The sequence below is a fragment of the Nicotiana tomentosiformis genome, chromosome 6, assembly GCF_000390325.3.
Source record: "Nicotiana tomentosiformis chromosome 6, ASM39032v3, whole genome shotgun sequence".
Lineage (NCBI taxonomy): Eukaryota > Viridiplantae > Streptophyta > Magnoliopsida > Solanales > Solanaceae > Nicotiana > Nicotiana tomentosiformis.
In genome coordinates this window covers 121,156,724-121,228,812 of record NC_090817.1, presented here as the reverse complement: position 1 = coordinate 121,228,812, position 72,089 = coordinate 121,156,724, and the positions used below count along the sequence as shown (strand labels likewise).

General features: G+C 39.9%; 2 protein-coding genes and 1 non-coding gene across 3 annotated transcripts; 1 reads left to right on the top strand and 2 right to left on the bottom strand.

Moving 5' to 3' along the window:
• Positions 1–47,209: 47,209 nt before the first annotated feature.
• On the top strand, positions 47,210–49,649 carry LOC138894673 (uncharacterized). Its single transcript, XM_070179391.1, has 6 exons — positions 47,210–47,342; positions 47,448–47,505; positions 47,634–47,853; positions 48,103–48,309; positions 48,456–48,620; positions 48,711–49,649. Exons 1-6 carry the CDS (start codon positions 47,210–47,212, stop codon positions 49,647–49,649), a joined length of 1,722 nt encoding a protein of 573 aa, XP_070035492.1.
• Positions 47,773–47,879, bottom strand: LOC117275427 (small nucleolar RNA R71). Its single transcript, XR_004505587.1, has one exon. It is a non-coding gene; the product is annotated as a small nucleolar RNA R71 (small nucleolar RNA).
• Positions 49,650–70,609: 20,960 nt separating the features above from the next.
• On the bottom strand, positions 70,610–71,431 carry LOC138894672 (uncharacterized). The gene has a single exon (XM_070179390.1). The coding sequence runs from the start codon at positions 71,429–71,431 to the stop codon at positions 70,610–70,612; it is 822 nt and encodes a 273-aa protein (XP_070035491.1).
• Between the last annotated feature and the right edge of the window lie 658 nt (positions 71,432–72,089).

Below are 72,089 nucleotides of genomic sequence, written 5' to 3'. Positions count from 1 at the left end.
GCTCCAGTGCTCACACCAGCTCCCCAGCAGGATCAGAATCAAGCAAGGATGGAAGAGGAAAAAGAAAAGGAATAAATGCCAACAGAAAGAGTAGTGGAGCATGGAGTGCTGAGATACTCACAAACAATAGTGTTCAAGGCAAGAAGAGAAAAATGATTCATCTTAATGGCACAGACCAGGAGATCATCACAACATTGTACATGGAACAATGAAGACACATTATTAGACCAAATTGATGGCACAGACCAGGAGATTCACGCCATGGTAAAGGTAAATAATTCGAACAATTCTTGGCTTCTCTCGGTAATTTATGCTAGCAATCTATTAGAGGAAAGACTTATTTTGTGGAAAAATCTTAAAATAGTAGAAAATAATTTCAAAGACCCTTGGTTAGTAGTAGGAGATTTTAACGAGGTAACACGAGGTTCAAAAAAATTTGGGGGGCTTCCTATTAATAATAACAGACTTACCCGCTTTAATAATTGCCTAAATTATTGTAATTTCATGGATTTAGGGTACAAAGGACCTAAGTATACCTGGACTAATAAAAGGAAGCACTGCAAAATACTAATCATGGAGAGATTGGATAGATGTTTAGCAAACACGAATTGGATTAAACTATTCCAAGAAGTGAGTGTCAAACACCTTATTAGGAGACATTCCGACCACTGCCCAATTAAGTTAGACCTTCACAAATCGATCAGCACCAGTAATAATAGCTTTAGAATCGAGTCTATGTGGATGTCACACCCTAGTTTCAGAATTTTAGTCAAAGAAAAATGGGATAACCATTTAGACATCCTTAACACAATCAAGCACTTTACAACTAGGGTTAAGGATTAGAATAATAATACTTTTGGGAATATATTTAGAAAAATAATACCATTATTGCTAGACTACAAGGTATTAAGAACTCACCAAAATAAACCACTAACAATTTTCTTATTAGCCTAGAAAATGACCTTATTAAGGAATATAATAATTTAATGAGATTAGAGGAATAATTTTGGAAGCTCAAATCCAGAATTCAATGGATCCAAGAAGGGGATGCGAACACCAAATTCTTTCAGATAACTATGTTACAAAGAAGGAGAAAAAATAGAATCCTCAGTCTAAAGGATGAGGGTGGGAACTGGATTCATGACCAAAAGGATATAAAGGCTATCAGCAATAATTTCTACCTCAACTTATTATACTCTATAGAGCATGTTTTATCCTATAGGAAGAATATCTATTTGTCCTATAATTCCACCATCAACGATATTGACCACCAATTATTAACTGACATCCCCTCTAAGAAAGAAATTAAGAATGCTCTCTTCTCATTCACACCCTTTAAAGCCCCGGGTCCTGATGGTTTACATCCCTTTTTTTAATCAAAGATACTGGGAGGAGACTAGTAAGCACCTGGTCAATTTTTGTAGGGATTGTTTTATCTCTAAATATATGCTTGAAGACATAAACAACACCTACGTCTGCTTAATTCTAAAATACCAAAATGCGAAGACTATAAGACAATACAGACCCATTAGTCTTTGTAACACTGAGTACAAAGTTATCACAAAATAATAGTCAATAGGATAAAACCCTACCTTGCTAGCATTATTCACCCTACCCAAACTAGCTTCATCAAAGGGTGAAGGGCAGCTGATAATGCCATTATAGTACAAAAAGCCTTCCTTCACCTTTAAAATCATAAAGGGAAAGAGTCAAAAATGATGATCAAAATAGATTTAGAGAAAGCCTTTGATAAAATTGAATGGTCATTTATTAGGTTTTTCTTAATATCCCTGAATTTCCCGAAGGATCTCATCGACCTCATCATGGCCTGCATTTCCACCACAAACACCTCTATCCTTGTCAATGGGACCAGGACAGAATTCTTCAAACCAACAAGAAGAATTAGACAAGGAGACCCTTTATCCCCTTACCTCTTTCTCATCTGCATGGAAATGCTATTCAAACTCATTAACCATGAAATTGACTGTTGCGGATAGGACCCCATTAGAATCAGTGCTAAGGGACCCCCTATATCACATCTTTTCTTTGCAGATGACCTTATCTTATTAATGGAGGTCAATCAAAAAAGCTGCAATTCTCTCATTAATACGCTCGGCAAATTTTGCAAAATATCAGGGCAATCTATAAATTTCAACAAATCCAAAATCTTATTTTCCAATAATACCACACCGGCCTGAGAAACCTATATAGCAATAAGCTATCAATGAAGGTTGCCAACAATCTCGGCAAATACTTAGGATTCCCAATAGTTAGCACTAGACATTCCAAAAAAGATTTCCAATTCATAATAGATCGAATGAATAACAGGCTTAAAGGATGGAAAACTAAGTTTCTTAGTAATGCTGGCAGAGCAACCCTTATAAAATCGACCCTAGCTGCCATCCCAAATCATGTCATGCAAATATATAACCTCCTCAAGGCTACCCTGAATAATATTGACACAATCCAAAAGAATTTCTTATGGGGAACTACTGAGAAAAAAAGAAAATTTTACTTAGTTAGGTGGGACGTTGTCACGAGACCAAAGAACCAGGGGGTCTTGGACTCCATAAAGAAGCTTGGAAAAATAGCTCCTTCCAAGCAGTCTTGGCTTGGAGATATAGAAAAAGTAAGGATTCTCTATGGACTAATATATTACAGAATAAGTATGATAGGAAAAAACCGTCGAAAAGTAATAATGTCAATAAAATCTTAGGCTCTCACACTTGAAAAAATATCAAGAAAGGAAATACCATATGTAATCAAGCCACCAAATGGTTGGTAGGAGATGAAAAATCTATAAACATATGGCATGATAATTGGGTTAATCAATCAGGCCCACTCAGAGATATGTATAGGGACCCCTCACACAAAAGGAAATGGACCAAACCTTGAACTCTATACTGGAAAATGAATCCTATAACCTTACTAACATGTCCATTGTCCTTCCTGAAAAACTAACCAACATGATTCATAGTACATAGAAAATATTCAAGAATAAATAATTCAGGAAAATAATATTCCAATTTTTAATACGTTGCTTTAATATCAAAATTAAAATATCAAATACTTTATATTAATAATATTTAATTTAAAGAAAATCAACCTTCAAATAATGCACAGTATGAAAGAAACCAAGTTTCAATTAAACAGGTAAAACAATTAGCAGGAAAAAGGCAAATAAATTTAAAATATATATCACAAATCAATGATGAAGAATATAACAAGATAAAATAATTTAATAAATGCGCAGCAATGATCTACATAATTTAAAAATATAATCTTTCATATTTAGCCCGTGTACACACTCGTCACCCCGTGTACATGACTTTTAATATATTTTAATAATCACATTAATATCAATTCTAGGGGAAATTTTCCCCACACAAGATTAGACAAGTCACTTACCTCGATTTGCTCCAATTTAACCGAGTATTATGCTTTTTCCTCGATTTTCCGACTCCGATCGACTCGTATCTAGTCATAATTCTACCTTAAAAGGATTCATTTGGATGGAGCTCTAGGAATCATAATAGTTTCTCATCCAGAGCTGTATATGAGCTCATCTCCGGCCAAGGGGTCTATGAAGGGGCCAACTTTGACTGGATCTGGAAAGTTAACACACTAAATAAGTTTAAAACATTTCTTATGGACAATCGCTCTCAACAGACTCCCTACAACTCACATGCTCGCTAGAAGAAATATCTGCCCTAATGGAAACTGTTCCATTTGTTACATCGAAGAAAAGGACATCGAGCACATTTTCTTTGGCTGTGTCTACTCTAAGGCAACATGAGCACAAACATGCACTAATCATAACTATCCCCAAGGCCAGAGTTCAAATGACACCATGTTTAACTGGCTTAGAAATAAATTAAAATCTAAAAAGCTCTACAATATATACGTCAATTGGTCAGAATTACTTCTCATTCTACTATGGTATTTATGGTCCACTAGAAATGATATAGTTTTTCAGAATAAAAAATCTTCTCCTAATATAAATATCACAGTAAGTAGGGCAATTGAATTCGTGCTCGCAACTAACAAGTTATCTAAAAATCCTAGAAACATACCATTCTTATTAAGTGGGAACCCCATCATACCGGCTTAAATAAACTTAACATCGATAGGGCTTGTGCTGGTAATCTAGGAAATGAGGTATATGGGGAGTATTTAGGGACAGTAATAAAAAATGGATCATGGGATTTAGCATGAGCATAAAACACGCGGCAAATATTTACATTGAAATACTAGATTTGCTTTATGGGGTTAAATTAGCTATTGAAAGTGGCTTATTTCCAGTAGTAATTGAAACAGACTGTCAAGAACTTATAAATTTACTAGCTAACAATGATTGTCTCTATCAAAACTTGATTGATGATTACAGCTCTCTATTGAGGAGCGCGAGAGATCCACTACTAAAGCATGTGTTTAGAGAAGCTAATGGAGTAGCGGACCAATTAGCAAAAAATACATGCAAAATAGACGTTTTTGGAAGATTATCTACTTATCTTTTGCCCCCCGCTTTTGTTTGTACTACTTTTGAAAGAGATGGAATAGGTACCTTGTTACCTAGGAGTATCTCCCTTTGTAATAACTCTTGAAGTTTACTATTATGAATAAAAGTCTTTTATTACCAAAAAAAAAATAGAACACCAAAATAAAGATGTATTTGTTGAATACATGAATGAAAACATTTTTTATTAATAATATAAATACGTGAATGCAAAATTTAACTATTAATATAAACACGTGAATGCAAAATTCAACTATTATAAAAAATATTGCTCAAAGAAGAACATGAAAATCCTAATTTTTATAGTTGTTGCTCGAACAAGGCAAATTTTTGATGATGATACGTAGAATTGTAGCTTCTTTTATAGAAGTTTTTGGGTATATAATTTGAAACAAGAAAAGATTTATACAAAATAAAATTATGTATAGTTTAATGGTTTATCAGAAAATAAAGACTCCTAAACCAAAAAGAAAATCAAATTGCTCATTTTTACCTAATATGTTTTCGAAGAATCAAAAGTTTATTTAACTAAAAGAATTCCTAAATTGAATAAAAGTTTCCTAAATCAGAAACTTCTTTAATTTTAGTTGAATACGAAAACTTTCCTAGTTTTAGTTGAAAGTGCTTTAAATTTAAGATCTAAAGAAATTGAAAATAAAAGTTCTAAATATTACGGGAATAATTAAATAATTATTCCTAAATAGTAGAAAATAACTTAAATGACTATTCCTAAATATTGAAAAATAATCAAATGACTATTTTGTCCAATGTGAACTGTATTTTAAATGCGTAAAAAAAGGCTAACGATATTTCGATAAGGGCCTTTGTGCTTTTAATATACTATAAATATAGATTATTTAGTGACAACAAATATTTTAAAGCTTGTCAAATTTGTTTAATTTAACAAATAAGTAGAGTTTTAGTACTTGTGGTATATAGATTGAGCTGATGTTTGTATGTAAAATTTATGAAAGTTTTTAAAGTTTGATAAATTGTTAAACTTGTAAAAGTAACTAAATCTGTAGTTACAATTTTGGCATTTTGTTAGAAGATTTAACTTAACTAGCATCCCATATTACTTATAAACTTTCAATAACCCTATTTTGTTTTTGTAATTCATTTTAATCGCTAATCGCAATTTCTTTACTATATTTAGCCAGTTAATTACTTAGGCAAAATTGTAGGGATTTTGATTTAAGGGATTAAGGGATTATAGGGAGATTCTGTTGTAACAATTCGGCCGGTCGCTTTGAGAGTATTAGCCCCGATCCCTTATTTATTGCTCCCTCTATTTTATTCTGTGGTTACGTGACTTGTTGGGATGTTTGATTTTGGTTTCGGGTGAGTTTCGGAGTAAAATGGGACACATAATCCCTAAATTGGAAGTTTAAGTCGTACGAGTTGACCGTAGTTTGTGTTGTGTGAAGACGACTCAGGAATGGAGTTTTGAAGATTCCAATAGCTCCATATGGTGATTTTAGTCTTAGGAGCGTGTCCGAGCATTGATTTAGAGGTCAGCAGGTCGTTTCGGTGTGTTTTGGCGAAAGTTAGATATTGGTGGAATTTTGAAAAATTTGATCGGGAGTCGACTTTTTTATATCGGGGTCGGATCCCGATTTCGGAAGTTAGAATAGGTCCGTAATGTCGATTATAACTTGTGTACAAAAATGTGGTGTCAATCAGAGTTGTTTATTATGAATCGGCGTCAGTTTCAGAATTTGAAAGTCCATAAGTTTATTAGGATTGAATTGGGGTGCGATTCGTATTTTTGATGTTGTTTGATGTGATTTGTGGCCTTGCGTCAGTCCGTTATGTGTTTTGGAACTTGTTGGTATATTCGGACGGGGTCCCAGGGGCCCCGGATGTGATTCGGATCGATATCAGAACAAAATTTGGACTTATGCAAATGCTGAAGCTCCCAGTTCTGGTGTCATCGCACCTGCGGAGGGAATGGCCGCAGGTGCAGACTCGCATGTGCAAGCAGTGGAACGCAGAAGCAGAGAGGGCAGTCTAGGCATGGCCCGCAGGTGTAGTAATTGTTCCGCAAAAGTGGCGACGCTTCTGCGATGGAAAAGAGCATAGGTGCGGTCTGAAGCACAGATGTGACATAGTTGCCGCAGGTGCGACCTGCCCTCGCAAATGCGAAGTGTGCTGGGCTTAGTCATAACCGCGCCTGCGATGGAAATTCCGCAGGTGCACAGCCGCAGATGTGGCAATAAGGTCGCAGGCGCGACATAACTGGGCAGAAAAGGGGAAAGATTGAGGGTTTTATTTCATTTTTATTTTGTTACTTTGAGAGCTCGGATTGAGGCGAGATTTTGAGAATTTTCAGAGGAAGCATTTGGGTAAGGATTCTTGACTCGTTTTTAATTAATTCCTATGAATCTACTGTTAATTACCCCTTTTAATTATTGTTTTGGTGTTTCAAATTGGGAAAAAAGCGTAGAAGTTCTTAGACTAAGTATTTAGGTTTGGAAAGGCTAAATGAGGTCGGATTTGGATCATTCTTGTATGGTTGGACTTGATATCGAATGGGTGTTCGGATTTTATAATTTTGGTCGGATTCCGAGATGTGGGCTCGGGTTGACCTTTTGGGACTATTTTCAAATTCTTTGCTAAAATCATTGTTTCATTATTTAAACTAGTTTCCTATACTTATATTTATAGTATGAAATTATTTTTGCTAGATTCGGGCCGTTCGGAGTTGGAAAATCGAGGGAAAGGCCTTCTAGTTGATTGATTGAGCAAGGTTTGAGGTAAGTAACTTGTCTAACATTGTGTGGGAAAAATGTCCCTTAGGATTTGGTATTTTGGTGATAATTTATGATATGTGAAGGCCATGTACGTGAGGTGACAAATGCGTGCATGGGCTAAATATTGAAATTTCAGGTTTTGCTACGTAGTTTCCTTTTCATGCCTTAATTGAGATACTTTAGCACGTTATAGTCATTATGTTTAGCCTAATGTCACATGTCTACTTGTCTTAACTCCTATTTGCAACTTGTATCACATGTTTAGTTGAATTACTTGTTTTTCTTGATTTCAGTAATCATTACTTAACTATGGAACTCCTTACTTGAAATATCTTGCTGTTGAGTTTGGTGTTGAATTGCAAGGCTGTGGTTCTTTTAAGGCAAGGTGTAAGTTGTGAAATATCATTTACTTAGTTGTTATGTCTTGGCTTTTGTATTATTGTTGAGGTGATTGTTTGGTTGTTTGCACGAGGTTTCTGTCGTGATGTTGTTATTATTGCACGAGGTTTCTGTCGTGCCGTTGTGATTATTGATACGCATGCGGTGGTATAAGTTATGAGTGTTGAAATGCATGCGGTGAGATAAGATGGGCTTGATACGTGTGAGTAGTAGGGGAACTACTAGAAGCCCTGCGGTGTGATAAGTTGGGCTAAAACGCGAGGTCCTATTTTGAGAAAATGATTTTCAAAACTAAATGTAAAGGCCCCGCTGTGATATAAGGAACGTGAGTTATTTTATGATTTGGGACTACGAGGCGGTAACTCGGGAGTGTCCCTATTGATCTTCCTAATTTGCTATATTGTGGGTTGCTGTTTCCTTAACATGTAAAATTCTTGTTTTCCTTTCGTGTTGAATTAGCTTTCCTTGATTCCGTGTTGTTACTTTCCATAAATTCTTTACTATTTCACTTCACTGTAATTTCATTATGTCATTATATTATCTGTCTTGTTTCTTATTATCTCCAGTAGGGCTTTGACCTGACCTCGTCACAACTCTACCGAGGTTAGGCTTGACACTTACTAGGTACAGTTATGGTGTACTCATACTACACATCTGCACATGTTGTTGTGTAGATCCAGGTATAATCCTATCAGCCTCGATATTAGGGCATTGTGTTGCTGCTTTGGAGACTTCAAGGTACACCTGCTAGTGTCCGCAAGCCTCGGAGTCCCCTTCTATCCTGTTTTTTTCTTGTTCCTTTATATTTTTGTAGACAGTGATGTATAGGAGCGTTCTGTACTGTATCTAGAGCTTGTGACTTATACTTCACCGGTTTTTGGGAGATGTACATGTTGGGTTGCATATTTCCTTTACATATATAGTTGTGGATGTTTTGAGATTTAAATTATTATTATTATTATTATTTCGGTGATTCCGCATGTTTTGTAGGCTTACCTAGTCTTAGAGACTAGGTGTCATCACAACATCCTACGGAGGGAAATTAGGGTCGTGGCAAGTTGGTATCATAACTCTAGTTTCATAGGTGTTATGAGTCACAAGCAAGTTTAGTAGAGTCTCGCGGATCGGTATGGAGACATCTGTACTTATCTTCGGGAGGCTATGGAACTGTTAGGAAAAAGCTTCACTTCTTTGATTTGTAATCGTGTGAAATCTTTGACTTCGGATTCTAAATTTATGTTTTTCTATTCTCTCACAGATGGTGAGGACACGTACGGCTGGATCAGGTGACCAGACACACGCACCCCCTGCTAGAGCCGCGAGAGGCCAGGGCCGGGGTAGAGGCCGAGGACGTCCACGTGGTGAATCCAGAGCACCCGCACAAGCTGCTACAGAGGAGCCACCAGCAGCTCCAGTTGGAGGGCAGGCACGTGAGATGCCTGTTACTAAACCAGCTATCCAGGAGACTCTCGCCAAGTTTCTTAACATGTTCAGGACTTTAGCTCAGGCAGGGTTGATCCCACTTGCTTCTACTACATATCAGGTCGGGGGAAGAGCACAGACTCCCGCCACCCATACCCCAGAGTAGCATGTCCAAGTTAACTAGGTCCTAGAGGTCATACCAGTGCCGCCGGCCGGCCCAGTTCAGCTCGAGGTTAGGGCAGCAGTTTCTGAGGAGGAGAAGCTCAGGCTCGAGAGGTACAATATGTACCCCCTCCTACTTTCAGTGGCTTGGTGTTAGAGGATGCCCAAGGTTTTCTTGAGGAGTGCCACCGTATCCTTCGTACTATGGGTATTGCAGAGTCTAGTGGGGTTGTTTTCACTACGTTCTATCTTAGGAGAGCGACTTATTAGTCGTGGTGAGCATATGAGTTGGGTAGTCCGGCCGAGGCAGCTTCACTCACTTGGACTCAGATATCATATATGTTCTTGAGGGAGTATGTTCCCTAGAGTTTCAGAGATGCATGGCGTGTAGAGTTTGAGTAGTTGCGCCAGGGTTCTATGACCGTGTCGTAGTATGCGGTAGGTCCAGTGATTTGGCTAGGCATACACCAGCCTTGGTTACTACTGTTAGAGTGCGGGTCCGTCGATTTATTGATGGGCTCAACCCCGGTATCAGATTTAGCATGGCTCAAGAGTTGGAGATGGACATTGCATACCAGCAGGTAGCGAGGATTACTAGGAGATTAGAGGGTATGCTGACGAGAGAGAGAGAGAGGAGAGGGAGGCCAAGAGGTCTCGAGATTCTGGCACATATAGTGGTACTCGTGCCCCAGTTGCAACTCGTCATGCTAGGGGCTATATGAGTCGCCCTGTTCATTCAGCACTTGCAGCTTCTAGTGATATTCCGACCACTCTTAGGGCTTAGGCTCCCTATTATGCACCGATATTTTCTAGTGCACCTCCTACACGGGGTGCTTTCAGCGGTCAGTCCAGCCGATCAGGCCCAAGCCAGTCACAGCAGCCAAGTCCCCTCATAGCTTGTTTTGAGTCTGGTGACACTCGTCATATGGTGAGGGATTTCCCCAGACTTAGGAGGGGTGAACCTCTATAGACTACTCAGGCTCCGCGTATTCCACCGGGCCCTCAGGTTTCTTAGTCCACGGTCACCGCACTAGTTGCCACCCCACCTGTGCAACCAGCTAGAGGTGGAGGTTGAGCAGGTAGAGGTCTCCCTAGAAGGGGAGGCCAGGCCAGATATTATGCTCTTCCTATTAGGATGGAGGTAGTTGCATCCGACTCTGTCATCACACGTATTGTCCCGGTCTGTCATAGAGATGCATCAGTCTTATTTGATCCAGGCTCCACTTATTTATGTGTGTCATCTTATTTTTCTCTGTATTTGGGCGTATCCCTTGATTCTTTGAGTTCTCCTATTTAGGTGTCTACACCTATGGGAGATTCTATTATTGTTGACTGTGTGTATCGGTTGTGTTTAGTTGTTCTCGGTGGTTTTGAGACCAGAGCAGATTTATTGTTACTCAATATGGTAAATTTTAATATTATTTTGAGCATGGATTGATTGTCACCCTATCATGCTATCCTTGATTGACACGCTAAGACGGTGACGTTGGTTATGTCAGGTCTACCGCGGTTAAAGTGGAAAGGTACTTTAGATTATGTTCCTAGCAAGATTATTTCATTTCTAAAGGCTCAGTGGATGGTTGAGAAGGGGTGTGATGCGTATCTGGCATATGTGAGAGATGTCAGTGTTTATACTCCTACCGTCAAGTCAGTTTCGATAGTGAGGGATTATCCATATGTATTCATTACGGATCTTCCAGGCATGTCGCCTAACCGAGATATCGATTTTTGTATTGATTTGTTACCGGAAACTCAGCCCATTTATATTCCACCCTATCTATGGTGCCAACAGAGTTGAAAGAGTTAAAGGAACAATTGCAAGAGTTGATTGATAAGGGCTTTATTCGGCCCAGTGTGTCGCCTTGGGATGCTCCAGTCTTATTTCTAAAGAAGAAGGATGGTTCTATGTGAATGTGTATTGATTATCGCAAGTTGAACAAGGTTACAGTGAAGAATAGGTATCCATTGCCACATATTGATGACCTATTTGATCAACTACATGGTTCCAGGGTGTTCTCCAAGATTGACTTGCATTCAGGAAATCATCAGTTAAAGATTCGGGAGCCAGATATCCCGAAGACTGCCTTCAGGACTCGGTATGGACATTACGAGTTCCTTGTGATGTCTTTTGGGCTGACCAATGCCCCAGCATCATTCATGCACTTGATGAACAGTGTATTTTAGCCCTATCTTGACTCGTTCGTCATTTTGTTTATTGACGACATTCTGGTGTACTCCCGTAGCCGGGAGGGTCATGAGCAGCACCTGAGGATTGTGCTTCAGACCTTGAGAGAAAAGAAATTATATGCAAAATTTTCGAAGTGTGAATTCTCGCTAGATTTAGTGGCATATTTGGGTCATGTAGTTTCGAGTGGGGGATCAAGGTAGATCCGAAGGAGATTGAAGCAGTGCAGAGTTGGCCCATGCCGTCCTCAGCTACGGAGATTCGGAGTTTTCTTGGTTTGGCGGGGTATAATTGTCGATTTGTAGAGGGTTTCTCGTCTATTGCAGCAACTATGACCAGGTTGACCCAGAAGGGTGCTCCGTTCAGGTGGAACGAGGAGTGTGAGAAGAGCTTTCAAAAGCTTAAGACTACTTTGACTACAGCTTTAATGTTGCTATTTCCTACAAGTTCGGGGTCTTATACTGTGTATTGTGATGTGTCATGTATTGGTCTCAGCGCGATGTTGATGCAGGACGGTAGGGTGATTGCCTACGCGTCTAGACAGCTGAAGGTGCATGAAAAGAACTATCATGTCCATGACCTCGAGTTAGCAGATATTGTTCATGCCTTGAAGATCTTGCGACACTATTTGTACGGTGTCCTTTGTGAGGTCTACACTGATCACCAGAGTCTACAACATCTGTTCAAATAGAAGGATCTTAACTTGCGGCAGCGGAGGTGGTTAGAGTTGCTTAAGTACTATGATATCACCATTTTATATCATCCCGGGAAGTCCAACATGGTGGTCGATGCCTTGAGTCGCATAGAGGCCATTACCCTTGGATGTTCAGGCCTTGGCCAACCAGCTTGTTAGATTGAATATTTCTGAGCCGAGTCAAGCTGAGTTTTGGCTTGTGTGGTTTCTCGGTCTTCTCTTTATGATCATATCAGAGAGTGTCAGTATGACGACCCTCATCTGCTTGTCCTCAAGGACATGGTTTAGCACGGCGATGCCAAAGAGGTCACTATTGGAGATGACGATGTATTACTGATGCAGGGCAGGCTATATGTGCCCAATATAGATGGCTTCCGTGAGTTGATTCTCAAGAAGGCTCAATAGTTCGCGATACTCCATTCATCCAGGTGTCGCGAAGATGTATCAGGACCTGAGGCGACATTATTGGTGGAGGAGAATGAAATAGGACATAGTGGAGTATGTATCTCGGTGCCTAAATTCCCAACAGGTGAAGTATGAGCATCAGCGGTCAGGTGGATTTCTTCAGAAGCTAGAGATTCCGGAGTGTAAATGGGAGCGAGTTACTATGAATTTTGTTGTTGGTCTCCCACGAACTAAGAGAAAGTTTGATGCGGTTTGGGTTATTGTGGATAGATTGACCAAGTCAACTCATTTCATTCTAGTGGTGACTACTTATCTTCAGAGCAGTTGGCTCATGTTTACATTCGCAAGATTGTTAGGCTTCATGGCGTGCCGATATCTATCGTCTTTGACCTGGGTATGCAGTTTTCATCAAAGTTCTGGAGAGTTATGCAGCATGAGTTAGGTACTCGGGTGGAGTTGAGTACAGTATTTCACCCTCAGACGGACGGACAGTCCGAGCGCACTATTCAGATATTGGAGGATATGCTTCGTGTGTGTGTGTGATGGATTTTGGGGGTTCTTGGGACCAGTTCTTGCCGCTTGCGGAGTTTGCCTACAACAACAGTTATTAATCAAGCATTCAAATGGCCCCGTATGAGGCTTTGTATGGTAGGCGGTGCCGGTCTCCGGTTGGTAGGTTTGAGCCGGGTGAGGCTAGGCTATTGGGTACAGACTTTTTTCAGGATGCCCTGGAAAAGGTTAAATTGATTCAGGATCGACTTCGTACAGCCCAATCCAGGCAGAAGAGTTATGCGGATCGTAAGGTTCGTGGCATTGCATTCATGGTTGGGGAGCGGGTCTTGCTCTAGGTTTCGCCCGTGAAGGGTGTTATGAGGTTCGGAAAGAAGGGCAAGCTGAGCCATAGGTATATCGGACCTTTTGAGATTCTTGAGAGGGTTGGAGAGGTGGCCTACAGACTTGCACTATCACCTAGTCTAGCTACAGTTTATCTGGTGTTTCATGTTTCTATGCTCCGAAACTATCACGGCGATCCGTCTCATGTGTTAAACTTCAGCTCAGTCCAGCTAGACAAGGATCTATCTTTTGTTGAGGAGCCGGTGGCTATTTTGGACAGGTAGGTCCAAAAGGTGAGGTCGAAGAACATTGCTTCAGTTAAGGTCCAGTGGAGGGGTCAACCAGTCGAGAAGGTGACTTGGGAGACCGATCATGATATGTGCTGTTGTTATCCTCATCCTTTCACTGCTTTAGGTATGTCTCTATACTCGTTCGAGGATGAACGTTTGTTTTAAGAAAGGGAGGATGTAACGACGCGGCCGATCGTTTTGAGAGTATTAGCACTGATCCCCTATTTATTGCTACCTTTATTTCATTCTGTGGTTACTTGACTTGTCGGGATGTTTGATTTTGGTTTCGGGTGAGTTTCGGAATGAAATGGGACAGATAGTCCATAAATTGGAAGTTTAAGTCGTAGCAGTTAACCGTAGTTTGACTTGTGTGAAAACGACTCCGGAATAGAGTTTTGACGGTTCCAAAAGCTCTGTATGGTGATTTTTGTCTTAGGAGTGTGTCCGGACGTTGATTTAGAGGTCTGTAGGTCATTTCTCCATGTTTTGTTGGAAGTTAGAAATTGGTGGAATTTTGGGAATTTTGACCGGGAGTGGACTTTTTGATATCGGGGTCGGATCCCGATTATAGAAGTTGGAATAGGTTCGTAATGTCAATTATGACTTGTGTGAAAATATTTTAGTGTCAATCAGAGTTGTTTTAGTATGAATCGACATCGGTTTCAGAATTTGGAAGTTCATTAGGCTTGATTGGGGTGCGATTCGTGTTTTTGATATTGTTTGATGTGATTTGTGGCCTTGAGTCGGTCCGTTATGTGTTTTGGAACTTGTTGGTATATTCGAACGGGATCTCGGGGGCCTCGGATGTGATTCGGATCGATATCGGAACAAAATTTGGACTTGTGCAAATGCTGAAGCTCCCAGTTCTGATGTCATCCCATCTGCGGAGGCATAGGCCGCAGGTGAGGACTCGCATGTGCGAGTAATGGAACAGAGAAGTGGAGAGGGCAGTCCAGGCATGGCCCGCAGGTGCGGCACTTGTTCTGCAAAAGAGGCTTCGTTTCTGCGATAGAGAATAACGCAGGTGCGGCGAGAAGCGCAGGTGCGATTTAGTTGCCGCAGGTGCCACCTGCCCTCGCAGATGCAAAGTATGCCGGGCTTAATCATAACCGCACCTGCGATGGAAATTCCACAGATGCGGCAGTAAGGTCGCAGTCGTGACATAACAAGGCAGAAAAGGGGAGAAATCGAGAGTTTGATTTCATTTTTATTTTGTGACTTTGAGAGCTCGGATTGAGATAAGATTTTGAGGAATTTTCAGAGGAAGTATTTGGGTAAGGATTCTTGACTCGTTTTTTATTAATTCCTATGAATCTACTGTTAATTACACCTTTTAATTAATGTTTTGGAGTTTAAAATTGGGAAAATAGTGTAGACGTTTTTGATCGAGTTTTTGGGTTCTAAAAGGCTAAGTGAGGTCGGATTTGGATAATTCTTATATGGTTGGACTCGATATCGAATGAGTGTTCGTATTTTATAATTTTGGTCGGATTCTGAGACGTGAGCCCGGGTTGACCTTTTGGGGCGATTTTCCAATTCTTTGCTAAAATCATTGTTTCATTATTTAAGCTAGTTTCCTATAGTTATATTTATAGTACGAAATTGTTTTGGCTAGATTCGAGTAGTTTGGAGTTGGAAAATCGAAGGAAAGGCCTTCAAGTTGATTGATTGAGTGTAGTTTGAGGTAAGTGACTTGTCTAACCTTATGTGGGGGAAATTCCCCTTAGAATTTGGTATATAATTTGTGATATGTGAAGGTCGTGTACGCGAGGTGACGAGTGCGTACACGGGCTAAATGTTGAAATTTTGGACTTTGCTACGTAGTTTCATTTTCATGCCTTAATTGAGTTACTTTAGCACGTTATAGTCATCATGTTTAGCCTAATTTCATATGTCTACTTGTCTTAACTCCTATTTGCAACTTGTATCACATGTTTAGTTGAATTACTTAATTTTCTTGATTTTCGTATTCTTTACTTAACTGTGGAACTCCTTACTTGAAATATCTTGCTGTTGAGTTTGGTGTTGAATTACAAGGTCGTGGGTCTTTTGAGGCAAGGTGTAAGTTGTGAAATATCATTTACTTTGTTGTTGTGCCTTGGCTTGCGTGTTATTGTTGAGGTGATTGTTTGGTTATTTGCACGAGGTTTCTGTCGTGTTGTTGTTATTGTTGCACGAGGTTTCTGTCGTGTGGTTGTTATTGTTGCATGAGATTTCTGTCGTGCCGTTGTGATTATTGATACGCAAGCGGTGGTATAAGGTCTGGGTGTTGAAACGCATGCGGTAAGATAAGGTGGGCTTGATACGCGTGGCTAGTAGGGGACCTACTAGAAGCCTTGCGGTGTGATAAGTTGGGCTAAAACACGAGGTCCTATTTCGAGAAAATAATTTTTAAAACTAAATGTAAAGGCCCCCGCTGTGATATAAGGAATGTGAGTTATTTTATGATTTGGGACTACGAGGCGGTACCTCGGAAGTGCCCCTATTGATCTTCCTATTTTGATGTATTGTTGGTTGTTGTTTTCTTAACATGTAAAATTCTTATTTTCCTTTCATGTTTAATTAGCTTTCCTTGATTCCGTGTTGTTACTTTCCGTAAGTTCTTTACTGTTTCACTTCCCTGTTATTTCATTATGTCATTATATTATCTATCTTGTTTCTTATTATATCCAGTAGGCCCTTGACCTGACCTCGTCACTACTCTACCGAGGTTAGACTTGACACTTACTGGGTACCGTTGTGGTGTACTCATACTACGCTTCTGCACATGTTGTTGTGCAGATCCAGGTACATCCTATCAGCCTCGATATTAGGGCGTTGTGTTGCTGCTTTGGAGACTTCAAGGTACACCTACCTGCGTCTGCAGGCCTCGGAGTCCCCTTCTATCCTATTCTTTTCATGTTCCTTCATATTTTTGTAGACAGTGATGTATAGGAGCGTTCCGTACTGTATCTAGAGCTTGTGACTTATACTTCACCGAGTTTTGGGTGATGTACATGTTGGGTTGCAGATTTCCTTTATATATTTAGTTGTTGATGTTTTGAGATATAAATTATCATTATTTCGGTTATTCCGCATGTTTTGTTAGGCTTAGTTAGTCTTACAGACTAAGTGCCGTCACGACATCCTACGAAGAGAAATTGGGGTCGTGATATCTGTAAACTGATTATACGTACCCATCTAAAAATAGGTCTCGTATCAGCCCCTCTCTCTCTTTGCGTTCTCTCTTTCATTCTCTATCTCTGACTTTAGTTAAAAACTAACTAGTTCTCTCTCTACCTTCTTGCAATCTCTTGTTTGCTTTTGGTCATAATGGTGAAAAAGTCCTTTGCTCGCAAGAAGATAATGCAGTTCGTGAGTCGGAGGCTACAAGAACATTAATCAACTGAAGAAAATAGAAGATCATGATGAACTAGTGTTGGGTAGTGCTTGAGAAATAGTTATAATTTTCTTGTTCTTTTGGGAATGTTTTCTTGTATGGATCAATAACTAAGTGGACCAGTTAGATATTTTCTAAATAACATATTGATGCTATTTTAAGATTATCCTAAGTACGGTGTTATACCTGCATTTTTAATGCTTAATGATAGAATTATTCCAAAATCAGAATATATATCTTGTCTAAATGATTGAAGCTATGTAGGTGTATTTATGTCATGACCCCCAAATTCCCTCTGTAGGATGTCATGACGGCACCTAGTCTCTAAGACTAGGAAAGCCTAACAACATGCAGAATAATTGAAATAAAAACTTAAAATCTCAAAACTTCAACAACTGCATAAATAAAATCAGTAACTCAAAATGTACAACTCCCAAAACCTGGTGAAATATAAGTAACAAGTTTTATTAATATTTCTGAACAATCCTATACATCAATGTCTAAGATAGTGTAATGACATAAGGAAAAACATGATAGAAGGGGACTCTGAGGCCTGCGGATGCGGGCATGTGTACCTTGAAGTCTCCAAAGCAACCTCAGCTCAGTAATGTCGGGACTGATATGAAGTACTTGGATCTGCACAAAAGGATGTGCAGAAGCATAGTATGAGTACACGATAACGGTACCCAGTAAGTACCAAGTCTAACCCCGGTAGAGCAATGACGAGATCAGGTTAAGTCCCTACTGGATATAATATAAAACAAGATGAAAGATATAAAAATATAATTATAATGACAATAGAAATCAAACAATAATAAATTTGCAGAAAGTTAACAATATAGAATCAAGGCAGTTAATATAACACGGAAAGAAAAATATGGATTTACATGTTAAGAAAACAAACAACCAAGGCAAATACAGCAAATAGAGAAAGATCAACAAGGGCCACTACCGAGGTACCGCCTCGTAGTCTCAAACCATAGAAGTAAATCACAGTCTTTCCTTATATCACCGCAGGAGCCTTTATATTTAGTTTTGAAAATCATTTTTTCCCGAACTAGCACCCTATATTTTAGCCCACCTTATCACACTGCATGGCTTCTAGTGGTTCCCCTACTAGCCACACGTATCAAGCCCACCTTATCTCACCGCATGCATTTCAGCACCCACACCTTATACTACCGCATGTATATCAATATCACAATCTATCACAGTAATAGAATTTTACAACAAGGAGCCCACGGCTCAACCACAATGTACACAAAGTCTCAACAATAAGAACCGGAGAGTAACTCAATGAAATGATATTTCACAACTTACACTTTGCCTCAATAGGAACCACGACCTTTGAACCTCAATACCAAATTCAACGGTAAGATATCCCAAGAATAGCAATTTCATGTAACGATCCGGCCGGTCATTTTGAGAATTTAATTCCCGATCAGCGGCATAAGACCCTGAGCAGCTTTATATTATGTGTATTAACTTACGTACGTGGTTGAATTCAGTTACCGGATGATTTGGAGTGATTTGGGAAACTTAGTCCCCAAAACAGAAGCTTAAGTCTTAGGATTTTGACCATAGTCGTAACTGTGTGAAGACGACTCCGAAATGGAGTTCTGTCGGTACCGTTAGCTATGATGGGTGATCTTGGACTTAGGGGCATGTTCGAATTGTATTTTGGAGGTTTGTAGCTCATTTAGGCTTGAAATGGCAAAAGTCGAATTTTTGGAGATTTTGACTTGAAATGGACTTTTCGATATCGGGGTCGGAATGTGATTCCGAGAGATGGAACAGCTCCGTTATGTCATTTGGGACTTGCCTGCAAAATTTGACATCATTCCGGGTTGGTTTAAAAGGTTTCGGCGCGAGTTTTAGAAGTTGAAAGTTTTGAAAGTTCATAAGTTCGATTCATGGTGCGATTTGTATTTTCGGCATTATTTGATGTAACTTGAGACCTCGAGCGAGTCCGTGTAAGGTTATGGAACTTGTTTGTGTGTTTAGATGGGGTCCCGAGGGCCTCGGGTGTGTTTCAGATGGGCTACGGGCCATTTCCTTCTATTTTTGAACTGCTGTTTTCTGTCATCTGGTTTCCTTAATCGCGTTCGCATCCCTTCCTTCGCGTTCGCGAAGAGTAATTTTAGAGGAAGGAATATTTCTTCTTCGCGTTCATGAGCTTCTATCCGCGATCGCATAAGTCTGCCCTTCTCTTCTTCGTGTTCGCAGCTCCACCATCGCGTTCGCGTAGTAGAAACTAGGAGCTGGGAGCTGGTGATCATTTTCCTCTTCGCGGTCGCGTGTTTCCCTACGCGTTCGCGTAGGTTTACGTCTCTTCTTCTCCGCGTTCGCGAAGCACTTCCTGGCATACTTAATTTTTTCTTCTTCGCGAATGCATCCCTTTCTCCGCATTCGCGATGCATAAACACCTGGGCAGAATATAAGTTCTATATTCCGAGGGTTAGCCATTTTAACATTTTTGGAGTTCTAGAGCTCGATTTGAGCGATTCTTTGTGGGTTTTTCAAGCAAATCGATTGGGTAAGTGTTCCTCATCTAGAATTTTATATATTCCATAATTTTATCTTTTTTTTATTATTTAATTTGTGTTTTGAGTTGAGGAAAATGGTAGTTTTTGAAAAACAAATCCAAAATGAAAAATCATGATTTGAGGGACGAAATGGTATCGGAATTTGATAATTTCTGTATGGTTGGACTCATATCGGAATGGGTTTTTGGGTTTTGCAAAATTTGTTGGGTTCCGAGGTACGGGCCCAGATGTCGACTTTTGGATCGATTTTTAGATTTTGATAAAGATTGAAGCTTTATGATCCGGAATAGTCTCTTATGCGTTTTATTTGTGCTTTGAAGTTATTTTGATTAGATTTGAGCCGTCCGTAGGTCATTTCACCCGAGAAGTTCATTTTTGAGTATCAGTATGTCTTCTTTGAGGTAAGTATATTGCCTAACTTTGTGTGGGGGAACTACCCCTTAGGATTTGAGTTTTCTATGTTAATTGTAGTCCATGTACGCGAGGTGACGAGTGCGTGCCCGGACTTATTTGTGAAAAAATTGGCCTTTAGGGATTCTTAGGTCCTTTTACTCACTGAATATGCAGTTGTTCTCGTTATGATTGCATTTCTAAATTTCCAGTTTCACTTCTACCTGCTTTAATTGAAATTAATTGCTTCCTGATCCACTTTTGTTATTCATTTGATTCATATGTGCCTTAACTGAAATTGTATCTCTTCTATTGACGTGTTGTCTTTTCCCTAATTGCTTATCTTTATCTGAAATTATAATTATCTTTTCTGTATTGTTCATCCTTAATTGAGGCTATGATTATCTTCATACTGCTTATCCTTAATTGAAGATGTTGTGTCTCTTTCGTACTTGCCCGACCTTAAAAGAAGTTTAGATATCCTATATCTTAATTGACTCATCCTTATTGGAATTATTGACTCGTGATATTTCCCTCATTGTTGAACTGTACCTTGTGGGACCGTTGTTACATAATATTTCCTTTCTTGTTGAGTTGTTCTTATTATGACTAGCGTTCTCTATTGTGGATACTCCTTGTGAATTAGTTCTTCCGTTTCCTTGAGTTCTGGAATTTCTGAGTACGTATTTGACGTATCCTTGTATTATTATCATTGTTGCTGTTGTATTTATTATTGTGATGCACGAGGTTTTTGCCGTGCGGTTGTTGTTATGGGGTTGTACGAGGTTTCTGCCATGCTAATGTTACTATTGATAGTTGCACATACGTCGTGACAAGCCGGGATATATATATATATATATATATATATATATATATATATATATATATGTGTGTGTGTGTGTGGGGGGAGGGGAGTTGCGCATGTGGCGAGACAAGATGGGAACATTATTATGCACGTGTGGAGAGACAAGGCGGGCATTTATATTATTATTGCACACGTGGCGAGATAAGGTGGGTTGTGTCAGGGATTGATTTGTGATGATTTGTGATGGCCTGGGGGCATTCTTGTTGTTGATATTGTGTAGTGGTACACCTACCTATGTGAGCTTTATCTTGTGAAAGCTGTGAGAAAATATTCTACGTGTTGTCCGTTTGTTTTCCTTATGCTTATTTGCTGGTATGGACTATGTTAGGACACTTGCACAAGCATACACGTAGTTAAGTACTCTTATAGGATAAGAGGTGTTCTTGATATTGTGGAGCATAAATGCTCACCCTTGTTTACTTGCCTTCTATGTGAGAATAGCTCTATTGGCACGTGAGTCGTCAGTGCGGTTATGAGGTGTTATGAGGGCACAGGATGCCAAGTGTTAGGGTTCAGGTATTGAGACCCGTGAGTTGTGATTTGTCCGAGGTTCGGTACCTCGTGGAGTTTGATGACTAGAACCTGATGTAAAAGCGGTTGTAGTTGCTGAGTTATTACTTGTCCTTGCTGTATTGGTGATTCCGAATTTAGGTTATGTTCCATTCACTTTTATGTGTCATTTCTTTATGGTATTCCACTAATATTTGTTGTTTCCTTTCTTATTGCCATTACTGTATTGTGAGCCATATTGCATAGTCTTTATGTAGATATTATATTTCTGTTGTTCCCATACTCATACTTGTTCAGTTTATTAGACCAGTGGGTGTCTTGACTGTTCCTCATCACTACTCCACCGAGGTTAGTCTTGATACTTACTGGGCACCGTTGTGGTGTGCTCATTCTATACTTTTGCACATTTTTTGTGCAGATCCAGGTATTTGTTAGTTTGTAGCTGTGCGGGTCGTTGCTGTGGAGACTCAAGGTAAGCCTGCTGTTGCGTTCGCAGGCTTTGGAGTTACCTTCAAGCTTTCATATTGCGCTGTTTATTCTTATTTCTGGACAGTTGTATTTAGAAGTTTTCTAGCAAACACTCTGTAGAGCTTATGATTTGTACTACTAATTTTGGGAATTATAAATTTTTAAGAGATTTCTATCACAAATTGTTAGATGTTATTTAATTATTGTTGTTATTTAGTAAATGTTAGGCTTACCTAGTCCCTAAGACTAGGTGCCATCACGATACCCAACGGAGGGAAAATTGGGTTGTGACAAGTTGGTATCATAGCTCTGGGTTCATGGGTGCTACGAGTCATAAGCGAGTTTAGTAGAGTCTTGCGGATCGGTACGGAGACGTCTGTACTTATCTTCGAGAGGCTACGGAACTATTAGGACATTCTCACTTCTTTTATTCCTATCGTGCGAGCTTATTGATCTCGGAGTTTAAACTTTTATCATTCCATTCTCTCACAGATGGCGAGGACACAAGCTGCAGTTATCGACGATGCTTCTCCCGTAGCAGGTATCGCTAGAGGCAAAGGCCGATGAGGAGTAAGTGCCGCAGCCAGAGCAGCAGTATAGGAGCCGCCAGTAGTTCTAGTTGGGGAGCAGGTACCGGAGGCACTTCCTGTTACCCCCAGACTTCAGGAGACCTTAGCACAGTTCTTGAGCATGTTTGGTACATTGGCTCAGGCGGGGTTGATTCCGGTTGCACTAACTACTTCATAAACCGGGGGAGGAACCCAGACTCCCGCTACCCACACCCCAGAGCAGCGAGTTCATGTTGGTCAGGTTCCAGGTGTCATGGCGACACAGACTATGGTTCTAGTTCAGCCCGTGGTCAGGGCAGCAGAATCCGAGGAAGAGCAGCTTAGACTTGCAAGGTTCAAGAAATATGACCCTCCTACATTCAGTGGTTTGGCTTTAGAGAGTGCACATGATTTGCTGGAGGAGTGTTACCGCATTCTCCGTACTATGGGTATTGTGGAGACGAGCGGGGTTGCTTTTACTACATTCCAGCTCAGGGGAGTGGCTTATCAGTGGTGGCGGGCATATGGGTTGGGTTGCCCAGCCGAGTTAGCTTCACTTACATGGGTTCAGTTTCCAGAGATGTTCCTGAGAGAGTTTGTACCCCAGTCCCTTCGAGATGCATGGCACGCAGAGTATGAGCAGTTGCGCCAGGGCACTATGTCAGTGTCAGAGTATGCCATGAGATTCAGTGATTTGGCCAGGCATGCACCTGTTTTGGTCGCCACAGTTAGAGAACGTGTCCGTAGATTCATTGAGGGACTCAGGCATGATATTAGATTCAGCATGGCTCGAGAGTTAGAGTCAGATGTTTCGTTTCAGCAGGTGGTAGGGATCGCTCACCGAGTAGAGGGCATGTGGAATCAGGAGAGAGAAGACAGGCGGGGCCATGAAAAAGAGTACATGAGAGATCAGGAGAAAGAGGACAGTGAGGTGAGGAGGTCATGGTAGGGGTACAACATGGTAGGGGTTTTGTGGGTCAGCTAGTTTAGTTTGCACTTCAGGCTTCGCATAGTATTTCAGGTGCTCATGGGTCTCAGACTACCCGTATCGCACAGTTCCCACAGCCACGTCAGCAGAGAGGTTGCTTCGAGTGTGGAGATACCAGCCACAGGGTGAGAGATTATCCTAGACTTCAGACAGATGTGTCACAGCGGGGTATTCAGGCGAGTAGAGGGCGCCCAAGAGGGGAAGGTCCATCCCGCTGATGTGTCTCATATAGTAGGCTGGAGGCTGCTGCGCTAGATCACAGGTGTGGATTCCACTTAAGTCCAGGGGTTCCTCTTCTGTAGTCCATGGCTCGCACCTGCGAGCCCGCTTCTGCGGAAAAGTAGACCTCACCTGCAGTCCTATCCCATGCCCCCTCCTCAAATTCTGCTTCTACGGAGAAAAAGGTCGCGTCTACGGAAGCGCATTTGCGCTCAGGAGTCCGCACCTGCGAACCCAGGCCTGGGCTGGGATCCTCCTCTCATGCGATGACCAAGGCGCACCTGCGTGACCATACATGCGGCCAGACCCTCCGCAGGTGCAATGACACCAGAATAACAGCACTTCAGGAAAACACTAAGTCAAAAAATGATCTGATTTTCATCCGATTCAAACCCGAGCCCCCCGGGACCCCGTCTGAATATACCAAAAAGTTTCAAAATACATAATGGACCTACTCGAGGCCACAAATCACATCAAACAACACAAATTCTACGAATCGCAACCCAAGTTCAAGCCTTTGAACTATGAATTTCCAAATTCTTAAACCGATGCCGATTCATATCAAATCAACTCCGATTAACTTTAAATTTTGCAAATAAGTCATAAATGAAATTACAGGCCTATTCCAACTTCTGGAATCGGGATCCGACCCCAATATCAATAAGGTCCACTACCGGTCAAACTTCCAAAATCTTTCAACTTTCTAACTTTCGCCAATTCACACTAAAATGACCTACGGACCTCCAATTCAACATCCGGACATGCTCCTAAGATCAAAATCACCATACGGAGCTATTGGAACCGTCTATTTCAGAGACATATTTACATAAGTCAAACTATGGTCAACTCTTACGACTTAACCTTCCAACGTAGGGACTAGTGTCCTATTTCACTCCGAAACTCACCCGAAACTAAAACTAACCATCCCGGAAAGTTACATAACCACAATATAGCATAGAGGAATCATAATTTAGGGGATTGGGGCTAAAACACTTAAAAACGACCGGTCGAGTAGTTACATCCTCCCCCTCTTAAAACAAACATTCGTCCTCGAACGAGTATAGATACATACGTGAAGTGGTCAAAAGATGAGGAAACGGCTACGCATTTCATGCTCAGCCTCCCAAGTCGCCTCCTCGACTGGCTGAGCCCTCCACCGAACCTTCACTGAAGCAATATTCTTTGACCTCAACTTTCGAACCTGCCTGTCCAAAATGGCCACCGGCTCCTCCACATAAAATAAATCCTTGTCCAACTTGACTGAGATGAAATCCAACACATGAGACGGATTGTCGTGATACTTCCGGAGCATAGAAACATAGAATACTGGATGAACTACAACTAGACTGGGTGGTGGTGCAAGTCTGTAAGCCATCTCTCCAACCCTCTCAAGAATCTCAAATGGTCTAATATATCTAGGGCTCAGCTTGCCCTTTTTTTTGAACCTCATAACACCCTTCATGGGTGAAACTCAGAGCAAGACCCTCTCCCCAACCATGAATGCAATGTCGCGAACCTTCCGATCCGCATAATCCTTCTGTCTAGATTGGGTTGTAGGAAGTCGATCTTGAATCAATTTAACCTTTTCCTAACCATCCTGAACCAAGTCTATACCCAATATCCTAGCCTTACCCGGCTCGAACCAACCCACCGGAGACCGACACCGCCTACCATACAAAGCCTCATACAGGGCCATCAGAATGCTCGACTGGTAATTATTGTTGTAGGCAAATTCCACAAGCGGCAAGAACTGATCCCAAGAACCCCCGAACTCCATCGCACACGCACGAAGCATATCCTCGAATATCTAAATAGTGCGCTCGAACTATCCGTCAATATGAGGGTGAAATGTTGTACTCAACTCCACCCGCATGCCTAACTCATGTCGAACAACCCTCCAAAACTGCAATGTAATCTGCGTACCCCGGTCAGAGATGATAGATATTGGCACGCCATGAAGCCTGAAAATCTCGTAAATATAAACCTGAGCCAGCTTCTCTAAAGAATAAGTAGTCGCCACTTGAATGAAATGAGCTGACTTGCTCAATACATCCATAATTACCCATACTACATCGAACTTCCTCCAAGTCTGTGGGAGCCCAACAACAAAATCCAAAGTGATCCGCTCCTATTTCCACTCTTTAATATCTAACCTCTGAAGCAATTCACCAAGTCGCTGATGCTCATACATCACCTACTGACAGTTTAGGTACCGAGCTACATATTTCACTATGTACTTCTTCATCTGCCTCCACCAATTGTGTCACGACCCAACCGGTCGTTTTGACTGTTAGAACCCCGTTCCCCTAAATAAAACTTTTCGTATGTGTTTTTAATGATTTATGACTTGTGGGGATGGTTGGTTCGGGATTTGGAAGTGTTCGGGTTGAAATCGGAACACTTGGTTCCTTAAGTTAGCTTTAAATGGACAAGTTCTTCGGTCAATATTTTGAGAAAACGACCTCGGAATCGGGATTTGACGGTTCCAATAGGTTTGTATGATGATTTCGAACTTGGGCGTATGTTCGAGTCGGGTTTTGGATAACTCAGGAGCGTTTTGGCGTTTAATAGTGAAAATCAACTATTTGAAGGTTTAAAGTTCTTTAAAATTGTTTTGGAGTAGGATTTTGAGTAGTTGAAGTCCGTTTGGGATTTCAAGTTTGGGAATAGTGACGTATAGTGATTTAAGACTTGCACGCAAATTTTGGTGTAATTCCGAGTAGTTTAAGTATGTTCCGGCGCATTGGAAGTAAATTAAAGAACATGAAAATTTTAAGTTTGAATCAATTTGGTTTGGGGTATGATTCTTAGATTTGATATTGTTTTACACGTTCCGTGAGTTCGAGCAAGTCCGTTTATGATTTTAAACTTGTTGGTATGTTCGGGCGGGGCCCCGGGGGCCCCGAGTGTTAACCGGACGAGGCTCAGATCAACTTTGGAATTTTGAAGAAGAACTGAACCCTTCTGTTTCTGGTACGTTCGCACATGCGCTTGGACAGCCGCAGGTGCGACTCTCGCAGATGCGAGGGGTCATGCGCAGAAGCGGAAAAAGGGAAGGGGAGGCCACTGCCGCAGATGCGAAATTTTAGTGCACCTGCGAACATGCAGGTGCGAGGCAGTGCACGCAGATGCGAAAGGGGGCAGGCGATCGAAACTCGCACCTGCGAGGATTTTTCCGCAGGTGTGAAAGCCGTAGGTGCGGTACCCTTTCCGCAGGTGTGAAACCACTACTTGGCAGAATGGTTAAAAATCGGGGCTCAGACATTTTGAGCCCATTTTTCCTCCATTTTTGGGCGATTTCAGAGCTTTTGAGAAGGGAGTTCAACTAACAACTTGGAGGTAAGTTAATTCTACACCTCTTGAGTTAAATACACAGATTATAAGTAGATTATAACTAGTAAATCTTAGAAATCAAAGATTTAGATGAAAAACCTAAATTTTTATAAAAATGAGATTTTAACCACGAAAATAGTCATGGAATTGGGTAGAAATTATATATTTAAGTTTTTGAGATTATAGGTAACGTTTTCATCCGAAAATTTCCAGAATCCAAGCACGTGGGCCCGGGGTGAATTTTAGAAATTTTACCATTTTGGATAAGGTAATTTATTTAATAGATAGATTTCAAATCATTTAGCATATATTAATTATTTTGTACAATATTTGTATAGATTCGGATTTTTCGGTGTCGAATCGAGAATTCAACGCGACGTGGTAATCGGAAAGTGGACTTTGAGACGAGATAAGTCTCTTGTCTAATCTTGTGAGGGAAAAATTACCACATAGGGATTAAATTGAATAATTGTTGCTAATTGCGGGGGCTGCGTACGCACGAGGTGACGAGAGTCCGTGCGTAGCTACTATTAATGCTAAAGTCTGGGTAGTTTAGGACTCAAAGCATGAATTACTTGTGTAAATTATATTCTTTGTTTAATTAATATTAATTGATATATATGAATATATTGTGAATTGTTAGATAAAGATATTAAAGAATGGAAATCTCATATGCTTGATTTTCTGTTTAAATTAATTAATTGTTAAAAGAAATTGTTCATCCTCTCAAATTTATCTTATAATAAACATACTCTCATTCCCGGAGGTACATAAGAAAAATGTCCTCCTTTATTGTGGAGCAGCCGAACACCTCAGTAGGATAGATGCATCTATGGATCATGCCGCACATCCCTCGGCAGTGTACATGACACTCTGGATCGGGCCGTACTTCCTCGGCAGAAATTGTGCTTAATAATAATAATTACACGATACCTTAATAGTTTATTTCAGCTTGCGAAGCTAATTGATAAATTGGAAATCTTTGGAATTTAATGAATTATTATTCCTGCTTGTTATTCCTGTAAATGAGACTAATTAATAAATTAAAAATTTATTGAAATTGAATTGCAGCTTGTAAAGCTATTTGATAAATTGAAAGTTTTATTAAAATTGCATGATTTAATTAATAAATTGGAAAATTGTTGCATTTGAAGGATTCTTATTATTTCTGCTAATTGAATAAAATTATTGTTAACTCTGTGAACCATGTTGATTTGAACAATTATAATTTATTTCAATTATTATTATTGACCCATAGTGAGTGTCAAAGTCGGATATCTCGTCTCTACCACTTCGAGATTAGACTTGAAACTTACTCGGTACACGTTGTTTTCGTACTCATACTATACTTGCTGCATATTTTATTGTGCAGGTACATATATGTATAGCGGCCTTGTGGGCGCAGAGGTGTGGTTAATAATTGTGGGGACATGGGTGAGCTGCATTCTATATTACGATCCGCAGCTAATAGAGTCTCCTTCAGAGTTATTATATTTTTCTGTCTAATTTGTATTCTGGACAGATGTTGTATTTTATTTTAATTCGCTAGTAAATGCTTATGCACTTGTGACACCGGGTTTTGGAAATGGTTGTGAGTTGTTTAGAAATTTAGTTGCTAAAAATATTTATCATTTACTCTATGAGTTTTATCTTTACTATTTCATTGAAGAAATATTTATTTCAAAAATACTAAGATGGGTAATTAAGTTAATTGATTATGGTTGGCTTACCTGACAGTGGTGTCCGGTGCCATCACGGCCTTTTTGGATTTTGGGTTGTGACAACATGGTAATAGAGCACTAGGTTCACTTAGGTCTCACGAGTCATGAGCAAGTCTAGTAGAGTCTTGTGGATCGGTACGGAGACGTCTGTACTTATCTTCGAGAGGCTATAGGGCTGTTAGGAATATTTTCCTTTTTGATTCCTCATCGTGCGATTTGATTCCTTTGAGGCTTATGCCTTCATTTCCTTCCTACTCAATCTTATGCGACGTGAAGTGCTTGTTATAAATTGGGGATCGAGGAAATTTTTAATCGTACTACAGATGTAGTACATGATGCTTCTTTCTGTGTAATTAATTGGGCTATTGTCGTCGCCTTGCTAAAGGTCGCTCTGTTATTTCAAATTAAGTATCAGTACTACCTAAGGTTTTGAGATTTGGCATTGATTGTTATGACGATTCGTGCGTTGTTATCACACAGTATTTATGAAATGGTAAAATGCCCGTCTATGTGTCAGGGCAGTAAACGACTTGAAAGAAGGATTTCTCAGTACATGATTCAGAGGTTCCATGTTTTAATTCCAGCGGAGAAAAGGCAATCGGACTATGAATGTTCAGGTTTGGGGTTGATGGAGTAACGAAGCTTGATATTTTCGAGTGTGGTAGAGCGCTCAATTTTGATGTGGTGTCATCGCCTTGTAAAATACGTTAAGGTTCATCGGTGTTATGGTTTTCTTCAACTCTCCTTCACGACGGGGTGTTAGGAATTGGTATAGGGGAATCAGTCGTTAGAGATCGTGGTGTGCAGTGATTCAGGATCGAAGCAGCATTCCTAGTATTGATGTATCGAGAAGGATGATCGTCAGAAAGGTTTAAAGCTGGTAACGAGCTATTGGTTCAAGTGCTACAGAGACGGATATTTAGTTAAGGCAACAACTGGGTAGCGAAGGATGAGGAAGGACATGTGGAAGGTGTCTTATGGTGGTTAAGTTCCTAGGAGGCCAAGTGTGAGAAACAGAAGTCGAGTAGTTGCTTAAAGAAGAGTGGCAAGGTAGCATATGAGTTACGTGGTAGGATAACTACATGACTTGAGGAAAGTTTGAAGTGGTTTGGGATTTAGGATGGACAGTGACTAGGTCTACAGACTTAAATTGTAATATTAGCTGCTATATTGAGGAAGATTGGATACAACAGGAGGGAGTTGCTTGATATGAAGAATGATACAACATGACTTTGGATTAAAATGTATTGTCGCACCTTTAGTTGACGTTCATGAGGAGTGAACGGACTAGTGCAGCTAGTGAATGAGCTCGGATTCAGGATGATCTACTGATTTTGTAGCATTTGCACCCAGTGCAGCGGCGTTGGAATATGTCGGCATATAATTTCCACAGGTGGGTTATCTCCTGTGAGCAGGTTAGCGGTTGCGTGGTATTGACGAAGCTTCTGCGAAAGTTCTACTGGCTACCCGGTAAGAGATTTAATATGTAAATGTGGCTAGTGGTTTGGAGTGTTTATTAAAGGTTAATAGAAGGATTTCGAGAAAATTTGGCGAGTTGCGTATGCAGGATCATGTCAACAATGAAGAAAGAATCTCTGTGGATTCCAAAATTTTGTAATTGTAGCTTCAAGCTAAGTGGGAGAGCCTCACTGTCTATGCTTGGATTGCGTAATATCAACTTGTGCGGTTTCTGGTTATCGGTGTATTGGTGGGTCATTGCAACTAATAAAAGAAAACATCAGTGGTAATTTGAGCAAAGTATTTGGGGAATGTATGCCATATTTGGCCTTATCAATTCATATTTAGGTTTTTGGAAGACTCAGAGTTTATGCTTAGTGTAGATGTAATGCACAGGAAAGTGAAACAGTCAGATTTTTCCTTGATAAAGTGTCCATGTGCAAGCAGAGCCTTGGAATTGATCATGTTTGGGAACAAGTCAGAGCAAGTGACTCTCAATAACGGTCCTAGTGGATTCAAAAATTTAAAGTGTGGTGTCTAAGGATCTCGAGTCTATAGTATGGTTGAGTATCGAGCTTTTGCAGCAGATTATGAAACGGGGCTTGGAGTACTCTGCGTTATCTTCAGGTTGTGGTGTAGCAATAGAGAAACGGAAGGAAATAACTTCGGATTCATAAAAGAAGTATCAGAATGGGTGTACCAATTAAAGATGTGAAAGTGCGCACAATGAGGGATATGAGATGATTAGTGGGTTTTGAAACAGCATGGTCTCGTGAAATAAGGTCACTCGGGATGAGTACGGATTTGAGTTCATGATGTAATGAATGGAGCTATTATTATTTCTAAGGCAAGTTGAGAATAAATTGAGAAAAGATGGGTCGGCTAACAAAGGTTGAATCGGCATGACGGTGGCAATGATCAATTCCTTCAGCGCATTGAATTATGCATGTGATTTATAGCAGTACGTGCGAGGATTGACGGCCGCCGTAATTGATTTTATTTGGAGAAATTCAAGTATTATGATATGTTATGTGTAGAGGGATCCCAGAAGAGTTATGGTGGTTTAGACCACTACTTGAGGCCGGTATTTTCTGCGAATATGGGAATTCAATCAAGTGTTGCAATGGTTCTCTTGAAATAAGTTAAGTAGAAGGCTTCTATATGATGAAGTGTTTACCCTATTAGTGGTTCGGGAGTTATGATGGAATTCTTGTACTCATGCGCATTGGTGTGGTTAAGTGCACTAAGTAGCATGGGATTCGAAAGTTGAGGATTCAAGATTTCGGTTCGGTGTTGACAAGGATGTCATGAGCTCAGATGAGAAGGAAAAGGATTTAGATGTTTAAAGTAAAATGGTATTATTTTTGGCATCATCTAAGGTCGATGTCAGGGGTAAGAGACCTTGTGTATTGATTTGTGGATTCTTGATATGCTTTACAGCATTAGTGTAACTAGTAGCATGGATGTGCAGACTTGTTACCTGGTGAGGAAGGTCGTGGGAGCGTGTCTCACGGAAAGATTGTATAAGAGTGACATGTAGTCACTTGATTGAGTGAAGATTGAAACTAAGTATAAATATTGTGGTAATATCGTTGATTCGAGAATTTATGCCTGGAGGGCGCTTGGTTCATTTGGTTGTCGACTGTGGAAGTATTGTTCCGGTTATGATGGCTATTCTTGTATGTTATGGGAAAAAGGGTTATTATGGATACTTGAAAGGTTATTAGCCTAGTACGATGCGATCAGAATCGGCTTGAGGTATGTGGATGGATTTGAATATGAATATAGGCTCTATATCATTCCGGATGTGTTCATTTCAACATAACCGCTCACTATGGAGGAGTATTCAGACGTTGGATGTCGTCTCGTCGTCGGTTATTCATGTAATACTATATTGTGCCGTGTGAGTTATGAAACGGCTTGATAAAATTCTTATGTGTTGAGGTTCCACGTAGCGATGGTGTTGTGTGAGCAGGATGGCTCTCGAGATTCATATTATATATCACACCTTAGTTATGCTTGAGTTTTGTAGCGTATGGCGCTGTCGGTCCTTCCAGGGATGATATTATGCACTAAGCGTGCTTGTGTGTGATATTCAGATATTTTGTAGCAATGAGCATTATAGCTCGGTAAGTATTTTGTTATTGATTCTTCTTGTGCGGATCTTGTGGCACGCCGCCACGGGTATCATGTGTGGATCAGGTTGCACGCCGCAACAGTGTGATGTCGAGTACAACTATATTCTATTTTGTGTGTTTTGTGTCCCGTTTTCTGAGGAAGGTTCGTGACACCTTTTCAGTTGTTTAATTAGTCACGTGGGTTGAGTAATCCTTTCCATAGTCTGTTTTCCTTATGTATCGCAATCGAGTCCGTAGCTTATTAGCTCATGGTGGCGTCATATGAGATTTTTTGTCATGTCTGAGGTAGCTTATTGCCTGAGCAGCTTATACTAAGTGAGACGAGGTTATTGGATCTGGGATCAGTACGATAGGATTATATGAAGTATAATAAAGAGCAAATACCATTATTTGGTCCATAATGAGGCAATGGTTCTTGTTAGAAGGAGAAAATAATTTGTTGACTTAGCAGTTGGTTATGAATTTCTACACATTTCTTCCATCGTGGAAGCAGTTCAAGAGTTGGAACAGGAATTATAGGTATCATGAGGTGTGTTGTGAACATCAGATTCGTGGAATTTTGGCTATTGTTATCGGAGGATGTTATTATAGTCATGTGAATGAAGCGGTGCATGGTCTAAATTCAACAAAGGTATGCAATCCTGTATTGGTGCATCGTGTAGTGATTGATACGACATTCATAGGTTGGAAACAGGCATGGTGGAGAATTCTGGATGTTAGAATTGGGCTCTTAAGGCTTAAACGCCTAAATAAAGGGGAGAATCTTCATATTGGCTCGAGCTAATGTGCTCAATTGGGTGTGGTAGCACGGGTAGGTGCTCGAAGTGTTAAACTGTGATTTTGGACAACTCCGGAACAGCCCTTAGCACGTTCGAGGACGAACGTATATTTAAGTAGGAGAGAATGTAACGACCCAACCGGTCGTTTTGACTGTTAGAACCCTGTTCCCCTAAATAAAACTTCCTGTATGTGTTTTTAATGATTTATGACTTGATGGGATGGTTGGTTCGGGATTTGGAAGTGTTCGGGTTGAAATCGGAACACTTGGTTCCTTAAGTTAGCTTTAAATGGACAAGTTTGACTTCGGTCAACATTTTGAGAAAACGACCTCTGAATCGGGATTTGGTGGTTCCAATAGGTTCGTATGATGATTTCGGACTTGGGCGTATGTTCGAAACGGTTTTTGGATAACCCAGGAGCGTTTTGGCGCTTAATAGTGAAAATCAACTATTTGAACGTTTAAAGTTCTTTAAAATTGGTTTGGATTAGGATTTTGAGTAATTGAAGTCCGTTTGGAATTTCGAGTTTGGGAATAGTGTCGCATAGTGATTTAAGACTTGCACGCAAATTTTGGTGTAATTCCGAGTAGTTTAAGTATGTTCTGGCGCATTGGAAGTAAATTAAAGAACTTGAAAATTTTATGTTTGAATCAATTTGGTTTGGGGTATAATTCTTAGATTTGATATTTTTTACACATTCCGTGAGTTCGAGCGAGTCCGTTTTATGATTTCAAACTTGTTGGAATGTTCGGGCGGGGCCCCGGGGGCCCCGAATGTTAACCGGACGAGGCTCAGATCAACTTTGGAATTTTGAAGAAGAACTAAAGCCTTCTGTTTCTAGTACGTTCGCACCTGCGCTTGGACAGCCGCAGGTGCAACTCTCGCAGATGTGAGGTTCATGCGCAGAAGCAGAAAAAGGGAAGGGGAGGCCACTGCCGCAGATACAGAATTTTAGCGCACCTGCGCGTGGCCGCAGATACAGAATTTTAGCGCACCTGCGAACGCGCAGGTTTGAAGCAGTGCGCGCAGATGTGAAAGGGGGCAGGCGATTGAAACTCGCACCTGCGAGGATTTTCCGCAGGTGCGAAAGCCTCAGGTGCGAAAGCCGCAGCTGCGGTACCCCTTCCGCATGTGCGAAACCACTGCTTGGCAGAATGGTTAAAAATCGGGGCTCAGACATTTTGAGCCCATTTTTCCTCCATTTTCGGGCGATTTAAGAGCTTTTAAGATGGGAGTTCAACTAACAACTTGGAGGTAAGTTAATTCTACACCCCTTGAGTTAAATACATAGATTATAAGTAGATTATAACTAGATGAAAAACCTAGATTTTTATAAAAATGAGATTTTAACCACGAAAATAGTCATGGAATTGGGTAGAAATTATATATTTAAGTTCTTGAGATTATGGGTAACGTTTTCATCCGAATATTTCCAGAATCCGAGCACGTGGGCCCGGGGTGAATTTTAGAAATTTTACCATTTTGGATAAGGTAATTTATTTAATAGATAGATTTCAAATCATTTAGCATATATTAATTATTTTGTACAATATTTGGATAGTTTCAGATTTTTCGGCATCGAAACGAGAATTCAACGCAACGTGGTAATCGAAAAGTGGACTTTGAGACGAGGTAAGTCTCTTGTCTAATCTTGTGAGGGAAAAATTACCACATAGGGATTAAATTGAATAATTGTTGCTAATTGCGAGGGTTACGTACGCACGAGGTGACGAGAGTCCGTGCGTAGCTACTATTAATGCTAAAGTCCGGGTAGTTTAGGACTCAAAGCATGAATTACTTGTGTAAATTGTATTCTTTGTTTAATTAATATTAATTGATATATATGAATATATTGTGAATTGTTAGATAAACATATAAAAGGATGGAAATCCTATATGCTTGATTTTATATTTAAATTAATTAGTTGTTAAAAGAAATTGTTCATCCTCTCAAATTTATCTTATAATAAACATACTCTCATTCCCAGAGGTACATAAGAAAAATATCCTCCTTTCTTGTGGAGTGGGCCGAACGCCTCGGCAGGATAGATGCATCTATGGATCGTGTCACACGTCCCTCGGCAGTGTACACGACACTCTGGATCGGGTTGTACGTCCTCAACAGAAATCGTGCTTAATAATAATAATTACACGATACCTTAATAGTTTATTTCAGCTTGCGAAGCTAATTGATAAATTGGAAATCTTTGAAATTTAATAAATTATTATTCCTGCTTGTTAAGGAATTATTGTTATTCCTGTAAATGAGACTAATTGATAAATTGAAAATTTATTGAAATTGAATTGCAGCTTGCAAAGCTATTTGATAAATTGGAAGTTTTATTGAAATTGCATGATTTAATTAATAAATTGGAAAATTGTTGCATTTGAAGGATTCTTATTTTTTCTGCTAATTGAATAAAATTATTGTTAACTCTGTGAATCATGCTGATTTGAACAATTATAATTTATTCCAATTATTATTATTGACCCATAGTGAATGTCAAAGTCGGCTATCTCGTCTCTACCACTTCAAGATTAGGCTTGATACTTACTGGGTACACGTTGTTTTCGTACTCATACTGCACTTGCTGCACATTTTATTATGCAGGTATATATATGTATAGCGGCCTTGTGGGTGCAGAGGTGTGGTTAATAATTGTGGGGACATAGGTGAGCTGCATTCTATATTACGATCCGCAGCTAACAGAGTCTCCTTCAGAGTTATTATATTTTCCTGTCTAATTTGTATTCTGGACAGATGTTGTATTTTATTTTAATTCCCTAGTAAATGCTCATGCACTTGTGACACCGGGTTTTGGGAATGGTTGTGAATTATTTAGAAATTTAGTTGCTAAAAATATTTATCATTTACTCTATGAGTTTTATCTTTACTATTTCATTGAAGAAATTTTTATTTCAAAAATACTAAAATGGGTAATTAAGTTAATTGATTATGGTTGGCTTGCCTAACAGTAGTGTCCGGTGCCATCACGGCCTTTTTGGATTTTGGGTCGTGACAAATAGTGTTGCCTCAAGTCCTAATACATCTTGGCGGCACCCAGTTGAATGGAGTACCACGAACTGTGAGCCTCCTGGAGAATCAACTCATGCAAGTCATCTACATTGGGCACACATAGCCTGCCCTGTATCCGTAATACATCATCATCCCCAATAGTGACCTCCTTAGCATCACAGTACTGAACCATGTCCTTGAGGACAAGCAGATGGGGGTCGTCATACTGACGCTCTCTGATACGATCATAAAGAGAAGACCGAGAAACCACACAAGCCAAAACTCGGCTCGTCTCCGAAACATCCAATCTAACAAACTGGTTGGCCAAGGCCTAAACATCCAAGGCTAATGGCCTCTCTACTACCGGTAGATATGCTAAGCTGCCCAAACTCTACGCCTTGCGACTCAAGGCATCGGCCACCACGTTGTCCTTCCTGGGGTGATATAAAATGGTGATATCATAGTCCTTAAGAAACTCTAACCACCTCCACTGCCGCAAGTTAAGATCCTTCTGTTTTAACAGATGTTGTAGACTCTTGTGGACGGTGTAGACATCACAAGGGACACCGTACAAATAGTGCCTCCAGATCTTCAAGGCATGAACAATAGTTGCTAACTCAAGGTCATGGACAGGATAGTTCTTCTCATGCACCTTCAGTTGTTTAGACGTGTAGGCAATCACCCTACCGTCCTGCATCAACACCACGTCGAGACCAATACGCGACACATCACAGTACACAGTATAAGACCTCGAACCCGAAGGCAACACCAACACTGGGGTTGTAGTCAAAGTTGTCATGAGCTTTTGAAAGCTCTTCTCACACTCCTTGGTCCACCTGAACGAAGCACCCTTCTGGGTCAATCTGGTCATAGGTGCAGCAATAGATGAGAACCCCTCGATAAATCGACGGTAATACCCCGCCAAACCAAGAAAACTCCGGATCTTACTAGCTGATGACGGCCTGGACCAACTCTGCACTGCTTCAATCTTCTTCGGATCTACCTTGATACCCTCACTCGAGACTACATGACCCAAAATGCTGCGGAATCAAGCCAAAATTCACACTTTGAAAAATTGGCATATAACTTCTTTTCTCTCAAGGTCTGGAGCACGATCCTCAAGAACTGCTCATGATCCTCCCAGCTCCGGGAGTACACCATAATGTCATCAATAAACAAAATGATGAATGAGTCAAGATAGGGCTGGAAAACATTGTTCATCAAGTGCATGAATGTTGCTGGGGCATTGGTCAGCCCAAAAGACATCACAAGGAACTCGTAATGACCATACTGAGTCCTGAAGGCAGTCTTCGGGATGTCTGGCTCCTGAATCTTCAACTAATGATAGCTTGAACACAAGTCAATCTTGGAGAACACCCTGGCACCCTGTAGCTGATCAAATAGGTCATCAATGCGAGGAAATGGATACATGTTCTTCACTGTAACCTTATTCAACTGGTGAAAATCAATGCACATGCGCATAGAATTATCCTTCTTATTTACAAACAAGACCGGACCACCCTAGGGTGATACGCGAGGCTGAATGAAACCCTTATCTAGCAACTCCTGCAATTGCTCCTTTAATTCCTTCAACTTTGGTAGGGCCATATGATATGGAGGAATAGAAATAGGCTGAGTGTCCGGTAACAAATCAATACCAAAGTCAATATCCCTGTCGGGCGGCATGCCCGGAAGGTCCGCTAGGAATACATATGGATACTCCCCCACTACCGAAACTGACTCAATGGTAGGAATATCAACATTGACAGCTCTCACATCTGCTAGATACGCATCACACCCCTTCTCAACCATCCACTGAGCCTTTAGAAATGAGATGACCCTGATAGGAACATAATCTAAAGTACCTCTCCACTCTAACCGTGGTAAACCTGGCATAGCCAACGTCACAATCTTGGTGTGACAATCAAGAATAGCATGATAGGGTGACAACCAGTCCATGCCTAAAATAATATCAAAGTCTACCATATTGAGCAACAATAAATCGACTATGGTCTCAAAACCACTAAGGACAACCAAACACGATCAATACACACGGTCAACAATAAGAGAAACTCCCACAGTTGTGGACACATAGACGGGAGAACTCAAAGAATCACAGAATAAACCCAAATATGGAGCAAAGTAAGATGACACATAGGAATAAGTGGAGCCTGGATCAAATAAAATGGATGCATCTCTATGACAGACCGGACAATACCTGTGATGACTGAGTCAGATGCAACTACCTCTGTCCTAGCAGTAAGAGCATAATACTTGGCATGTCCTCCCCCTCTAGGTCGACCTCTACCTGTCCGACCTCCACCTCTAGTTGGTTGTGCAGGTGGAGTGGCAACTGGTGCGGTAACCATGGATTGAGAATCCTAAGGACCTGGTGGAATACGCGGAGCCTGAGTAGTCTGTGGAGTTGCACCCCTCCTGAGTCTGGGCAATCCCTCACTATATGACGAGTGCCACCACACTCAAAATAAGCTCTCGGAGGATGTGGTTGTTATGGATGGCCCAGGCCTGAACGGTTGGACTGACCACTGAAAGCACCCCGTGCAAGAGGTGTACTAGATAATGGCGGTGCATAATAGGGAGACTGGGGCCTAGGAGTGGTCGGAATACCACTGGAAGCTGGAAGTGCTGAATGAACAAGGCGGCTCACATAGCCCCTACCATGACGAGCTGCAACTGGGGCACGGGCACCATTATATGTGCCAGAATCTTGAGGCCTCTTGGCCTCCCTCTCCTCTCTCTCCCGAGTCCAAATACCCTCCAATATTCTAGCGATCTCTACTACCTACTGGTATGCGATGTCCATCTCCAACTCTCGGGCCATGCTAAATCTAATATCAAGGTTGAGCCCCTCGATAAATCGATGGACTCACTCTCTAACAGTTGCAACCAAGGCTAGTGCATGCCTGGACAAATGACTGAACCCGACCGCATACTTTGATACGGTCATAGAACCCTGGCGCAACTGCTCAAACTCTACGCGCCATGCATCTCTAAGACTTTGGGGAACAAACACCTTCAAGAAAATGTCTGAGAACTAAGCCTAAGTGAGCAAAGTTGCCTCGGTCTCACTACCCAACTTATTATGCTTGCCACCACTGATAAGTCACTCCCTTAAGCTGGAACGTAGTGAAAGCAACTCCACTAGACTCTACAATACCTATAGTACAGAGGATATGGTGACACTCCTCAAGAAAATAGTGGCATCTTCTGAAGCCAAGCCGCTGAAAGTAGGAGGGTGGTACTTCTTGTACCTCTCGAGCCTGAGCTGCTCCCTCTCAGAAGTTGTTGCCCTAGCCTTGGGCTGAACTGGGGCGACTGGCTGCACTAGTATGACCTCTGGGACCTAGTCAACCTGGACCGCTGCTTTGGGGTATGGGCAGCGGGAGTCTGTGCTCCTCCCCCAGCCTGAGATGTGGCAGGAGCAAGTGGGATCAACCCTGCCTGAGCTAAGGTGCCGAACATGCTCAGGAACTGGGCGAGGGTCTCTTGGAGTGCCGGGGCTACAACAGGTGTCTCAGGTGCCTGCTCTCCAGCTGGAGCTACTGGTGGCTCCTCTATGGTAGCTCGTGCAGGTGCTCTGGTTGCACCACGTGGACGTCCTCGGCCTCTACCCCAGCCCCGGCCTCTTGTCCTAAGTATGGTGTTATACCTGCATTTTTAATGCTTAATGATAGAATTATTAAAAAATTAGAATATATATATCTTGTCTAAATGATTGAAGCTATGTAGGTTTATTTATCTCATGACCCCCAAATTCCCTCTGTAGGATGTCGTGACGGCACCTAGTCTCTAAGACTAGGTAAGCCTAACAATGTGCGGAATAATTGAAATAGAAACTTAAAATCTCAAAACTTCAACAACTGCATAAATAAAATCTCTAGCATTTATCTAGTAACATTTCTGAATATTCCTATACATCATTGTCTACGATAATGTAATGATATAAGGAAAAACAGGATAAAAGAGGACTCCGAGGCCTGCGGACGAGGGCAGGTGTACCTTGAAGTCTCCAAAGCAACCTCAACTCACTAAATTTGGGACTGATAGAAAGTACCTGGATTTGCTCAAAAAGATGTACAAAAGCGTAGCATGAGTACACCACAACGGTACCCAGTAAGTACCAAGCCCAACCTCGGTAGAGTAGTGACGATGTCAGGTTAAGGCCCTACTGGAGATAATTTGAAACAAGATGAAAGATATAACAATATAATGATAATGACAATAGAAATGAAACAATAAGAAATTTACAGAAATTTAACAATACAGAATCAAGGAATTTAATTCAACATAGAAAGAAAAACATGGATTTACATGTTAAGGAAACAAACAACCAAGGAAAATACAGCAAATAGAGAAAGATCAACAAGGGACACTACCGAGGTACCGCCTCGTAGTCCCAAACCATAAAAGTAAAGCACAGTCTTTTCTTATATCACTGCGGGAGCCTTTACATTTAGTTTTGAAAATCATTTTTTCCCGAAATAGCACCCCACATTTTAGCCCATCTTATCACACCGCATGGCTTCTAGTAGTTCCCCTACTAGCCACGTGTATCAAGCACACCTTATCTCACTGCATGCATTTCAACACCCAGACCTTATACCACCGAATGTGTATCAATATCACAACGTATCACAATTCGCACCTCAAGTGCCCAACATCACAACTTGCCAGAAAAGCAAAAAAATAACGGAATTTCATAACAAGGAGCCCACGGCTCAACCACAATGTACACAAAGTCTCAACAATAACAACCAGAGAGTAACTCAATGAAATGATATTTCACAACATACACTTTGCCTCAATAGGAACCACGTCCTTAGCAACTCAATACCAAATTCAACTATAAGATATTCCAAGAATATCAATTTCAAGTAAGCATTCAAAAGTTAAATAATGAAAACGGAATAAAAGAAAGCAAGTAATTTAATAAATAGGTAGGACAAGTTGCAAAATAAGAGATAAGACAAGTAGACATGTGAAGTTAGACTAAATATGACGACGATAACATGTTAAGGTAACTCAATTAAAGCATAAAAAGAATCCACATAGCTAAAACCAGAAATTTCAATATTTAGCCCATGTACACACTCGTAACCTTACGTACACGGCTTTCACATACTATAATTATCACAACAATACCAATCTAGTCAACTCGGGACCGCAACTCGGGACCGCATCTCGGAATTATTCAGATCCGACCTCATTTCTCCTTTCAAAACTCAAAAAATTAGCCTAAGGAGTTTCTACCAATATTTCCCAATTTCCAACTCCAAAGCACCAATTAAATGATGAAATTATCAATAGATTCATAGGAATTAATCAAAAATGAGCTAGAATTCCTTACCCCCAAAGTTCTCTATGAAAATCCCTTGAACTTTCGCCTCAAACAGAGCTCTCTAAGTCCCAACATGAATTATGAAAGTTAACCCTCGATCAAGCCCCTTTCTGCCCAGCGATCCTCGCATTTGCGACCCTTGTTCTGCACCTACGGAAAAACCATCGCAAGTGCGGATTCCACATAAGTCCAAGGGTTCCGCTTCTACAGTCCATGGATCACACCTGCGGTCCTGTCCCAGGGACCCTCCTCAAATTCTGCTTATGCGGAGAAAGGGGCCGCGCCTGCGGAAGCGCATCTGTGCTCAGGCGTCCGCACCTGCGAACCTAGGCCTGGGCTGGGTTCCTCCGCTTTTGCGATGACCAAGGCGCACCTGAGTGATAGCACCTGCGGCCAGACCCTCCGCAGGTGCGATGACACCAGAACAGCAGCACTTCAGCAAAACACTAAATCAAAAAATGATCTAATTTCCATCTAATTCATACCCGGGTCCCCGGGGACCGCGTTCGAATATACCAGCTAGTTCTAAAACACATAACGGACTTACTCGAGGCCACAAATCACATCTGTCCCCACCCAAAATTCACTATAGGCTGTGATGGCACCTAACGTCACCGTCAGGCAAGCCAACGGTGATTAACCAACTTAGTTACTCATTTCATTATCTTTAAAATCATAAATCCAATTAAATAAATAGAGTGAAATCTGGTACTCGTAGAACACCCGTGATTTTTATTTTTCCAATTTCCATATAAGATATAAATTACAAGGTGAAATGATATGATTACGTGAACTACAATAATGAACATCCAGTAGGAACCCCCAAAATCTATTGTCACAAGTGCATGAGCGTCTACTAAGAAATATAATAAAATACAACATCTGTTTGGAATACAAGTTAGATAGGAGAATGTAAATAACTCTGATGGAGACTTTGTATACTGCGGATCATAACATGGAATGTAGCTCACCGTAAGTCCCCACAATAGTTGTGCCTTTGCGCCCCAAAGACCACCAGACATGTATATATAGCTGCACAATAGTGCAGCAAGTGTAGCATGAGTACGTAAATCAATGCGTACCTAGTAAGTATCTAGCCTAATCTCGAGGAGTAGTGATGAGGGCTCGACATCGACACTTACTAGTGGTCCAATAAATCAAATGCAGTAGGACGTAAACAATTATGAGGCAGGGTAAATAAACAGTATAAACAAATATAGGCACGTCGAACAATCCTCCTCTGAAATAGTAAACTAAGCTCTCAATTATCGGTCACCTCCTCAACCGGAGTATATATGTAAAATGGTCCCCACCAGATAGGTCGTCACAACTCAAATCAGGAAAACTCACGGATACGATGGCTTTTGTCAAATATTACCCACGACGCTAGAGAGGCGAACGGCCTAATCCTATAAGAGTGTTTCATGAAGCTTCCGAGCTGAACAGCATAATCCCATAAGAGTATTTATAGAAATATCGAGGCGAACGGCCCTTTCCCCTAAGAATATGATATTGCCGAGGCGAACGGCCTGATCCCATATGAATATAATACTGCTGAGGCGAACGACCCGATCCTATAAGAATATGATACTGCCAAGGCGAACGGCCCGATCCCATATGAATATGATACTTTAACGGGTCCTTGACCCCACTCACGAATAAACGTGTGAGTTATGAAATTTATTGAAGCTTTTCGAAGAAAACATACAATGCAGGACAAATTCATAAGGGGAGAGCAACTATTCCGCGGCTAAATCAAGTAGCTCGTCAAATATCTACAATAGCGAGTCTATCACTCTATGCAAGACTAGTCTCAAGTCGTAACGCGTAATAAAGGAATTCAACAGGAAAGGATAAAGCATGGCATAAACCTAAGTCTACCCGAATAAATCAGGAATCCTAGCATACACACGGATGTGCGTAGCTCCCACAACATGTAGCACATAAGAATAAAATACCTACGGGGTAAATTTCCCCCTTACAGGGTTAGGCAGGAGACTTACCTAGCTCTGAAGTTCCATAACCAGCTCCAATGCCTCTCTAACTCATCGACTCGAAGCCAAACGATGTGAAACTAGTCAAACAGTGTACAAATCAATCAAAATATACTCCAATGCTTATAATTAATCAATTTATAACAATTCCCAACTCCGCCCACAAAGTCAATAAGGTCTACCCTCGGCCTACGTGCCCGGATTCCGAAAGTTTTTGAAGATAAAATTTACCCATAATATCACAAACTCAAATATATAATTTATTCTAAATTCCATGTTCAATTTCGTGGTCAAAATCCAAAAATACGATTTCTAGGTTTTTCTTCAAAAATCACACAATTTTTCACAATTTCCATGTTAAATCCTTATAGAATCCATGTAACTAACTTACAATATGTGAAAATAACTTACCTTGCAATAGATGATGAAAATCTTGCCTCCAAGAGCTCCAAAAATCACCCAACCAAATGAAAATGTGAGAAAAATGAGCTAAGCCCCGAAATGGAGTCTTAATAACAGCCTCATATGTCGCATTTGCGACATGAGACTCGCAAATGTGATGGTCACAAAAGAGAAATTGGCGTCGCAAATGCGAAGCCCGACCAACACTGTCTACGTTGCAAATGCGACAAAAGTCTTGCAAATGCGAGCTCGCAAAAGCGATAGTCCGTTCGCAAATGCGAACAAAAGTATGAGAACAGTGCAACAGAACCAGCTGAACCTCTAAAAACTCTTCCGGAACGCGTCCAAAACTCATTCGAGCCCTCGGGGCTCCAAACCAAACATCCAGACAAGTCTAAAAAGATAATGTGAACTTGGTCGCGCGATCAAAACACCAAAATAACCTCTAGAATTACGAATCGGGCGCCAAAATGCATAAAAATTACCATGAACTTCAAGAACTTCTACAATTGCAACCATTTGTCCGAACCACATTAAATCAACTCCGAATGACACCAAATTTTTCAGGCAAGTTCCAAATGACGAAACGAACCTATTACAAGTCCCGAACCCAAAATCCGAACATGATAGCCTCAAAGTCAAACCATGGTCAAACTTAAGAAAAAATCCAAACTTTCAAACATTCAAACTTCGACGAACGCGTCCAATTCATAGTTAAACATCCCGGAAGAATGCCAAACTTTACGCACAAGTCACAAATCACGATACGAACCTATTCCAAGGCTCGAAACCCCAAATGGACATCGATAACACCAAAATCTACTTCAAACTAAACTTAGGAAATTCTAAAAACTTTAAAATTCTAACTTTCCATATTAAGCGCAGAAATGCTCCCGGACCACCCCGATACTCAACCCGAACATATGCCCAAGTCTGAAATCATCATACGAACATATTGGAGCCTTCATATCCCGATTCCGAGGTCCTTTACTCAAAATTCAAACCTTAGTCAACTCTTCCAACTTAAAGCTTCCGAATTGAGAATTTTCCTTCTGAAACAACTCTGAACTTTCCAAAATCCAATTTCGACCACACGTACAAGTTGTAATACATGAAGTTAAGCTATGCAAGGCCTCAAACTTACGAACGCTGCGCTAGAGCTCAAAACATCCGGTCGGGCCGTTACATTCTCCCCTACTTAAGCATATGTTCATCCTCGAACGTGTCAAGAACTACTTCGCAGTTGCCTCAAAATCACTGCTCAACCCCTTGTGCACCTACCCGTGCCACCACAACCCAAGTGAGTACATTTGCTCCAGCCAGACTAAAGATCCTCCTTTTTATTTAGTCAATAAGCCTTAGGACCAAGTTCTAACCTCTGAATTTCTCTACAAGACATGATTCTAACATACGAACACCGTATTAATCACCACACGGTGAACCCACACATGATCATGCACCCACACTGACATCACACAATGCACCGCATAACTCATTTGCCCATGGCAACCTCCTCTAACCACAACAACTGCAAATTCACTGACTCGACGCCCATAGTATACCTTATAGCAGATCTAAGACCGGTCTCAACCCTCACAATACTGCAACGATGAAAAAGATGCGAAGGAACTCATAACCACATATTAAATCAATAACTCACGGAGTTCCTCCGCTCGACAAGAACCATTGCCTCATACTGAATTAACATATTTCATGTTGCCTGTAAGAACCAAGAACCATGGCGCATCGCGGCTGTGCATATTTCCTGCTGCCTGTCAGAATTAGCTCTCTGGATTTCCTCACTAATGCCCCGCATGGCTCGTCGTCCCATGCGGCGTGCCTGTGCAATTTATACAGAGTGACAATCCTATTTCGGCTAGGATAATGTGATTTTGTCTGGGCCCGACCCTACTTGGTATAAATACATGGAAAAATATTATTTTCTAGACTTTGGACACATATTTGACCTAAGGAGGCTAAGGAGGAGTTGGAAGAACATGAGCACAAGGATTTCATCATTCCTTCCCCACTCAAGACACGAGTTTAGATTGAATTTATGTTTTTCTCTTCTTTAATTTTATTTGTGATGAATTGCTCCATATCTATGGAGTAGTTCTCTTTAGGGTTTGATGAATTTGGTGTATTGATATTTGTTTGTGGATTATAACTATAATTTTATATATTGAAGCATTTTTGGATGATTTAATTGTTGCATCTATATTCACTTGTTCATATAATCGAGATACATGAACAATATTATTTTCTAGACTTTGGACACATATTTGACCTAAGGAGGCTAAGGAGGAGTTGGAAGAACATGAGCACAAGGATTTCATCATTCCTTCCCCACTCAAGACACGAGTTTAGATTGAATTTATGTTTTTCTCTTCTTTAATTTTATTTGTGATGAATTGCTCCATATCTATGGAGTAGTTCTCTTTAGGGTTTGATGGATTTGGTGTATTGATATTTGTTTGTGGATTATAACTATAATTTTATATATTGAAGCATTTTTGAATGATTTAATTATTGCATCTATATTCACTTGTTCATATAATCGAGATAGGCATAACTTGTGATATCTTTTGCATTATATTGTTGGTTAAGTTCATTAATTCTTCTTAGTAATCGAAAGAGGCTAGTTGAATCATTGATTAAACCTAGATAGGAGGATAATCAAGAGAGGTTCTCCTAAAGACCAATCCACTACGCATTCTTGCATATCTTCACGTGCTTAAATTGGTTCATTTTGTGAGGTTAAAACTTAATTGAGAGAGGAGTTTTTGCTAAAAGTTTGAACAAATAATTGAGTGAATTCAAGAGACTCAATTGAAAATTAGAAGTGAATTATCTAGAGTTAGATCCCAAACAATTATCTTGCACATATCCTATCAAAATCCTATATTCTCTCACTGATAACTTTCTTTGCTTATTCCTTATTTTGATTGTCATTAGTCAATAGCTTTGGACTCTTAGTTAATTTTAGTTAGAAATCATATAAATCTCAATTGTTGATCATCTTGGATAGCAATAAAGTTAGAAACTACGAGAATATGGTTTAAATCCAATCCATGTGGATACGATATTATACTATAATATATTTGATTAGCGAGCATAATTAAGTATGTGTTTCAAGCTGGTCAAATTTTGGCGTCGTTGCCGGGGATTGGCAATCAATAGTGTTTGAAATAGTTTGTAGTGCTAATTCAGGAATTTTTCTTTTTAGTTAATTTTAATTTTTTCTCTTTTTACGTTTGGTGTTCTTTGGTTGTACGCAGGTGACAGGATTAGAGTGGTGCGTGACTCGAGCTTCTGCTAAAAAAGTGCTACCATACAAACCATAGATTGAAAAATAATTGTGATAGATGAAAAAAAAAAAGGAAAGAAATCTCACCGAGACATCAAAAAAGGTTGGGCAATCCTCAACCAAAGAACTTATGGCTGGAAACGGTGAGGATAATGTAGATTTGGCTGCGAGAGAAGTATCCCAACAACGAGAACAAGCTGCACGGGATGCTGAAAAAGCAGCTATTAAAGATGCACAGATTATCTACGAAGAAGAGAGGGACCGTAGAAATGCTCAAAATTAACCCTTGGGTGTAGACCAGTTCGCAAATATAGCTCCCATGCCTGAGAGACCACTTGTCATTTATGCTAGACTGGTCTACAATCAAGGTTTATCAAGTGTGAGACCACCTCCAATTGCAGCAAACAATTTTGAGTTGAAGAAAGGGTTGCTTCAAACCCTTCAGAATTGTTGTTTCTTTAGAAGGAAGCCAAACGAAGATCCAAACACACATCTAATGGACTTCGAGGAGATTATGAACACGTTTTAATACAATGGTGTCTCATGAGATGCAGTGTACTTAAGGGAATTCCCTTCACACTCAAAGACGATGCAAAGCAGTGGCTTCGAAACTTGCCCGTGGGATCAATTACAACTTGGGAGGAGATGACCAGAAAAATCCTTTATAAATATTTCTCCTCAACTAAGACGGGCAAGTTTAGAAGGGAAATCGATAACTTCTGCCAGAAATATACGGAAACTATTTTTGAAGCATGGGAGAGGTTTAAGGAGACTGTTCGAAAGTGTCAACATAGCGGAATTGAACTCTGGATGCAACTCTAGGACTTTTGGGATGGATTGACACCGGCCTCACGTAGAACATTGAGCAATGCAGCTGGAGGCCCGTTGATGAAGAACACTCCAGAAGAGATAGTTACAATTCTTGATGAGTTATCTGAAGATGCTAATCAATGGCCCTCTGAGAGTGCTGAAAGAAGAAGATCAACTGGTGTTCACCAGGTTGATGCTAATACATCTGCGCAGGTACAGCTTGATGCTATGGCTAAAGAAATACGGAAGATGACCTTAGCCACGATACAAAATGAGCATCACGCAGCTTGTGATATATGTGGAAGAGGACACCCTACTCAGGAGTGTCAAGCCTCAACTGAGGAAGTAAATGTTGTGGGAAATTACAATTTCAATGCAATACGTCAGAGGCACACCGGTTTTCATGTAGTTCACCAGGAGGTACTTCGAATGCTTGGCAGCAAAATAACTCTAGATCGCAAGGACAAGTAGCTCCAGCATACCAAAATCAGTAGAGGCAGCAATTTCAGCCTCAACAGCCCATTCAGCCTGGTCTAGAGGATCTAATGAAGGCTTTCATTATCAAGACAGAGGAGAGACTAGACGCTCATAGAGAAGCTATCAAAGAATTGGGCACTGGTTTGCGAAACCTGAAGAGACAAGTGGAACATATTGCAATAATATTATCTGAGAGGGTTTCAGGCACTCTCCCCGCTGACACTGAAAAGAATCCCAAAGAAACAGTGAATGTTGTAACTCTGAGAAGTGGGCAAGTGTTGAAAGATCCCACCCCGATCCAAAAAGAGGTGATACTTGAAAAAGAAAGTGGGGAGCAAGTGAAGAATGATGTTGATAAAAAGAAGAAAATCCCGATGAGAACTGAGAAAAAGAAGAAGGAAGAAAAATCAAGAAGGGAGGAACCTGAGAAGAGCGAGCATATGCCTGCTTTACCTTTCCCTCAAAAGTTATGTAGAGAAAAGCTTGACAAGCAGTTTTTGAGATTTCTGAATGTCCTGAAACAGGTTCGTGTAAATTTTTCATTCACAGAAGTGCTCTCCCAAATGCCTGCTTATGCCAAATATTTGAAGGAAATCCTAACAAAGAAGAGGAAGATAGAGGAAACCTTAGTGGTCAAGCTCACAGAGCATTGTAGTGCGATCTTACAAAACAAACTCCTACAAAAGTGTGGAGATCCAGGGAGTTTTACTATACCTTACTCTGTAGAAACTATTCATTTTAATAAATCATTATGTGATTATGGTGCCTCAATTAATTTAATGCCTCTATCTTTTTGCAGGAAACTGGAGAAGGAGATTGGAGAGATAAGGTCGGTGCCAATATCTTTGCAGTTGGCAGACCAGATGACTTTAATACCCGAGGGGATAGTGGAAGATGTGTTAGTTCGGGTGGATAAGTTTGTATTTTCTGTAGATTTTATAGTGGTGAATATGGAGGAGAACAAGGAGGTCCCCCTCATCCTAGGAAGACCATTCTTAGCAACGGGTAAAGCAATATTGGATGTACACGATAGGAAACTCATGCTTAGAGTGGGTGAGGAGATGGTGACCTTTGATATTAATGTAGAAAAGGGGGCACAAAAAGAAAAACCAGCTACGAGTGTTGAGTGGAAAGTGAAGGGCTCAAAAGAAAAGGTTGCACTGAGTGAGAAAGATAAGTGTGGGGTGTACTCCAAGAAGGCTGAGAAGAGGTTGTCTCCATGGATATGCGCATTAGTTCGAAAGCAAGGAATGGAGCCCAACTTCGACTCAGACCCCGAATAGATATTCAGGGAAGTTTCCTTTACCTTATGCTTTTTAATTATATGTCAAGGGGACATGCCACAACTTAAATTGCGGGGTGGGGGATATTTGTATGTTGTATGTATATGTGTTAGTTTTGTTAGTTATAGTTGTTAGAAATAATTGAAAAAGAAACATATAAATTTTTAAAAAAAAATTAAATTTTTCGATTTTTCCTGACGATGGATATCATTGATAGGTTTCTTGAGGGATTAAAGTCGAAAGGAAAAAGACAAAAAGATTTTCTTTTGTAGGTAGTGTAATAATTCCCCCTTGGTTTTTTTTTGTATCGTAGTTCTTTTCCAAGGGTTTTATTTAAACTGAGTGTAATTAGTTTTTGTTTTGTAGAGTAGAAGAAAACCTTATGCTATGATTTGAATTGAAGACAATGTCTCTTAACTTTATTATACCTTGAGAATGGTAAGTGCTTTAGTTGTGACGCTTAGGCTCAGTTTTTGACTATTGTATAAGTACCTTAAATTGTTTAATTTTAACTCTGCTTAACGGCTTTGATTAGAGTGTTATGATGAGTCTGATCCTGAGTAAGTTATATGCCATGTGTGTGTGAGGTTTTGTGTTATTCTGTGCATTGAATTTGATGTCTAGAACTTGCTCTATGTGTTTGCAAAGTGAAATAGTAGTTTTGTTCAGTCTTGAAAGTGATTTAGGCGTGTCTTTGTTGAGCCAGTTATATGCTATTACCCACCTAATTATTATATATCTTAGTTAATCCCGTTGAGCCTGCAATCCGATTTCTTTAGCAACCACATTACAAGCCTTGCCCATTTATTTGAATTGACCATTTATTTGAACCTTTTACCTCTCGTGAGCACTTAAACCTTTATGAACTTTGTAAAAGTTGAAGTGTCGAGTGGTTGCTTTGGCTTTTGAGTAGAACTATTGAAATAAGGAGAAAGGTGCATTGTTTTGAAAAAGTAAGAGCCACTTGAATTGAATAAGAAAAGAATAAGAAAAAAATATTGTATTGTTGTGCAAAATATTATTTGATAGTTGATGTAATTGTGCTTCAAGAAGTAAGGAGTTGATGTATATTGATGTGAAGATGGAGTTTTGGTTTGACATAAGTGTGGGGTTTTAAACAATGAAATATATGTATTAAAGTGCTTAGGGAAGTATAGTCACTCTTATATCTAAATGTATCATACCCATCATGTAGCCTACATTACAACCAAGTAAAGTCCTACTTGATCCTTGACTGAATGGTCTCGATTAATTGAGTAGTACACTACGGGCAAGCCTATGGTACATTTTTTATGGCATATGAATGTTGTTTCTGAGAGTGAGTGAATTCTTTCTATCTTAAGTTCCTAATTGTTCTTAAATTCTATTGTGCGTGGAACTACTCTTTATTGTTGTGTGAGGGCACTTAATTCATGAAAAACAGTTAATGCTTGACCTCTGTGTTAGAGTAAGTGAGCGGGTTATAAATGATGTGTGGTGCTTTTGTGTCAAATCTTGAGGCGGGGATGTTACGGTATTGTGCTTAATCTGTTTTAAATATTCTTGGTGGGATGAATTATGAGAGTTGTTGAAAAAGGTAGTGTCTATGTGAAGTGTAGTTTGATTGCTCGAGGACAAGCAATGGTTTAAGTGTATGATGTTGATGGTAGGCAATAATCTCGTATTTTAGTCTCTTATTGCACTCCAATTTAATGCACTTTATTTGTTTTGAGCTTTAATTGATAGTGTTATGTACTAATTATGTGTTGTATGCCTTGTAGGAGTGATGTCGAGCTATATAGATGTTATGGAATTAATTTGAGTTATTTGGAGCTTTGTAATCTGAGTAAAAGCCAAAGGGATTAAGCCGGGATCGTGTTCGGGGGTCGAGGACCAAGTCTGGACGTAAATATTTGAGATTTGAGACGTACTCTGAGAAAATTGCACTAATGTGGCGCATAGCGCGCCGCGGCTGTGCAAATTTCCTGCTGTCTGTCAGAACTAGCTCTCTAGATTTTCCCACTACTGCCCCGCATAGCGCGTCTCCCTATGTGGCGCGCCTGTACAATTTTTACAGAGTGACAATCCTATTTCGGCTAGGAGAAGGTGATTTCGTCTAGGCCCGATCCTACTTGGTATAAATACATATAAAACGTTATTTTCTAGACTTTGGACACATATTCGACCTAAGGAGGCTAAGGAGGAGTTGGAAGAATACCAGCAGAAGGATTTCATCATTCCTTTCTCACTCAAGACACGTGTTTGGATTGAATTTATGTTTTTCTCTACTTTAATTTTATTTGTGATGAATTGCTCCATATCTATGAAGTAGTTCTCTTTAGGGTTTGATGGATTTGGTGTATTGATATTTGTTTCTACATTATAACTCTAGTTTTATGTATTGAAGCATTTTTGGATGATATAATTGTTGCATATATATTCACTTGTTCATGTAATCGAGAGAGGCATAACTTGTGATATCTTTGCATTATATTGTTGGTTGAGTTTATTAATTCTTCTTAGAAATCAAAAGAAGCTAGTTGAATCATTGATTAAACCTGGTTAGGAGGATCATCGAGATAGGTTCTCCTAAAGACCAATCCACTACGCATTCTTGCGTATCTTCACGTGCTTAAATTGGTTCATCTTGTGAGGTTAAAACTTAATAGAGAGAGGAGTTTTTGATTTGAAATAATAATTTAGTGAATTTGAGAGACTCACTTGAACATTAGAAGTGAATTATCTAGAGTTAGATCCCAAATAATTATCTTGCACTTATCCTATCAAAACTCTATATTCTCTCACTAATAACTTTCTTTGCTTATTCCTTGTTTCGATTGTCATTAGTCAATAGCTTTAGACTCTTAGTTAATTTTAGTTAGAAATCATATAAATCTCAATTGTTGATCATCTTGGATAGCAATCAAGCTAGAAACTACTAGAATACGGTTTAAATCCAATCTCTGTGGATACGATATTATACTATACTATATTTGATTAGCGAGCATAATTTAAGTGTGTGTTTCGAGCTCGTCAGCCAGCATCCGCATTTCAATACCCAACACTCCTACCAAAAAACATACCATCCTCAGGTTGAAATCCTCCCCCGCTCCTTCGAGCTCGTGACATTCTTATCAACACCGAACTGCAACCTTGATCCTCAACTTCCAATTTTCATACCACTCACTGCACTTGTCATGCCGCTACACGAGAATACAAGAATTTCATCATAACTCCTAAACCCCCAATAGAATAAACACTCCATCATCTAGAACCCTTTTCGCTCAACACATTTTAGAGGAACAATTTCAACACGCAATCGAATTCCCATAACCGCAGAAAACACCTAAACCACCATGACTTTTCCGGGATCCATATACACATAACAAACCCTCATAATCAAATACCTCCAATCAATCAAATTACGGTGGTTGTCAAGCCCGCATATACTGCCACAAATCAGCTGTATAGCTTAACATACCGAAGGAACTGATCATTTCCACAACCATGCTGATTCAACCCATCATTAACTGACCCAACTTCTTCTAATTTACTCTTGACTTGCCTTCGAAATAATAATAACTCCCTTCAAATACATAACAGACCTCAAACAACACTAATCTCGAGTGACCCCAAATTACGAGACCACGTCGTCTCAGCATCTATAAGCCATTTTATACTCTCTTCATCCACTCAATAGTATCTCCCACTGATACACCGCATTGATTAGATCTTCTGCAAATCTTAAGTTATTTCTCCCACTTCTCTAACACCGCACCACTAACCCGATGATGACATAGAATACTCCAAGTACCATTCACACTCTGCTGCAAAACCCAATCTTCCGCCACATAACGAACTCAAAAAATTCTTAAGCACCACACCTTAAATCTTGAATCCACTAAGACCATTACTGAAAGTCGCCCACTCTAATCCAGTCTCGATTATTTAACCAAATAACTAGTGCTCCGTTAGAACATGTGCACTCCCATAAAGCAACTGAATGAATCTTTTTCCTTGCCCATCACATCCATAGAAGCATAACTCCTGAACCATTCTCAGCACCTGCATACGAATCAATAAGGCGAAATGTAACACATATACATCAAACTTCCTTATCCAAAATTTCTCGTCTTCATGGTCGTAACTAATCCACCAATGCACCGATAACCCGAAACCATACATGCACACGGCCACGTGACTCACTTATAGATGGTGGGCTCCCCCACTTAGCTTTACACTACAATCACATAGATCCAAACCCCACAATGACCACTTCTTCCCAGTTACCATGATCCTACGATGTTGCTCAGCCAAATTTCTCATAAGTTCTTGTTGGACTAATCATAACACATCCCGAATTATCCGCCACAATCGTGCACTCGACCTCCTAACTTCATTGTTATAGTTGCATCCATCATGAAATCAACTAACCTCCCTGGGTCTGCACTGACCCTCCATCCGTAAGAATCTCTTCATTCATTAACATCACCTGAGCCATCAACACTGGAAACGCCGATTCGATCCTGAAGTCGCACCACACGACCATCTCTGATAACTTCTTCTTAGGTTCCATCTCACGACACCGTGCCCAAAGGCAAACAAATGAAGATCAATATGCCGATGAGCCTCAACGCATTCAATCAAGGATGGTGACACCATAATATTAACAAGAGTCCCTCCAAACTCGAAAGTATCAATTCTCGACCATAGGCAACACAAACACTGGGCTGAAATGACAGAACACCCCTCCATACAGCGAAGACAATAGACCACTCGAATACACAGGGAAAAACATCCTACACCACATCTGCTGTACCTTTACAACTCCTCGATGCCCAATTGGTAACAAGCGCTCAACACCATATAAGAATGAGTAGAAAGAAAACGAGAGCATAAGCCTTAATGGAATCAAATCACACGACGAGGAATCAAGAAGGGAAGTGCTCCTAACAACCATGTAGCCTCTCGAAGATAAGTATAGACATCTCAGTACCGATCCGCAAGCCTCTACTAGACTTGCTCATGACTCATGAGATCTAAGTGAACCTAACGCTCTGATACCAAGCTGTCACGACCCAAAATCCACTATACCTCGTGATGGCGCCTGACGCCACCGTCAGGCAAGCCAACGGTGATTAACCAACTTAGTTACTCATTTCATTATCTTTAAAATCATAAATCCCATTAAATAAATAGAGTAAAATCTGGTACTCGTAGAACACCTGTGATTTTTTTATTTTTCCAATTTACGTATAAGATATAAATTACAAGGTGAAATGATAATGATTACATGAACTACAACAATGAACTTCCAGTAGGAACCCCCCAAAACCAGTGTCATAAGTGCATGAGCATCTATTAGGAAATATAATAAAATACAATATTTGTCTAGAATACAAGTTAGACAGAGAATGTAAATAACTCTGATGGAGACTGTGTATGTTGCGGATCGTAACATGCAATGCATCTCACCGTAAGTTCCCGCAATAGCCGCGTCTTTGCGCCCCAAAGACCACCAGACATATATATATATATATATATATATATATATATATATATATATATATATAGTGCAGCAAGTGTAGAATGAGTACGTAAATTAACGCGTACCCAGTAAGTATCTAGTCTAACCCCGGAGAAGTAGCGACAAGGGGTCGACATCGACACTTACTAGTGGTCCAATAAATCAAATGTAGTAGAAAGTAAACAATTATGAGTCAGGGTAAATAAACAGTATAAATAAATATAGGTACGTGATACAATCTTTCTCTGAAAAGTAAACTCAAGCTCTCAATTATCGGTCACATCCTCAACCGGAGTATATATATGTAAAATGGTCCCCACCAGATAGGTCGTCACAACTCAAATCAGGAAAACTCACGGATACGATAGCTTCTTGTCAAATATTACGCATGACACTACCGAGGCGAACGACCATATCCCATAAGAGTATTTCATGAAGCTGCCGAAATGAATAGCCCGATCCCATAAGCGTATTTAATAGAAATGTCGAGGTGAACAGCTCGATCTCATAAGAATATAATATTGCCAAGGCGAACGGCCCAATCCCATAAGAATATGATACTTTAACGGGTCCTTGACCACACTCACGAATAAACGAGTGAGTTATGAAATTTAAGGAAGCTTTTCGAAGAAAACGCACAACGTGGGAGAAATCCGTAAGGGGAGCGTAATTATTAGGCGGCTAAATCAAGTAGCTCGTCAAATCTCTACAATAGCGAGTCTATCACTCTACGCAAGTCTAGTCTCAGGTCATAACACGTAATAAAGGAATTCAATAGGAAAGGACAACTTAAATAGTAAATTAAAGCATGGCGTATACCTAAGTCTACCCGGACAAATCAGGAATCCTAGCATGTGCACGGATACTCGTCACCTCATACGTGCGTAGCTCCCACAACATGTAGCACATAAGAATATAACACATACTGGGTAAATTTCCCCTCACGGGGTTAGACAGAAAACTTACCTCGCTCCGAAGTTTCATAATCGGCTCCAATGCCTCTCTAACTCCTGGACTCGAGGTCAAACGATCCGAAACTAATCAAACAATGTGCAAATCAATCAAAATATAATCCAATGCTTATAGATAATTCCCAACTCCGCTCAAAAGAAAGAATGATCTCGCAAATGCGGCCATCATAAATGTAAGAAAAACCTCGCAAATGCGAGAACAGTGCACCAAAACCAGTTGAACCTCTAAAAACTCTTCTGGAACGCGTCCAAAACTCATTCGAGCCCTCGGGATTCCAAACCAAACATTCACACAAGTCTAAAAATATTACGCGAACTTGCTCGCGCGATCAAAACACCAAAATAACCTCTAGAGTCACGAATCGGATGCCAAAACGCATAAAAATCACCATGAACTTTAAGAACTTCTAGAATTGCAACAAATCGTCCGAACCATATCAAAACAACTCCGAATGACACCAAATATTGCAAGCAAGTTTCAAATGACGAAACGGACATATTCCAAGTCTCGCATCCAAAATCCGAACACGAACCTTAGAGTCAAACTATGGTCAAACTTAGGAAAAATTCCAAACTTTCAAACATTCAAATTTCGACGAACGCGTCCGATTCATACTTTCCGGAATGACGTCAAACTTTACGCACAAGTTACAAATCACGATATGAACCTATTTCAAGGGTCGGAGACCCAAACGGACATCGATAATACCAAAGTCCACTTCAAACCAAACTTAAAAAATTCTAAAACCTTCAAAATGCCAACTTTTCATATTAAGCTCTGAAATGCTCCCGGACCACCCGATACTCAACCCGAATATACGCCCAAGTCCGAAATCATCATACGAACATATTGGAACCTTCAAATCCCGATTCCGAGGTCGTTTACTCAAAATTCAAACCTTAGTCAACTCTTCCAACTTAAAGCTTCCGAATTGAGAATTTTTCTTCCGAAACAACTCCGAACCTTCCGAAATCCAATTCCGACCACACGTACAAGTTGTAATACATGAAGTGAAGCTACGCAAGGCCTCAAACCGCCGAGCGATGCGCTAGAACTCAAAATGACCGGTCGGGTCGTTACAACATCAAACAACACAAATTTTACGAATCGCAATCCAAGTTCAAGCCTATGAACTATGAACTTCCAAATTTCGAAACCGATGCCAATTCATATCAAATCAACTCCAATTAACTTCAAATTTTGCACACAAGTCATAAATGATATTACGGACCTATTTTAAATTCCGAAATTGGGATCCCACCCTGATATCAATAAGGTCCACTCCCGATCAAACTTCCAAAATCTTCCAACTTTTTAACTTTCGTCAGTTCACGCCAAAACGACCTACGGACCTCCAATTCAACATCCGAACACGTTTTCAAGACCAAAATCACCATACGGAGCTATTGGAACTCTCAAAACTTCATTCCGGAGTCATCTTTACACAAGTCAAGCTACGGTCAACTCCCACGACTTAACCTTCTAACTTAGGGACTATGTGTCCCATTTCACTCTGAAACTCACCCGAAACCAAAACCAACCACCCCGGCAAGTTACATAAACACAATATAGTATAGAGGAAGCATAATTTAGGGGATAATTATTGAATTGCCGGCCGGATCGTTATAATTTAGTATGTATAATTATTGAATTGCAGGTGTATAAATATGCACAAACAGTGATACATATACTGTTTTTCTATGAGCTACATTATATGGAAGACTGCTATGCGATGATGATTTAAGTACATTATTGCCCTATGGCTTATTTTAGATCTACCTATATAATCGTTGTGTATCAAGTATGTAAAAAGTGTGTAATGCTGCATAGCAGGTGTATGGTTAAGTTCACAGATTTAAATCATTACAGAGAACACGTTTTTCTTTTGCATTCTAAAATGCTCATTTTTTTAAGATTGAAACGAAAAGAGAGCACTCTTTTTATTAAATAAAAAGAAAGTACCTTTGCATGTATAATTGTTGTGTATCAAGTATGTAAAAAGAGTATAATTAATGTTGCTTAACAGGTGTATGAATCAGTTCACAGTTTTAAATCATTACAGAGAACAATATTTCATTTTGCATTCTAAAGTGCTCATTATTTTTAAGAATGAAACGAAAAGAGAGCACTATTTTTATAAAATACAAAGAAAGTACTTTACCTTAAAATTGTTGTGTCTCAAGTATGTAAAAAGTGCATAATACTTTATAACAGGTGTATAATGCTGCATAAAATTGTATACAGACTGCTGTATGACATGTATACAATATTGACCATAAAAGAAGAGAACCATCACAGATGAACGTACATAGTTCTGTATAAAAATTGTATACAGACTGCTGTATTTTCACATGTATACAATATGTTCACAAAATACATAGTTTACCCATTGACCTTGCAGCGAAATCCCTTGTACACACTTCTCGTTCACGGAAAACTTTTTACATACTCAACCTTTCAGAAGTGTGTCTAAGACACACCACTTTTGTGCTTGACCAATTTTTCAAATAACGTGAAAGTCACGCCTTAATAGGGTCGTGACACGTGTCATTGACCTTAAAAGGGAAAAACAATATATTAGAAATTACAATTAAAACTCATCTTTCCATTTTTCTATTTTAAGCACCATTATTGATGCCACCATAGTTATTTGTGAGAAAGTTTCCAACAACACTAAAATTCAACCACACTATCTAAACAACTAGCCGGAAATAATCGAGCAGCAAATTGAGTTCAACAACCCAATAATTAACAAGACCCAATTAAATTTATAAGCTTTTTTCGATACCCCAACAATGGTGGATTCTAGATTTTTTTACCAAACCTTCAATACTATTGTTAAAGTTTTTAAATCTATCACAAATAAATAGTTTTCACAATATTTAGACAATAAACCAACAAAAATCGCTCAATTTTAGATCTAAAATTTTATGTTCTTTCAAAAAATTTATTTGGGTGAAGATTGGAGGAGGGTGGTCTGAGGAAGAAGACCGGAGGGAGGGGAAGGGGTTCCTGTGGGGAAGGGAGACAAAAAATGGGATTTTTTACGAGTTTCATGCGCTTTTTTGTGTGTATAAACACGCAAGTGCTATCTGGTCAAAAGTAATGTGTCTTAGACACACTTTTGAGAGATTGAGTGTGTAAAAGGTTTCCCGTGAAGGGAAAGTGTGTAACAGGAATTTCGCTTCAAGGTTGATGGGTAAACTATATATTCTGCCAAAAAATTATTATTGGCAACCATTAAATTACAATCCAAATGTTATTTGTTTGGCACCTTAGACCGTAAAATTTTAATCCCACATAGAAGAAAAAAGAACTAAGATTTAACGCAATCAACCTCTCAGCGGAGGATTTCAATATGTCTTTTCGTTATTTCCTTGATGTCCACACAAACCGCATGTAATCTTTGGCCTTTTGGACTGTGTTTCATAAGATGGCTTGTGTTTTGTCTTTCTCGGCCTAACGGAACTTTCTGACTATAAAAAGTCTTGAGGTGTTCAAGCTCAAAGACTTAAAACTCCCTGAACAATTGCATTCGATGCATACAAGCAAATATCCGTTGATATCGTATCCATCAATTTGTGTTCAATACACGCAATTTATACTTTAAAAATATAATTTTTATGAACAAATAATGAATATTTGTCGTATATACAGCAATATCAATAACTCTACACAGTTAACCACACATTATACATGCAAATGTATTTAGTTATCAAAATAATTTTTTTAAAGCATAGAAGGACAATAGTCACATTTATACATAAATGAATCTACTTCAGATATGTCGTGTGTGTATATATATATATATATATATATACGGTTCAAAGATATCAAATCTACCGATTGACCGAGTATATCCGACATAAGTTTACTACGGAAAGTTCAAAGGGAAACCTACTTATCCAGATGCGATTAATCCTTGCTTGTAAATCACACAGTTTTTCCATGCATACTTCCATGATATAGCCATTCCCCATTCATGTGGGGGATTGTTGAGGTTTTAATTTAAGATGTAATATTCTTAAAATGAGGGTGAATGGGAAATGGAGGGAAAATGAAATTTTGAGTAAAATTTTAAGTTTCCCCCTCTTAACAATGAGACATTGTCCCATATTGGAAGTGGAAGACATTTTTGGTGGGTATATATATAATTGCTCTTCTTGTAGCTCTTAAAGAGTTAAGAAGAAAGCAAGCCTCGCGCCGTCGTCGTCGTCGCTCGCTCGGCTCGGCTTCGGCTACGGCTACGGCTACGGCTACGGCTACGGCTTCGGCTTCGGATTTGGATTTGGATTTGGTCAAATGATCGATTGATTGATTAATTTTTTGGACCAAATTTATTTGTTAATAGTAAATATTAACGTAAGATTATCCGTATTTGTAACGGATATTTTCCAATCCGTGTATTTGATCATTGGCAGCCGGATAATGGTCTTCCCACCATGAAGTGCTTGCTCCACCATGAAGTGCTTGCTCCACCATGAATGTAATGCTTGCTCCACCATGAAGGGTGGACGTTTGGCTTGCACTCCCTCTTGCTTGCTATAAATAGGAGCAGCAAATGTTGAAGTGAAACACTCGGAACTCAACTGAAATTACCAAGAACTCAACATACAATTGGCTATACATTGCACTCCTTCCTCTCAGAACTTCCATACGTTCTTCTGAGTATATACTCCTTCGTTCTGCATTGTTTTTAACTTCAAACAAAGCAACTGTAAGTGTGATTTGCTACCGAACTTTGTGTTCGCCGAAACACTGGGGTTTGAAGTACCGCTACACCAGTGTGTAATTCGTTCTATCCTGGGAGGAAATAATCCATTACCTTGGGTACTAGGAGGGGATTAAATTCCTTAAGGAAACACTGTGAATTCAGTGGGCTCGAATTCATTATTTACTGTTTCATTACGTTAACTTATATTTTGCAGAATTAATATTTACAAATACAGGAATATTGACCGGGAATAACAATCTTAAGGAATTTAATATTTATTTCTGTACTTGTGTTATTCTTATTATTCTGCAAACTAAAACCTTTGTGGTTTTGTGTACTCCCGTTTTGGAGAGTAAAGCCTTCGTGGCGTTTTGTTGGATATTAAAATCTACGTGATTTTTACTCCAGTTTGAAAACGTGTATTAAACGTTTGTTTGTGTCATTCTTTTTCAGAAAAGATGATGACTGAAAACGAAAACCAAGCTGTTCCGATGGCGACTGCCAACGCAACGACAAGCCGAACACCGGCGTTGGCACCGGCAGAAAAACCCGGAAAATTTTCCGGGATTGATTTCAAACGCTGGCAGCAGAAGATGTTCTTCTACTTAACTACGTTATGTTTACAGAAGTTCATCAAGGAAGATGTTCCTGATCTGCCGGATAAAACTCCAGATAATGAACGCTTTCTCGTGATTGAAGCGTGGAAGCATTCTGATTTTTTATGCAAGAATTATATTCTTAGCGGACTGGATGATAATCTGTATAATGTATACAGTAGCATGGAGACATCCAAAGAATTGTGGAATGCGCTTGAAAAGAAATATAAGACTGAAGATGCCGGGATGAAGAAATTCGTTGCCGCAAAATTTCTGGACTACAAAATGATAGATAGCAAGTCTGTTATTACTCAAGTCCAGGAATTGCAAGTGATTATTCATGATCTACTTGCTGAAGGTCTTGTAATCAACGAAGCATTCCAAGTAGCAGCAATGATTGAGAAGTTGCCTCCGTTGTGGAAGGACTTCAAAAATTATTTGAAACACAAACGAAAGGAAATGTCCCTTGAAGATCTCATTGTTCGGTTGAGAATTGAAGAGGACAATAAAGCTGCTGAAAGGAGAGGCCGTGGAAATTCAACAATAATGGGAGCAAATATTGTTGAAGCTAACAAAAAGAGGAAGAAGGCTTCTGGTCCGAAATACAACCCAAGCAAGAAGCGGTTCAGTGGAAACTGCTACAACTGTGGGAAATCCGGACACAAATCTACGGAGTGTCGTGCTCCGAAGAAAGACAAGAAAAGGGGTCAAGCAAACATGGTAGTAAACCATGATGATGTTGATAACTTGTGTGCCATGCTCTCTGAATGTAACTTGGTGGGAAATCCTAAACTGTGGTGGTTTGATTCAGGAGCCACTCGCCATGTTTGTGGAGTTAGAGAGGCTTTTGCTACCTATGCTCTTGCTGAACCCGGAGAGACAGTTTATATGGGAAATGCTTCAACAGCAAAAGTTGAAGGATATGGGAAGGTATTTCTAAAAATGACTTCTGGCAAGGTCATGACTTTGAACAATGTCCTTCATGTTCCCGAAATGAGAAAGAATTTAGTCTCTACTGGACTTCTTGTTAAGCACGGTTTTAAGTGCGTTTTTGTATCCAACAAGGTTGTAATTAGTAAGAATGGAATATTTGTGGGAAAAGGTTACCTCACCGAGGGCCTTTTCAATCTCAATGTAATGGTTGTTGAAAATAATAATAATATTCCAGCTTCTTCTTACTTACTTGAGTCAAATGATTTATGGCATGTGCGTTTGGGTCATGTCAATTATAAAACCTTGCGGAAAATGATTAACTTGGAAGTACTGCCCAAGTTTGAATGCGAAAAATCAAAATGTCAAATATGTGTGGAATGTAAGTATGTTAAACATCCTTATAAGTCAGTTGAAAGGAATTCGAATCCTTTAGACTTAATTCACACAGATATTTGTGACATGAAGTCAATACCATCTCGCGGTGGAAAGAAGTATTTCATAACTTTTATTGACGATGGTACTCGATATTGCTATGTTTACTTACTGAATAGTAAAGATGAAGCAATAGACGCATTCAGGCAATACAAAAATGAAGTTGAAACGCAACTTAACAAGAAAGTAAAAATGATAAGAAGTGATAGGGGTGGTGAATATGAATCTCCTTTTGAAGAAATATGTTTAGAATATGGAATTATTCATCAAACAACAGCCCCTTACACGCCCCAATCTAATGGGATTGCGGAAAGAAAGAATCGCACATTAAAGGAGATGATGAATGCGTTGTTGATAAGTTCTGGTTTGCCACAGAACTTGTGGGGGAAGCCATTCTTACGGCTAATCGAATATTAAATCGAGTGCCCCATAGCAAAACACAATCCATTCCTTATGAACAATGGAAAGGAAGGAAGCCCAACTTGAATTATTTTAAAGTGTGGGGGTGTTTGGCAAAAGTGCAAGTTCCTAAACCCAAAAGGGTAAAGATAGGACCGAAAACCGTTGATTGTGTTTTCATAGGATATGCGACAAATAGTAAAGCATATCGATTTCTGGTTCATAAATCAGAAAATCCCGAGATTCATAATAATACGGTTATAGAATCAGATAATGCTGAGTTTTTTGAAAATATATATCCGTATAAAAAGGAATGTGAGTCGTTTGGTGAAGGATCTAAACGACCTCGGGAAGAAATAAAAGAAAGTACATGTAATCAGGAGAATCCAAGACGTAGTAAACGTCAAAGAACGTCTACTTCATTTGGACCAGATTTTGTGACTTTCTTATTGGAGAATGAGCCTCAAACATTTAAAGAAGCTATGACTTCTTCGGAATCATTGTTTTGGAAAGAGGCAGTCAATAGTGAAATAGAATCCATATTGAACAACCATACCTGGGAATTGGTTGATCTTCCTCCTGGAAATAAACCTTTGGGTTCTAAATGGATTTTTAAGAGAAAAATCAAAGATGATGGCACTATTGATAAATTCAAGGCAAGGCTCGTAGTCAAAGGGTATAGACAACGAGAAGGTCTAGACTACTTTGATACATACTCTCCAGTTACAAGAATTACGTCCATACGGATGTTAGTAGCATTAGCTGCAGTGTATGGTCTTGAAATTCATCAAATGGATGTTAAGACGGCCTTCTTAAATGGAGAGTTGGAGGAAGAAATTTACATGGAACAACCCGAAGGGTTTGTGGTTCCAGGTAAAGAAAAGAAGGTATGTAGACTTGTTAAGTCTCTTTACGGACTAAAACAAGCACCCAAACAATGGCATGCGAAATTTGACCAAACAATGTTGTCAAATGGTTTTAAGATAAATGAATGTGATAAATGCGTGTACATTAAAAATGTTCCAAATCACATAGTCATTGTTTGCCTATATGTGGATGATATGTTGATAATGAGTAATGACATTGCCAACATAAATGCTACTAAGCGTATGTTCAATAGCAAATTTGATATGAAAGACTTGGGAGTTGCTGATTTAATTCTGGGAATTAAGATCAATAAGACTCCTCAAGGTCTGGCATTGTCACAATCTCATTATATTAAGACAGTACTTGAAAAATTCAAGCACTTGGGCTTTAAAGTTGCAAAGACTCCAATTGACGTGAATCTTGCATTAGCAAAGAACAAAGGCCAAAGCATATCACAATTGGATTATGCTCGTGTATTGGGATGCTTAATGTATATCATGAATTGTACACGACCAGACATAGCTTGTGCTATAAGTAAACTGAGTCGATATACGAGCAATCCAGGCCAATCTCATTGGATGGCAATGAAACGAGTTTTGGGATATTTAGAACATACCCAGAACTTTGAATTGCACTACAGTAATTTCCCTGCGGTGATTGAGGGATACTGTGATGCAAATTGGATCACCGGTTCAACTGATTCTAAGTCCACGAGTGGATATGTTTTCACTATTGGTGGAGGAGCGGTATCTTGGAAGTCGTCCAAACAAACATGTATTGCCCGCTCTACAATGGAGGCTGAATTCATAGCCTTAGATAAAGCCGGTGAAGAAGCTGAATGGCTCCGGAATTTCTTGGAAGACATTCCATTTTGGCCCAAACCGTTGACATCAATATGCATACATTGTGATAGTCAAGCGGCAATTGGAAGGGCTGGGAGCGTCATGTATAACGGTAAATCTCGTCATATACGACGAAGACATAAAACCGTTAGGCAATTACTCTCTAGAGGAATTATCACAATTGACTATGTAAAGTCAAGTGATAATGTGTCGGATCCACTTACAAAAGGCCTAGCTAGAGAGGTAGTTGAGAAATCATCAAGGGGAATGGGGCTATGGCCGAGAACAAGTCATTGTGGCGGTAACTCTACCTAGAAGACTGGAGATCCCAAGATCTAGGTTCAAAGAGATCAAACAAAGTCATTAATGACGGTTCAACATTGTCAAATAAAATTTTAGTCCATTCTCGTGATGAGACAATGTTCAGTACCAAGGATAAAGCATTAAGGCTTTTTAATGATTTCTAAATTTGATACGGGGTATATCAAATAGTGTATCTACAGGATGACACGTTTAGGAATCACCTATTTAAGTGTGAAGTGTGAGCCGCTTCAAGGAGAACTTTGTAAGGCCAGTTCTCTACGCACTTATGAACCAGGCGGTGTTCATGGCTGAAACGAACACAACAATGAGAACCAAAGACGGTTAAGGGTTGATTGTGTGACTTATGGTTGTCTAGGTATACACCAAAGATCGACGGTTCAAAGATATCAAATCTACCGATTGACCGAGTATATCCGACATAAGTTTACTACGGAAAGTTCAAAGGGAAACCTACTTATCCAGATGCAATTAATCCTTGCTTGTAAATCACACAGTTTTTCATGCATACTTCCGTGATATAGCCATTCCCCATTCATGTGGGGGATTGTTGAGGTTTTATTTTAAGATGTAATATTCTTAAAATGAGGGTGAATGGGAAATGGAGGGAAAATGAAATTTTGAGTAAAATTTTAAGTTTCCCCTCTTAACAATGAGACATTGTCCCATATTGGAAGTGGAAGACATTTTTGGTGGGTATATATATAATTGCTCTTCTTGTAGCTCTTAAAGAGTTAAGAAGAAAGCAAGCCTCGCGCCGTCGTCGTCGTCGCTCGCTCGGCTCGGCTTCGGCTACGGCTACGGCTACGGCTTCGGCTTCGGCTTCGGCTTCGGATTCGGATTTGGATTTGGATTTGGATTTGGTCAAATGATCGATTGATTGATTAATTTTTTTGGACCAAATTTATTTGTTAATAGTAAATATTAACGTAAGATTATCCGTATTTGTAACGGATATTTTCCAATCCGTGTATTTGATCATTGGCAGCCGGATAATGGTCTTCCCACCATGAAGTGCTTGCTCCACCATGAAGTGCTTGCTCCACCATGAATGTAATGCTTGCTCCACCATGAAGGGTGGACGTTTGGCTTGCACTCCCTCTTGCTTGCTATAAATAGGAGCAGCAAATGTTGAAGTGAAACACTCGGAACTCAACTGAAATTACCAAGAACTCAACATACAATTGGCTATACATTGCACTCCTTCCTCTCAGAACTTCCATACGTTCTTCTGAGTATATACTCCTTCGTTCTGCATTGTTTTTAACTTCAAACAAAGCAACTGTAAGTGTGATTTGCTACCGAACTTTGTGTTCGCCGAAACACTGGGGTTTGAAGTACCGCTACACCAGTGTGTAATTCGTTCTATCCTGGGAGGAAATAATCCATTACCTTGGGTACTAGGAGGGGATTAAATTCCTTAAGGAAACACTGTGAATTCAGTGGGCTCGAATTCATTATTTACTGTTTCATTACGTTAACTTATATTTTGCAGAATTAATATTTACAAATACAGGAATATTGACCGGGAATAACACTTTCCACCTTGAATTAAAATTTTCCTCGCATCGCAAGTTCTTCAAGACACTTATCAGTGTATCTTTGTCCTAGTAAACTTGATTTCTGCAATTTGTTCAAGTAATGGATTGTTAATTACGTCAATCTCATCTAGCTGTGTACCTTCATAATCTTCCCCTTTTCTTGTAGTGAGCATCTCAATTGTACTCGGTACATATACATCATGTATAATCTCATCACAGATATTTTGCTTCTCCTTCAGTGCAATACATAATGGGTATTGAGTGAAGTCGGAGTTCCATTTTATCAAACTGAGGTAAATCGAAGGCTCATATCACTGTTTATGCCCATCGGTGGATATCCAACTTTTAAGTAGTATTTGAGTTCAATTGACCAGAACTCCATAAACGTTGAAACTGCAAAACATGTTTTTAATACCCTACTCTCCATTAAACTGAATCAGAATTTTAACAGGTTCCACGAATGGTTTGCGAATAGTTTTGCCGCGTCTCCTCCCCAATTTTTATCAATTCTAGATATGAACCGTGCAGAGAATGTCCTCTTAGCCACGTTTTTGGTATATCGTCTATTGGAGTTATAGACAATAAATTTGCTCAAGAAAATAAAATCAAGATCGAAAATATTGCAACAATCGTAGTATTTGATTTCAAATAATTTGAGTGTACAATCTCTATGAATCCTCTGATTCTTCTTTCCCAATATAAATTTAAGGACCTTTGAGCTTGAGAGTAGCAGAGGTGGATGTGTGGGTGTACCAGGAGAGATAAAATTAAGAATGAAGCTATCCGGGACAGAGTGGGAGTAGCCTCCGTGGAGGACAAGATGCGGGAGTTGAGGCTGAGATGGTTCGGACATGTTAAGAGAAGAAGCATTGATGCTCCTGTTACGAGGTATGAGAGGTTAGCCTTGGAGAGTTTGAGAAGAGGTCGAGGTAGGCCTAAGAAGTACTGGGGAGAGGTGATTAGGCAGGACATGGCGCTGCTTCAGCTCACTGAGGACATGACCCTAGATAGGAGGGTGTGGAAGTCGAGGATTAAAGTAGAAGGTTAGTAGGTAGTTTATAGTTGTTCATCGATAGTCTTAGTAGCATGCATGTCTCTTCATATTCTTAGATTTTTATTACGTTATGTGGTTTTGTTCGCCTCAGGTATTGTATTCCCTGTTGCTATTATTTGGTACTACTTATCCTTTATCTCTCCCTTTTTCTTTTCTCTTCCATCTTTCTTCCTTTCTTGCTTTCCTCGTCTTCTTCTTCTTGCCCTTCCTGGGCCGAGGGTCTATTGGAAATAATCTTTCTACCTACATTAGGTAGGGGTAAGGTCTGCGTACAGACTACCCTCCCCAGACCCCACCTATTGGGATCAAACTAGGTTTATTATTGTTGTTGTTGAGCTTGATCTTGAACCTATATTTGCTGTCACGAACGATGATCTTGAATCTAACTAGCACGAACTTTGATTTGAACTCGTACTCCTTGAATCTTGATTTGTTCTTCGTTCTTGAGTTTGAACTTGATTTGTTGAACTTGAACTTGATTGCTTGAAACTTGTGGAGGAATTTGCAGCATTTGAACTATAACAGCTTATCAATATATAGACGGACAAATCCCCATCAGTATATAGACGGACAAATCCACATCAGCATATAGACGGACAAATCTATAACAACATATATCGAAATTCTATGTATTTGCCATCAATCGAAATTCTCTGTATTTGAATATACATCCTCCTTTTTCTTTGAAGATAATATTATTAATCACCTTTGTAAATTTGCAGTAGGAAGTATATATCTCAATGTGAGAATCCAAAAATATGAGACATTTGATTTCGTAGAAACTAAACTTTAAAATCTTACACATATTCGATATCAACAATCAAGAACCTTCAGAATCGTCCCATACGTTATTTTGAAACCAACTTTATGTTGCACGATGTTATCAATTCTAGATTTACGCAATCTCACCAAAAAATACATATCTTGGTGTAGAAATGTCGAAATTATGAACCATTTAGTTTCTTGAAAACTAGACTTCAAAATCTAGAACATATCTGAAATTCTATATCAAACAACTTCAAAATCGTCCCATATAATATTTTTGAAATCAACTTTATTTTGCGCCACGCTGTCAATTCCAGATTTGCGCAGTCTCACCCAAAAATTGATATCTCGGCGTAGAAATGTCAAAATTATGAACTGTTTGGTTTCTTGAAAACTAAACTTCAAAATCTAGAACATATCCAAAATTCTAGATCAAAAAACTTCAGAATCATCCCAGATAATATTTTGAAATCAACTTTAGACTCTGACACATTGACAGTTTCAGATTTGCGCGACTCCACCAAAACTTTTGTATCTTGATATGGAAGCCTAGAGATCAGAAGACGTTTTACTTGCCATCAATCGAAATTCAAGAGCTCCATTCTCACAAATAACTTGGGTTCAAGTCTCACTGAATTTGAAACGTTGTGCCAAGCAATCTTTCTACTTATACTTATGTTCCCTTTTAACGCCTCTCTTCTCTTCCCCTTTTTTTTAGGGCAGGGGGCGGACTTGGAGACCAAAAAAACTTGAAGGTTTGGTGAACCTGAAGACATAAAGAATCCTTGGAATTCAATTCAAATACTTGGCATCCTCCTAAAATCGTCCCATTAAAGATACCAATTTACCATGGAGGGTCATCCCCCTTTAAATCAAATGAGATCCAAAGTTCAACAGGAGGATGGCGTTTCAGCTTGATTTTACATTCCTCCATACTTTACTCAGACAACAATTAGGGCAATATGTATCTTTTGAACTTATGCGACTGAACTTAGAATGAAACTCTAAGCTGCCTACGTACCTCGGTGAAGAGGATCAAGTCATACCGTAGTTCAGAATGGGTGAGTTTTCTTTTTATTATTTTTTTTATGTCCTAACTTTTGTCTAGGCCGCCTCTTTCGAGGTTTTTAACCTAGCGGACTTTTTTTGGGGGGGAGGGGAGGGGGGGAGGCATACATAGTTTATACTCTTGCGGGCCAGGATTATAGGAACATGCAGTTTAGGCTCATGCGTCAAGGAGCATTGCAACTTCAAGGATAATACTTCTTCAAAATATTGCCATTGATAGGGCCGATTCTCATGTCGTCTGCATCAACTAGCTTGCAGGTTCCACTTGAATAAACTTCTTGCACGACATATGGCCCATCCCATTTTGAAGTGAACTTCTCTACAGGTTTATGGGAAGTAATAATAGGTCTTCGTACGGCAAGGACTTGATCTCCTACTTGAAAGGATTTCGGCAGAACTCTTTTATTGAAGGCGCGAGACAATCGATCTTGATAATATTCAAGACTCTGTTGAGCTTCCAACCTCTTCTCATCAAGAGCATCCAACTATGTTAATCGAAGTCGGGCATTTTCTTCATCGGTGATCCCTTCTTGAATAGCTAATCGTAATGAAGGTATTTGACGCTCGAGTGGTAAGACGGCTTCGACTCCATAAACGAGTGCATAAGGGGTCGCTTGTGTTGGCGTGCGGTGAGTTGTCCTATATGCCCACAGAGCTTCTTCCATATGGTCATGCCAATCTCGTTTGGATTTGGAGACAACTTTCTTTAATAAGTTGCATAGACTCTTGTTGAATGCCTCAGTTAGACCATTGGCGACATCATTGTATATAGAAGAGTTACGTTGCTTGAAGTCAAATAGATCATAAATATTGTTCATCAACCTATTTTCAAATGGCTTGCCATTATCCGTTATTATGTAACGAGGAATGCCAAAGCGCTAGATTATGTTTACTCGGATAAAACTTGTAACATTTTCCTTCTTTACTTCTTTAAGAGCCACAGCTTCAGCCTATTTTGAGAAGTAGTCAGTTGCAGCCAAGATATATAGGTGCCCACCAGAGGACTTTGGCAGTGGTCCAACAATATCCAATCCCCAAGCGTCAAATGACCAGGATGCAACAGTCGGGTGCAACACTTCGGGAGGCTGATGAATAAAATTCGCATGGAATTGGCAAGCCTTGCATCTTCGAGCATAGTCCAAGCAATCTTTTACCATCGTTGGCCAATAATATACCATCCTTTTTATATGAAAGTAGAGCTTTGGTCCAGACTGGTGTGACCCACATACCCCAGAATGGGCTTCTTGTAAAGCTTGGAGTGCTTCATCTTCCCCTAAGCACCGTAAGAGTACTCCCTCGAATGACCTTCTGTATAGAGTATCTTTGTAGTAAAGGCGAGGTGAACGACGACGGATTTCAATCCTTCTCCTCGAATTTTCTGGAAGTATCCCATAGCTTAAGTAGTCGATAATGGGTTGTCTCCATTCTTCCTTCTCAGCTTCAGAAATGGCCACAAGATGCTCGAGTTTATTTTCTTCACTTTCACCCTTATTTGGCGGCAGTACTACCCATTTTTGGCAGATAGTAACTTGCGCTTGATTAGGCAGGGTTAGCGATGAAGCTAGGGCAGCTAAAGCATCAGCCTTCTTATTTTCTTTCCTAGGCACATGTTGAATATTCACATCACCAATCCATCCCATCAATTTCTTAGTATAATTATGATAAGGGCGTAGTTCAGGTTTCTTGACCTCGTAACTACCTAAAAGCTGATTGACCACTAACTGGGAGTCACCAAAGACTTGCAATTGGAACTGCTTCATATCAACAGCCATTTCAAGTCCAAGTATTAATACTTGATACTCAGCAACATTGTTGGAACAAAGTTGTGTCACGTAAAAGAGTAGGGCAAAACTTCGCCTTGAGAGGTGAAAAATACTACTCCAGCACCAGCTCCTCCACGATGCGCAGCACCATCAAAGTACATCTTCCATAGAGGTTGAACTTCAATGACCATTGCGTCCTCATCAGGTAGTTCGTCGGTTAGCTCCCAATCATCAGGTATCGGATGATCTGCCAAGAAGTCTGCCCATGATTGTCCTTTTACAGCCTTTTGAAGGATGTACAAAATTTCAAATTATTGATACTGGAGGTACCACCTTGCTAGTCGATCACTAAGGACAGGTTTTGACATCACAAACTTGATGGGATTTGCTCTAGAAATAAGACGATCGACATGATCTTGAAAGTAGTGCTTCAACTTTTGAATTAAGAAGACTAGTGCCAAACATAACTTTTCGATTGACGAATAATTCAGCTCATTTGGTGTCATCATCCTGCTCAAGTAGTAAAGAGAGTTTTTGTTCCCTTCACTATTTTCTTGGGCCAATAGCGCTCCAACGGACCTTTCTTGTGTTGAAATATATAGTATCAATGGCTTTCCAGGTATAGGGGCTACCAAAATTTGAGGCTTCATCAAGTATGTTTTGATGC

What these genes read in the sequence shown, in the direction of transcription:
- LOC138894673 (XM_070179391.1), top strand. Translation starts at nt 47,210, where the DNA reads ATGGCTGGAAACGGTGAGGATAATGTAGATTTGGCTGCGAGAGAAGTA. An exon ending in GGGAGAGGTTTAAGGAGACT is followed by an intron (nt 47,854 to 48,102) that starts GTTCGAAAGTGT and finishes ACATCTGCGCAG; the next exon opens with GTACAGCTTGATGCTATGGC. An exon ending in CCAAAGAAACAGTGAATGTT is followed by an intron (nt 48,621 to 48,710) that starts GTAACTCTGAGA and finishes GAGCAAGTGAAG; the next exon opens with AATGATGTTGATAAAAAGAA.
- LOC138894672 (XM_070179390.1), bottom strand. Translation starts at nt 71,431, where the DNA reads ATGGCTGTTGATATGAAGCAGTTCCAATTGCAAGTCTTTGGTGACTCC.